Genomic DNA, 54,643 nt, shown 5'->3' with positions numbered 1-54,643 from the left:
CAGCTTGCCTTTTAGTTCAGAGAGTAAAACAGCCACACTGATCAGCCTTACAGAACACACACCTTTAATCCCAGTAGCCACACTAGTTTGCCATAGAAACCGGGTGGTAGTGGTACACGCCTTTAATCCTAGTCCTAGAGAGGATTATAAAATGGAGGAACAGCTCTCACAGTCTCATTCTGAGCATTCCTGGAGGCAGCATCGCCATTTAGGAAAAAGGTAGAGGTAGAAGCCAGTGGTTGGCTGTTTGGCTTTTCTGACCTGCATGTTGAACCCCAGCCTATCTCTGTTTTTTGTTTTGTTTTGTTAAGACAAGGTTTCTCTGCAGCTTTTTGGAGCCTGCCCTGGAACTCGCTCTGTCGACGAGGCTGTCCTCAAACTCTGCCTGCCTCTGCCTCTGGAAATAAACTCTGCACCACCACTATTGGCCATCTGGATTCTCAGTTGAGCTTTCTTCTCTCTGATGACTCTAGCTGGTGTCAAGTTGAGATAAAACTAGCCAGCATGCACATTACCACAGACCTGGAGTTAGCCATCACAAAGATGCTGGGAATTGAACCCCGGTCCTCTGCAAGTGCTCTAAGCCAAACCCGCTCCCCACCCCCACCCCACCTTTATTAAAAGCAAGAATCACTGGATGGTGGTGGCATATGCCTTTAATCCCAACACTCAAGAGGCAGATCTCTGTGAATTTTGAGGCCAGCTTGGTCTACAAAGTGAGGTACAGGACAGCCTGTTAACAGAGAAACCCTGTTTTGAAAAAATCAAGAGTCAAAACACACCAGGTGTTAAATAAGCTGCTTCTCTTTCCACTGTTTATTATTAATGTACAAAATATACAAAATCAAAAGAAAAAAACTCCTCAAATCCATTGTGGTTCTAACCCAAGACCCTGCACAAAACCAACCCACTGTTTTCATAGAAAACAACTGACGCCAAGACAGGGAAAGGAGAGGACGGACAGGGCCACTCCTGCTGACCTGCCCAGGAAGGACAGGGACAGGGCCACTCCTGCTGACCTGCCCAGGAAGGACAGGACAGGGCCACTCCTGCTGACCTGCCCAGGAAGCCTCACACTAACAGGGTTCCGTAGGGGGTAAGGAGCAAGTCCACTCCCACAGGCAGTGCATGTAGTGCATCAGGCCTGGTATACAAGGCCTGGTATACCCGGTGAAGCTGATGAAAACTGGTCTCACGGAAGTGTTTAATGGAGTCTCTAAAATGGCTGCAGGCAAGAGTGGCCTAACACTGCAGGTCTGCCCTCTGCCAGCTACAATGTTTAACTGGATGTGGCTGTGAATGAGCCATCACTGAACCTAGCTGACCCACAATGACCTGGGTCCTAACAGTTGCAGTTTTCCTTGAGAAAGGACTCACCAGTGACTGGCCCATGCGGGCACAAGGGGGGTGGTTCCAGAACTCAATTCTGCCAGCTTGAGCCCTCAGTGCAGTGGGATATATGGTACTCCTCACCACCCCTCAACCTGTGATATGGACTTGGCTTGGATAGTTTCTTAAGTGCAGTTGACCAACTCAGTTCTGTGTGCAAGTGGAGAGCAGAGGTCTCCAGCGTGACCAGCTTTAGGTTCTCAGGCATTGGGGCTAATACTGGAAGGGGTTTGGGGAACAGGGCAGATCTCGTCACAAAGTGAAGCCAGCAGTCTCAGCAGTCCAGCGTCTAGAGTGTGTCCAGTCTCTCTCCTCTCCAGACTGGAGGGGAATATGTACATCAATGTGCACCAGTGATCAGAAACCCCCCGGAACCCAACCAGGTGGGAACTGAGGGGGCCGGCTCCTCATCAGCTGGGGAAAAGGGGAAGTGGGCCTCACAGAAGCCATAACCGAGTGGAAGGAGCAAGGCTGCAGTCCACAGGGGCGGGAGGGGCAGGAGGCTTAGGGCAGCGGGGGCCCATTGACCCCCGGGTGATAGAAGGCACAGTTGTTCTCATAGCGGCAGCTGCCCTTCATCATGAAGTGTCGACAGACGGGGCGATTGGACATATCTGTGGGATGAAGGCAGAACGGTTAGACATCAGCTGAGAGACCATCCCTCCTACCGCAGACCTCAGAGACAGTGTGTAAAGATGAAGGACAGAAACTGCCCTCCTTATACACAGAGAAGACCAGGAGACGGAACTCTCACCTCCTCCATGACTGTGGCCTCCATCATGCCCTCGGTGGCCGCCTCCCCCATGGCCATCATGACCGCGATGCTCATGAGGTGGTGGCCCTCGATGGTCATGGCCTCGATGACTAGGAACATCATGTGGCCGGTGGCCATGGGGTCCCCCGTGTCCAGGGCCTTCATGGGGACGATGTCCACCACTACCACCCATGCTTCCACCAGGGCCATCATGGGATCGATGTCCACTGCCCATTCCCCCTCCAGGGCCGTCATGGGATCGATGTCCACTGCCCATTCCCCCTCCAGGGCCGTCATGGGGGCGATGTCCGCTGCCCATTCCCCCTCCAGGGCCGTCATGGGATCGATGTCCGCTGCCCATTCCTCCACCAGGGCCGTCATGGGATCGATGTCCACTGCCCATTCCTCCACCAGGGCCGTCATGGGGGCGATGTCCACTGCTTCCGCCCATGCTCCCACCAGGGCCTTCATGTGGGCGGTGCCCACCACCTCCAACCATGCCTCCTCCACCAGGACCCCCTCGGCCATTTGGGGGTCCTCCTCCAGAACGACCTCCTCTGGCTCCTCGGAATGGAGGGGGGTGGCGGCGGCTCATTTCCTCCACGACCTCCTCGGCCTCTGTGGTATGGTCCAGGACCAGGTCCAGGACCTCCACGCATTGGGCCACCTCGCATGGGGTCACCTGGGCCATCCCAGAAGGGATCACCTCCCCGAGGAGGTGGGGGACCCAGTAGACGTGGACCCACTGGTCCACCAGGGCCTCCGTGGGGACCTGGAAAGGAAAAGACCTCAGTTATCTGTTACACTCTAGAGCAGCCACCTCTAACCTGACCTTGTCCACCTTCTACCATCCCTGGCCGTGGCCATGATGAAACAATGAAGTAAGCCCATTGAATCCCTCTCACCTACCTGGCATCGGCCCTCCAGGACCAGGGGGGAAATGCTGCATACCCTTGGGACCCCCGGGGCCTCCTGGTGGGAAGCCATTGGCTACAGGACCAGGACCTAGGAGTCCATGTGGCACTGCAAATGAAAACAAGAGCCAAACAGTCAGAAAGAGAATTCTAACAAGAATGGCATGGCTTCCCACACAGTGGATCCAACTAATCTCAGACCAACCTAGCAGAGCCATGCTCTCTGTCCAGTTTTCCCACCCCATTTCTTGCCCAGTCCCATGCTTTTCAGCATCTGGAAACCCTGCTTCCCCTCCTACCACAGGGCGTCCTCCCCAGGCCCTGGGGATTGACTCTGAGGATTACCCAGCATCTGCTTGAGCTTATCGGAGTAGTCTGGCTGTTTCAGCAGTTCCTCTGAAGGGTGGCTGTTTGGACTGCCCTGTGAGCAAGCAAAATGACAGTTCAAGAGAGCGACAGCCAGGATAAAGCAAGAACGTGTATATAAATGGAAGGCAAAGAACTGGGATAAGCTGGGTACAGCGTGTAGGCTGAGTCCCAGACCAGTTTGGGCTACACCATGAGACCTTTTCACAAAACTGAAACCAAACATCCTAAATGGAAAAAAAAAAAAAACCATATCCAAAAACTAAAATCTAGAGTGAAGAGTGGGAGAGAGAATTCGAAGACAACACACGGAGATCACTTGAGGAAGAGGGCTCACATACCATGATGGAGGTGAGGATCTCCTGGACATTGATGCCTCCTCCTCCAGGGCCCTGGGGGCTCTTCCCAGCTCCCATGCTTCCCATAAGATTGGCCAGAACAGGAGGCAGCTTGGAGCCTCCTGCGCCATCAGGTGAGCCACCAGACACTCCAGGCTCCAGGGTTTCAACATACGGTGTCTCATCCATGGAGCACTCCTGACAAGAGAAGAAAACAGGTCAGGGCTGTGGAAGCCAACAGAGGTGTCCTCACCCTGCACTGCCGCCCCACCACACTGCTGTGTCCAAGGACTCACCTCATCCAAGGGGATGAGTTTCGGGGGTATAGGCTCATAGGGCTCAGGATCAGGCTCATGAGGACTGAGAGAGAGAGAGAGAGAGAACACAATCACATGAAGTTCTTAGTAGTGCCTCCCAAAGCTACCCATCACGGTCCCTGGCACTGACACCTGAACTCACCTCTCCTTGTTCAGGAAGAGCTCCTGAAGGATGCCTTTCTCCCGCTCAGCCTGGATGTATCGCTCCTGGCTATTGCTTCCAGGGATAACGAGAGGTGAGGGTAGAACCAGGGGCCGGGGACACACCCAGGGCACTTTCTCCTCCATGTTGTCATGGCTTAGTCGTCGGGCTGTCTCAAAAGCATGCCGGTCTGACAATATCTCACGCTTAGCTGCCTCACCAAAGTCTTTGATCTTGTTCACATTCACTGCAAGGGAGGCAGGGGACAAGTGAGCGTGAGCGAAACCGCTTGTGCCCAGACTCCAGGAACCCACACACGGAACCGCACCGCACCTCGCTCAGTTTCGTCCAGTTCAAAGTAGAAATACTCTCTCAGCTTGCCCTCCTCAGGCCACGTCACAGTTTTCCTCTTCCTGCCCTTCCGCGTCAGCTGGCTGGGGTCTCCAGGGCTCTCCACAGGCTTTGCATCCAGAGCTCCTGGCTCTGAGGAGGCTGAAAACAAGCGGATTTCAGAAGAGGCTGTAAGCGACCTATGATCCAGCCTAAGATCCCGTCTTTCAGAAAACACCCAAACCAGGCCGAGTAGGCTACCTGCATCCATGAGCTCTGGGACTTCTACGGGTGGCACCGGGGTGCCAGGGCGGTCCGTGTCCATGGGCTCAGCAGGAGGTGCTGGCTCTGGGGAAGAAGGTTTGGCTGTGCTTGGTTCAGTGCTTGTTTTCCCTTCAAAGGGGCTGGGCTGTTATGAAAGAGAAATCATCCAATGAGTTTAGAGGATACTCAGGGGCAATGAGTCCAGGATCCTAGATGTCCAATGTCACACCAGAATACACTCCTTGTAGTCACCCACACCAGCTCCTGTGCCCTGCCTTCTACACCCCACACATCCTGTCACCGAAATGTACTTCTAGAGCTCATACCTTGGCAGCAGTCGGTGACAGAACCTTCTTCTTCTTCTTAATTTTGATGCCTGGGACAGGAGCTGAATTGAGAGCATCCAGGAAACCCAGGCCTTCCATAGCTACAGAGGAAAAGAGAACAGTGAATGAACTTCCTTCACAATCCTGTTCCAGCAGAGTCCAGGCAGAAAACAGAAGTGGGGTCCCCTGCCCACAGTGACAAGGAAGCAAGGTTCACACAGGAAGTTCCCATTAATCTTTCTTTTGGCAACCATGACTTTGATCAGTTTTAGAAAGCAAAATTCATGAAGCAAGCTGCTGGAAACACTAGAGGGTCCAGCCATGAGGGAGGGAGCTGATAAGGTTATCACTTGAGAGGCACACCTTCCCCCACCCTGTGCCAGGGCACTCCAGGAGGACTCACGCTGTGGGGGGATGATCTTCACTTTGATTTCTTTGGTGGTGTTGGGGGTTGTGTTGAGGGGCTTGTACTTCTTCTCTGCAGGTGGGGCAGCATCTCCTGGAGCTGCTGTGGCACTGCAGAAGGAGGACAGTCAACAACCTCCCCAGTCCCTTTTCTCCAAAGGCCCCCTCCACAGACACCAACCAGAGCCCATACCTCTGCCGCTTGAGGGGGATGGGCTTCAGATTGTATTTGTCTGACACCACCACAGTGCTGGAGTTCTTCTTCACAGGCACCAAAGAAGGGGTGTCCAGCTCTAGTCCTGGGGAGAAGCATGTTGATGGCAGTTCAACTTTGACCCTTACTGTCCCTCCCTGCTCCCCACCCCAGATGGTCCAGCCTTGAGTAAGTCCCCCCAGCTTTTCCTTTAGCCTTCTTGCTTCCTCACAGCTTGAAATTACAATCAAACTATTGGCTGCGCGTACTGATGCCCTGCAAAGCCTTACCAGTGGAACGGAACTTGGCGTGACTGGGTGCCGTGGTTCGCAGTGACTTGGGCTTCTCCTTCTTCTTCTCTGGGGCCTCCTCAGCCCGGGTCTCAGCCTTCACCTCAGTCAAAGGTCGCTCAGGAAGTGTAGTTCGGCTTTTCCCTTCTTCTTTCCGTTTCTTCTTATCCTTCTCTGTATGGAAAAACAAAGCAGGTGAGAATTTCATTCAATACAGAGAAGACTGCCAGAGGGACACTCGAGAGCTGCAGTCTAAATGAGAAGAGAACACGTGGGGTACAGGGCCAAGGAGCTTACCTGCAGGCTGGGTACTACTTTGAGAGCGGATGACAGCCATCCAGTCGCTGACAAGGACTGAGGCCAATTTCCGGAGCTCTGCAAGTGAAAAAGGGAAAAAAAGTACTTATTTAGTAATAATTCATTAATATTTTCAGTAGAAGAAAATATGCTTAAAAAATTGTTAAATTTGTTCAATGGGAAACAAGTCTTAATATGGCGTGCTTTAAAATAGGGAAATTAAAAAGCCTCCAAGGGACTGCTTGCTGGGGGTGGGGGGAGCGGGAGGGGGGCGGCGGCAATGAAAGACTCAACCAATAGGGAGAGGTGAAATGAGAACACACCAGCAGGCCACTCATGCTAAGCAGCAGTTTATACAGAGAAAAGGGACGCCTGGTAATCTAAGGGACAGGAGAACTTTTCTGCAGCCTTTCCTGGAGGACATGGCCATAGCAGCTCTCCTTTCACTTCTGCAATCATGCAGACTCATTTAGCAAGCAACTCTAAATAGCTAAAGGAATTAGAGTTAATAAAACCTCTATTCAGAGAGGCGTGGTGTGGCACATGCATTTAATTCCAGTAGTTGGGAGGCAGATCTTTGTGAGTTTGAGGCCAGTCTGGTCTACAGTGTTACAGCCAGGGTCACACAGAGAAACCCTGTCTTGAAAAATCAAAATCAAACCAAAGTGTGAGTTCCATGTCAGCCAGGGTTATAAAGAGAAACCCTATCTCCAAAAAAAAAAAAAAAAAAAAAGAAAAAGAAAAAAAAAACAAAACAAAACAAAAAAGACCCCAAAGAACTACTTCTATACCCAAAGAACCACTTCTATAGAAACATTTCCTGGTAGGCACAACATTCAATGTGTAGAAATGAGTAAATTTCATTTGGAACTGAGATGAAGAGGGACTGAATTAATTGACTTAAATCTTTAAAAGAGAAACAAGTTGGGCAGTGGTGGTGCATGCTTTAATCCTGCACTTGTGAGGCAGAGGCACGAGTCTCTTGCCATAACATAAAAGAGACACTGTGGAGCCCAGATCCAGGTGGGGACAGTGGCACTCACCTTCATCCTCACTTGACTTGCTCAGCTGCTTCACGAGTTTTGCTGTGTTGTTCTATAAGAGAAGGAAGGAAATGGCAGAAAGGTAAATGCCGGGAATAAAACAAACTCACTCAAGTGCTCACTAAACTATGCCACCTCTCGACAATAGTGGCATACTTTAATCTCCAAAACCTGTAGACACTTGTTTTGCTTTTTAAGAAAGGGTCTCTCAGCCAAGCAGTGGTGACATACGCCTTTAATCCCAGCACTTGGAAGGCAGAGGCAGGTGGATCTCTGTGAGTTTGAGGCTAACCTGGTCTACAAAGTGAGTTCTAGGACAGTCAGGACTATTACATAGAGAAATCCTGTCTTGAAAACACGAAAACAAAACAAAACTACAACAACAAAACAAAAACAAAAACAAAAAAAAGGGTCTCTCTTTGTAAATCTTTGATGGCCTGGAACTCACAGAGACCCATGTGTCCCAGTCTCCCAAATTCTGAGGTTAAAGGTGTGAGCCACCATGCCAGCTACAAACATTCTTACTTAACCCTAGAAAGACGTAGTTACAATGGCTGGCAATACAACTCAGTTGGTAGAGGGCTAGACTACACCCAGTCACAAAACAACTTATTCCCACTTTAGAGATGAGAAACCGAGCCTCAGATATACAAAGGGTTCTCTCACACACCTGAGAAATAAACCCACATCGAGTCTTCCCACTTCAATTCCCACTTTCCCTTGCCATTCTACTTCATAAATTCCAAACTGCCACTCACTCATCAGAACTGAAGTGGTTTTAATCAGTTAGGCTAACCCAGAAAGGAAGCGTGGGTGATGCAGCATGGCGGTACCTGCTTGAGATGGTCCACAGTAAGTGGGAGGTGCTGCAGGGTCAGCAGAATCTGCTGTAGGAGAGGAATGTTGTTGGTCGTCTTTGAATATGTTAACCAGTTGTTCAGAAGCTTGTAGCCACCAACATCAATAAACCTGCAGGCAGGTGGAGTCAGAATCTGTTAAGTCCTTCCTAATTTTAGAACTAGTAAGCTCACATCTGGTGACCCAGAAAACCCTATGCTCCCCTCCCCCATGCCAGGCCCCCAACCCCACTTACTTGACTAGCACTTCTGGGGCCCGGGTCTGCAGGATGATATTCAGGTACGTACAGCGACTCACCATCTTTCGCGCTTCCTTCATCAGACTGCAAGGAGTCACCACGTTAAATGCAGAGCAGAGCACCTGCCCTCAGCACTGCACTTTCCCAGTCAGGGTCCTGTCACACTGCCCACACCAGACTTCCCTCCTGAGTGCTGGGATGACAGGCGCAAGGAATACTATGCCAGCTCATGTCCCACAGCAGAGGACCTAATCCTGGGAGTCCTGGTGCCCCTTGATGACACTCTTTGCTCCAGAGGATGGAAGGCAGCAGTCACTGGGAGAGCATCCCTCCTGTCCCAACTCACATTTCCCCTGGGAATCTAAGACTGCCTCAGTAGTTTGCTTTTCTCTGGAAAACCTCAGATCTCTGAAGGAAAAAGACATTTTGGATAGGCACATGACCCAAAACGGAACCAAGAATTCTGTTATAGGTCCCCTGGTTGCATCCCTTAACTCTCTTGGGGTTATGAACCAAATCCCCAGCTTCTGTCATGGCCAATAGCCAAGAGATCATGTTTCTCTTGTCACAATCTGCCTGTGTGTGGCTTCTTTCTTTTCCATTTATTCTTCTCTATTACTCATTTCAACTCAGTCACAAGTAGTCTCCTCTTCTGACTAGGAACCCCAGAAAGGCAGACTTACCTGAATATCTTGGAAATTCCATCCACACTCTTCACTTCTCCATCCCGAGTAAGGAAGCTATCCAGGCCCTTGAGAAGTTCTTTGGGGTCTATGGGACCTGAACCCATGTTGGTGGTTTCTGAGGTAAAAGGAAAAAAGTCTATAGGATATATGATAGCAAAGACAGCACCAGTAACTTATCCCTCTAATAAATCCTATCGGCATATTTAAGACACAGTGACTAATCTATGTTCAACTGCACTATTCTCTAGGTCAGTAAAATCAAGTCTGTGCTCACAAAACAGCCTTGGCGACTTAAGTTGGGGTCAATACAAGGGTAATGTGAGTGAAGGACCTGGCAGCCTACCTCTTTCCCAGTTAAACCCTTTCCACAACAGTTACACTTCAGGAGAGTAGGCTAAGACCCATGATAAGATGCTCAGTTAGTTCTTCATGCTTCTAAGGTCCTGTCTCCAGTTAGCAGCTGCTAATTTTAATAAGGAGGCAGCTGTAGCTTCCTAAGGTAATCAAGCCAACCCTGGGTATCTGGGTAAACATTTTCAAGAATCAATCACCCTCTCTCCAGAAATCAATTTTCTTTTATCTTGACTGCTTAAGTCATAAGCACAAGTGGTAGAATGTGTCAGCTGAGGCGGTTGATAGAGAAAACAAGTCAGCCCTGAGCAGGGCCCTTCCCCAGGGAACTCAGCAGCGCTCAGAACAAGACTGACTGAAGAAAGCAGGCAGGCTCTCATCAGACCTGAATAATGTCACTCACTGAACAAACACCAAACGAGCTTTTATTGTTCCAAAATTCAGGAGAAACTTGGCTTGTGATTTCAGAAGCAAAGATGCAAACCTGACCTCAAAACTCACCACTGGCCAAGACTCCCAAGAAAAGTCCAAAGCCGAGAACTGGAGACGGGGAAGGAACCATCAGAAGTAATGAAGGCGAAGTTGTGGAAAGTGGACACCACTTCAGATCAGGCTGGGAAAGGAGCGAGTTAAAAGCTACACTCCATGGAAAGGGACCGATTTTTAGGCCAGAGTTCCAGAGAGATAATTAGGGCTGATACGGCTCTGATTAGGAGTTTTAGCCACAACTCAATCACCACTAGCTTCAGAGATCCAAAACCATGAGCCTCACCACCAGGCCACTACGGGCAGGATAAAGGCTAGGGTCCCTGTGCATCTCATCACATAAGCAGCAGAGGTAGCCCTACAAGGATGAACACCAGTCTTTAACCAAAAAAACAAACAATAGGATTCTTGCAATATAAGCAGAAAAGGTGTGTGAGAAGTGTGGCTGTTTTCCTGGCTTAGACATGTTTAACCCGAGTTAAGAGGCTGTCAAAGACGAGTGGTTCTCCACATACAAGATAAAAATTTAGTGTTAAAAAGGCCCAGGGAAAGGAAGGGTGGCAGCAGTCTCTGCTTTGGAGGCTGAAGCCTGCAGGCTCAACACAGGGAGAGGAGCAGGGGAAAAATGCTAAGCATTGAACAAAACCTGCTGACTGCAACCTGAGGTCAAAGGAGAAAAACAGTCAAGAACATTTACAGGTCAGGGGACAAATTCAATGTTTACATGTCCAGAGAGAAAACCTCCCTGTCTTAAGACAGCAGTGATTTGTGCGTTTCTGGTATAGTAACAGATTTCCCATCTGTTACACTGAAAAAGCAATGAATGGGCCCAAAGTAATACATTTGAGCAATTCAGACTAGGAAACTTTGAAATCTTTATACATACATAAACCTACTAGAACCCCAAATGACAATGTATGCAGTTTGACAAGTCTTGGATTAAACATTTCATTCCAGACCTTCTGAACATGATTGACTGAAACCCAGAGCTAAAAATTACCCGCTTTGTATGTCTATCTAGGAACTAATAAGCTTAACTCAAATGTTCCTTGTTCAATCGTCAGAAAAGACAGAGGACAGCCACCTTTAGTGAAACAAAGCTGAGCTGTCTAGTGCCCTCTGATGGAAACGGGACCTAGGTATTGTAAATTCCTATCTATATAAACAAAAAGGCACAACAGTCAGGAAAGCTGGGAGACCAAAAAAAAAAAAAACCAAACCAAAAAAAAACCATGCTAATGTGCATGGTCATTCCTGCTGTTACATCTGGAAAGATGACTGAATTTGTCTCCTCACAGTAAAATGTCCATTTTCTCTGTGCCTTGTCCTCAGTACTCATTCCTTAATAGGGACCCCCAAGTGCCTTACAACCAGATCCCCATTTTCACAGGAAAGCTGTAAGGTATACCAATAGGAACAAAGGAAGAATCCATCATGCTTGGAGCAGGCCTACATGAAGCCCAAAGTGGCACTGACCAAAGCGGGCAGGGACTGTGCCCAAGCACTCCCCATGCCTGCTCTAGAGTTTTAAGCCGAGGAAACTTTCTGTAACCATAAAGAACTCAAGTCATGTTTTTGTTTTTATCCAGTTGCTATTTTCCTTGAAGGCCCACAAGGAAAGGAAGCCCGTGATGTACTTCCATCTTCTAAGCACTGGGGAACATTCTACAGTTCTTACTAGAGATATCAAATTCTGAATTTGACTTGATTATTTGGTTTAAAATGGTGGAAAAGCATCCAAATTGGTTGGTAACTAAACATCTAGCACCACTGAATCCTGAATTAGGTTCAGGAAACAAGGCCCATGCAAGCCAGTGCTTTAAATGGGTCTTCTGTCAGAGGACAAAGAAGTGCCAGTTCTTCTTTGCTGGGACCTGAGCACCCCCTAGAGCAAAATGCCTTGCTCCTTCCCTCAGTGTCTCAAGCTGCCTGATGTGACCCAATAGTAGAGTGGACTGTCTCAGGTGGTTCAGATTCTATACCTCTGTACGGTAAGGCCCTACTCCTCCCTCATCATTATTTTGAAAATCAGGTAATCCTGGTCCCAGGAAGATGACTTGGCTTTCAATAAAGATGTAAAATTATGTCTACCACACTAACACTCAGGGAAAGACCCTCAAATAGAACTCTGGCCACGCCCTAAGAATCAGGCTTCCCCTAGAGCCTTGCTTTTCATCTCCCATGCAAGGAAGGTCTTTACTAATCCCTTGCTCACTAGAGGTCAGGAGCCCCAGTGGCTGGAATGTTCAGCTCCCAGGGTAGATATGCTGCAGAGACACCTGGCAAACTGGTTAAAAAAAAAAAAAAAAAAAAAAAAAAGACGTGTGATAAATAGACACTTGGAAGAGGCCCTCCCATTCACTCAGAAGTCCAAGTAATAATGAGAATAATAATGAGAATCCACAGCCAGCAGGAAATGAGCCCTGCTGCAGCACCCAAGTAACCATAGGACAGGACAAAAGGCTTACAAACTCTGCCTAAAAACTCCACACTCCAATACAGGACTTAAATACAAAAATGGAAAGTTTAAGAAGAAACTATCAAGGACTTGACTTTGAAAAGTTGAGGAAAAAGAGATAAAAGAACCAGACACCCAATACCAACCCTCAAGGGTGTGGCTTTTCAACATGCACCAACTGCCACAGCACTGACCAGGGAGGAGACCAAGAGGACATTCTTTTCCTCAATGATTTAAGGGAACTTCTTTTTAGGAAGGAAGGAAAAAGAAATTCAAAAAGGTGGCTCTTTGGAAAAAAGAAAGGTTGTGAAATGTAATACCAGAAATGTTTTGCTTACCAGAAACCGTAGCTTGACTCCCCCTGCCTCGAGTTTACAACTGCAGCCTCCTTTCCTAAAGATTCACTTCTCATCCTAGTGCCAACATACGGGAACTAAGAAACTGCAGAGGTGATGGCACTGAGCACAAAGAGTTTATTCCCAAACTGAGAGGTGAGAATAAGGATGATTTATAAGAAATCCTACAACTACCAACCCTCCCCCAGACTCACAGAGCAATCACATTCCATTCGGAAGCACCAGGGCCCGTCCTGAGCCAAATGGCACATTTCAGCTCCAGTAGGCCCAATTGTCTACTCGTTACAAGCCCTGTGTCTTCCCCAGTCTCCCAAACCTAAAGCACAGTTGGAGTTTAGTTTTTCACACCTGTCAACTGAATGAAGCAAGGTGCATGTCCAAGCTTGTGATGAGTAGGTGAAAATAAAAGCAATGGGCTGATTGTTAAACACATAAACTGTAACTTCACGATTAGGACAGTCTCAATCCTGTTCTCATTAAGTTCTTATCCCTATAAGATACTCCATAAGAGATAAGAGAAACGAAAAGCGTATTCTCCCCAGCAGCAGTCTGCACAGGGAGAGAAAGCATCTGCTTGGGGGTGGAGTTTTCAGAGGAAGCAAGCTGATTACATCACCTTTCAAAGTAGCTCCTCCCCCTTGACCAAGTTTCTAGGGCAGCCCTAAGCTGACTGGCAAAAGAGAAAAACAAAGGAGAGGGACGCCATTTTGTTATGGAGAGGACGACTCAAAATTCACAAAGCCATCCAGATCTGCCGATAGCTTTACTTACACTATAAAGCACTAAATAAAAAAACAGAAGCCATACCTCCGCCCCCATCCTCAATCTGACCTACTTGAATTCAGTTTAAGAGTTTACTGAAAATAAAATCAATTAATATACAATTTTCTGCGGGTTAAGAATTTGAATTTGTAACTGAAGCTCTATTTGCTACTACCGCCGACCACCCCAATCCTCCCTATAACCGGAAAGGGGGAGGACTTGGACCCCTCAACAAATAGGGTTGAGGTGGGAGGACAGGAGAAAAATGGGTCAAGACACAACCTGCAACGCCGCTTGGAAGACAAAAGGACAAGGAAAAGTCGCCATATTTGAAGCAGGGAAGAAAAAAATTCTGTTTAACGACACAAATCTCCTAGAAAGCTAGCATTCAATTGCACTAATGGCTTTGTAAAATTATACTTCTGAGCTTTCACATTTCCCAACCTTTCCACCCTCTTAACTGTATCCACCACCACTACTAAAAAAGTATCAAGTTAAAATGTTAAATCACTTTTGCCTTTAAATAACCTATGCAATCTGAAACAATTACAAGACATTCTTTACCTCCCCAAATGTTATATTGTATGTACTTGATACTAAGACTAAAAACTATTTTGCCCTAAATTTAAGTGTCTTGCAATCTTTATTCCTAGATTGCCACCTATTTTAACCATACAATATACCCCAAGCAAATTACATTAAAATTGAGAGGATTTAACAATCACTTTAAAATAGCCAGCTAATACTTCTCTGCCCATCTCCTTACCCTGCAATCTTTATGTACAGATTGCTTATTAATCTGGCAAATTGAAAGGCGCTCTGCTTGTCTCACACACAAAGAAGTGGGACTTCTGGGCCACAAGATCCACCATCTTTTGTATGTGAGCTCATTAACCCTTTTGAAGACTGCTAACCAGAGGAAGGTAACCATTCCTCCTTATAATAGCAAAGGCTTATGCTTTGGCAGTCTGGAAATTTGTTGGATTATCAAGGGTTAACCGTCAATATCCTCACTTGCTGGCCCTCCCTTCACCCTCTCCTTGCCTGCTCCACAGCAGGGAAGAGGCAGGTGGTAGGGGAGAGAGCAAAGACTGTTTAGACCCACAGGACCTTTTTAATGGAGACTTAGAGACCCGATTGGTCCTTCTCCAGTACAATACATTTGTTCTATGGTCTCATTGCTTCCTCTCATTATTTTTGGTTTCACAACGGGAAACGTTGATTTCTTGTTGCAAGGCTGGTTTTTGAAAATTCGACACTTACTATCCAATTTTTTTGCGACGTCAGCACCACGGGCTCAGGGGGGGAGGGGTAAAATTTTGGAGGAAAAAAAACAAAACAACCAACCAGGACCCAAACTCAATTACTTGGGGGGCCTCATTGGATCAAAAAGTCTCTTAAAAAAGTAAACACCAACTCAGTATTCACATTCCCCCCACCCAACTCCATTTAGGGAGGGGGGGTCGTTGAAAAAAATCCTGAGTGGATTCCAAAAAGGAAATGCTGGATGAGTGAGATTGGGTGGGTTTGGGCGGGGAGGGTGGTTATTTTTTGCAGTTATGTGGTGACGGTCCTTCGGCCACAGATCTCAAGTCCCAAGCAGCGTGGGCTGGTGGGGTGGGCAAATAGGTGGGAAAGGGTAGAAGACACAAGTGGTTGGGCTGGTGGCTGCTCTTTTCCCTTTCCCCCCTCTCTCAGGATCCTTTCATGGGATTAAGATGTTGCGGAGGCTTGTTTGTTTTCCTGATGGCCGGCCTGTCTTTCTCCGAGAAAATTCAACCTGGGGTAAAAAAAGAACACAAAAGGAGAAAGATGTAATCAGTACGGGTCGCCATAAAACATTCCCACGTGCCATTTCTCGTCACCCCAGAATGCAGCGGCACTCGGCAGAGCGAGGCTACCGAATAAAACCATCCCCTCTCCGCATCCCTGGGCCGCCCGTTCTCGGAAAAAAAAAAGTTACCGTCCAAGCGACGGAGCACCCAAACTTACCTCTAAACGAACCCCAGAATGGCGGCCGCCCGCTCGGGCGGAGTCTTTTATACCCGGCCGCCGCCCAACGCACCCTAACGTGATGGAGAAACGCCCTCGGCGCGAGGCATCGAGCGCGAGGCGGAGGCTGATTGGCCAACGCGAGGGTCAGGCCGCCAGCCGATTGGACACCGCCCCTCCCACTTCGGGAAGCCCCAGTCCTCGTGTCCCCCCCACCCTTCCGTCTCCTTCCGTGCCCTCCGCGCCAGCGCGTGACCGCCGCGTCCGGCGCCTCCTCCTTTCCCGCCTCCATCACTTCCGCCCAGGCAGACGAGCCTCACCCCGGGTTGGTCGGCGCGACCCGGCGCGTGCGCACTGAGAGCGGCCCGGCCCAAATCGCCCTCGAAACTCCTTCTGGGTCATACGCTAGGCATGGCATCTATGAGTCACCGTGACCGGTCCGGGGGAAAAGCAATTTCGACGGCTGCTTCGATTGTGACGCAGCTAAAATTCGCGTGGCTCTTCTGCCGGCTCCGCCCTCCGACGCTACCGTCCTAACGCACGTGAGCATCCGCCTTCCGCATTGCGAGCCTCGGCCTCGGCCCCGCCCTAACCAGCGCCCCGCACATGCGCAGTCGCTCCTCCTTCGGGCCGTTCGTGCGTCGGTCGTGCGTCAAGATGGCTGCCTCCGTGCGGCGCACGCTGCTGAGGCTGTTGCCCAGCCTCTTGCGAAGTTCCTACGGCGTGCAGGTAACCCCTCGGAGGGCTTTCTCCGCTTCCCCACGCTGTCTGCGCGTTCCCGCCCTTGCCCCGCAGCGAGGACTCAAGGCGCCCAGCTCTTCCCATCTGTTTACGTCTCGATCCTGCACCACCCTCTGTCCCCCGCGGCGCGCGTTTTCTAGTACTGAGTCTTAGGGAAAGAGCCAGGTTTACGTGTCGCCTTCCCTAAGTACTAGACGAAGAATGAGGTGATTGGATTGATCCTGCACATGCACAGCTAATTTCTAACTTTGTCGTTGTAAGTGTCCTTGTATCAAAGGATCCTAATTTTAATTCCCCCCGCCCCCCCCCCCCCCGTGTTCCGGAAACTGTCTCACTCTGCCCTGGTGGACTGATTGACCTCTTAAGTGACCTTGAACTCTCCTGCTCTTTGCGCCTCCTCTTCCCAGGTATTAAAGGCGTGATCTACGACTCTCTACCCCACCTCCTAACACGTCGTTTTCTTAAAAGAGCATGCTGGAGCGTTTAATCTGCTCCCTGGATTGAAGTTGCCCTCTAGGCTGAGGTACTCACCACCCTGGAGGTTCCTGCAGGGCAGGGAGAAATAGCTTGAAGGCTTGTCGCGACGACACTCCCTAAAGTGGGACTAAAGAGTGGTGACAGAGGTCACAACCGAAGTAATAACAGGCTTGGTAGCGTTGAAGCTGGCGTTAGCACTCAGATTTTGGTTTGCCCTGTGGAATGCTGACCTGCAGCATTTTATAAAACTGGGCAACTCAGTGTCTTTGACTTTTTCTCCCTTGTCTGATGCGTCCCCTGCGCTCCATAAATCTTATTTCCAAAAGGTTAGCAATCTTTTCTCTTTTTGCCAGATCCAGCTAATGCCCATCAAGCACAGATCTTTGTTTACTGTCTCCCTAACACAGTAATTATTCCTTTGTCTGGTTGACTTGTCAGTTTAACACCAGAAGAAATGCTACTCCCATTGTCTCTTTCTGCTGAATTATTCTGATGTTTTGGACACATGTCCCTTCTCCCCAAAGAATAATAAACCAAATAGTTATATCCTTTTCTAGAAACTCACCCTCTCATTTGACTCCCTTTATAGGTTCCCCTCCGGGCACTTTGCACTAAAGATCCTCCTGAAGAAGGTTCTCCATCCTCACTTCCCGTGTCCCCTTATGAGAATGAGCCTTGGAAATACCTGGAATCGGAAGGTACCCCAGATTGGGGGAAGTGAGAAAAAGTGGGGCCTGAAGTAACTGGCTAGGGAAGATCCCTACCACTTGCATGAATGAATAAACTCATGTGGTCTCTATTTCAGAATACCAGGACCGCTATGGTTCTCGACCTGTGTGGGCCGACTACCGCCGCAACCACAAAGGTGGTATACCGCCACAGCGGACCCGAAAGACATGCATTGTAAGATTTTAAGGTTTTCATTGTGGTGGGATGTGACGAGGAGACTATAGGGTGGGTGACATCGGTCCTTTCTGTGACTATGTTTTGTGTCTTTAACTACCAGTTTCTTTTCTACAGCGTAAAAATAAAGTTGCTGGGAACCCTTGCCCCATCTGCCGTGATCACAAGTTGCATGTTGACTTTAGGGTAAGCAGAATCTTTTATCCAGAATTAAGACTTGGATCCTCTCTGCAGTGCTAAAGAAATAATCAGGATGTGTTTCCCACGCTTTTGTACCTGTATGTATACAGTCCCAGCAACTGCCGCTGTGGAAACATCCTGCTTTATGGGCTTTCACCCCCTACTGTGGATTTCTTTACAAGGGTTTAGTTCACTCTCTTAAAATTCATAATCTAAATTCCAAGTAAGAAAAACACATTTGCCAGTAGATGGTGGCGCACTCCTTCAATCCTAGCACAGATGTAGGCAGAAGTAGGCAGATCTCTTTGAGTTCGAGGTCAGCCTGGTTTACAGAACTAGTTCCAGGACAGGCTCCACAGCTACAGAGAAACCCTGTCTCAAAACAAAAAATAAACAAAAAACCACATTTGATCTGTACTCAGTAATGCAGGCTTTTAATCCTAGCACTATGGAGGCAGAGGCAAACAGATTTCTGAGTTTGAGAACAGCCTGGGCTACATAGAGAACAAACAAAAAACACGTATTTGAAAGCAGACTTGGTTAGTATATGTCTGTGATCTCACACTGCAAGACTGAAGCAGAAGTGTGAGTTCCAAGTTCAGGCCCTGTCATTCCCTACCCCACCAGTTACAAAAGTGACTTTTCCTAAGGATGAGACAGGGTCTGAGTATCCCAAGTGGCCTCGGACTTGCTAACTTTGTAGCTTTTTTTTTTTAAGATTTTATTTAATTTTATGTATCTTGGTGTTTTTCCCACATCCATATCTGCATGGAGATGTCAGATTTCTTGGAACTCTAGTTACAGACAGTTGTGAGCTGCCATGTGGGTGCTGGGATTTGAACCCGAGTCCTCTGGAAGAGCAGTCAGTGCTCTTAATCACCGAGGCATCTCCAGCCCCGCAGGTAAACTTCTGGTCCTCCTGCCTTCCTAAGGGCTGTGGGTTACGGGTGGGGTGTGTGCTGCTGTGTGATGGCGCCACACCTAGCTCAGAGGTCAACTTGTTATTTCTAGGGAAAGAACTTACTTGGAAAAAAAAAACTTCCAAAGACAGGAGGGGTTTAAGGGAAAGAGCCCTATCTATCTACCTACTACACTATTAACAGATATATTGCCCTCTTTGGGGGTGGAAGGGGTGAGGAACGTTCCTCCATTTTCCTCTTTTGAGAAAGGGTTTGTTTATATAGTCCAAGCTGACCTCAACTCACTGTCCTGCCTCAGCAGGCTGCGTTCTCGGGTTGTCTCCTTGCTTAGTTGTTGTTTGCTTGGCCTCCTGTGTTCAATGAGATGCTGGGGCCTGGACCTAGAGCACAGGTAAGAAAGGAGCTATGGCGTAGAGTAGATTTCCTCTCCCCTCCCCACTTCAAAAGGATGAGGCTTGGTTTTTTGATTTGTTTGTTTGGTTGGTTTGGTTTTTCGAGACAGGGTTTCTCTGTAGCTTTGGGGCTTTTCTTAGAACTCTATATGCTAGACCAGACTGGCCTTGAACTCACAAAGATCTGCCTGCCTCTGCCTCCTGAGTGCTGGGATTAAAGGCGTGCACCACCTCTGCCCTGTTTTGTTTTTCAAGACAGGCTTTCTCTGCATAACTCTGGAGACTGTCCTGGAACTCACTCTAGACCAGGTTGGCCTCAAACTCAGAGATCCGCTTGCCTCTGCCTCCTGAGTACTGGGATTGTAAAGTCATGTGCCACCGTCATGCAGGTGCTCATGGGAGCCAAAACAATGACTGCATTGAGGATGCTGGGGATCCTGGGTGTGTTTCTGTTGATGAGGTTCATGTCCTTCCAGAGCGTCACAGAGGATGCTTCCAAGTCTCTTGTATGCAGGAGGTTAGGAAAAGAAGGCAGTGATTAGGCTGGGCATGCTGGTAGGTGTATCTGCTTCTTCTCTGCTCACCTCCTGTGATTGGTTTGCCTGGTTTTATGCAGTTCAAATTATTAAATTGCTCCTAGCTACATACTGTATTTTATGCACTATATTCAGCATGCTATTGTATTGCTTACTTATTACATATCCGCCTTGTTGTTGTTTCTGGGTAATTTCTAGGACCTTGATGACTAGCCCCAGTTTTTTACCCAAAGGTATACATTTTGGAGCATGCTTTCTCCATACCTGAGTGTCAGAATGTTGGCTTTTATGTTAAATGAATTGGTGAGGCTAAAACTGAAGGAAGCATCGAGACACACAGAGTCGTGAGGGGAGCTATGGGGCTGGCCTCAAACTCACGGAGAGCCACTTTGCTTCTGCCTCCTAAGTGCTGGGATGTAGCCCAGGCTGGCCTGAAACTCATGACCTTTCTGTGTTTGCCTTTCCATCACGTTCCGCTGGGGTTTGCTAGCACAGCGACTGTAGGTGTGTAAGGTGTCTGCATGCAGCCTCCAGACCACCTCTTCACGTGTCTGTTTGTCTCTCCCCTGCAGAATGTGAAACTCTTGGAACAGTTCGTTTGCGCCCACACGGGTATCATCTTTCACGCCCCATATACAGGTTAGCTTGGCACTCCTGTCAATACCACTATGGTTTTTCCTTGGGGGCACTCCTGTTTATATTGTTGGGTGGTAAGTGTGTGGTAGGTGTATATGTAGCACACAGAAGTGTGGTTGCAGCTTTTGGAGATTGTATTAATGAGGATACTCATTAGGCTAGAATAGTTGTGTGCTTAGAAGACTAAGGTGAGCCTCTCTGTAAGCCACTGTCAAAATGAGCTTTGAGAAGTAAACCACGCCTTTAGTCCCAGCACTGGGAAGGTGGAGGCAGCCTGATCCCTGTGAGTTTGAGGTCAGCCTGATTTACTTAGTGTGTGTTCCAAGACAGCCAGACAGAAAACAGGTAACCCAGAAGGAACAAGGAAAACATCTGAGCTCCTCGTCTATCTTTGCAGGCAGCTACAGATGAGGCCGATGGGAAACTGGCTGTGAGGGAAGGTCAGGGGTCATTCGGTAAAGCCAGTTCCTCCACAGTCAGCTCGCCGTCTCTGTATAGAAGACTTTTGCTAACTCTGCTTTGTGGAATGGGCTCCAAGTTAAGTTTTCTGTCTCTAGGGGTCTGTATGAAGCAGCACAAGAAGCTGACCCAGGCCATCCAGAAAGCCAGGGAGTGTGGTAAGTGAGAGCAAGGCGGGAAAGGTCTTCTTAGGTGTAGCAGAGTGACGTGGGCTGGAAGGCGCTTATGTGCTCCCCTGACTCCTGGAGTTTCTTCTGAATTGGGTGTGGTGCTGGAGCCCGGAGTCCCAGCTGCAGATTTCTGGCTCCTAGGACCTGCTACATGTAACATGGAGGAAACAGTATTTCCTAGGACCTGCTACATGTAACACGGAGGAAACAGTATTTCCTAGGACTTGCTACATGTAACACGGAGGAAGCAGTGTCCTAGAACCTGCTACATGAACGCAGAGGAAGCAGTGTTCCTAGGACTGACTACATGTAACACGGAAGAAGCAGTGTTTCCTAGGACCTGCTACATGTAACACGGAGGAAGCAATGTCGCTCTACACTGAATCCTGACAGTCTTGAGTTCTTTGTTCCCAATTCTGTAGTATTCTTACCTGGCTGACACATAGCACCTTTGCACAGATGAGTGAGCAGTACCCTTCAGCAGCATATACAGAGACTGAACATAGCTTTGCAGGGGAGCGTGGGCAGCGCCCCACCTATTCTTTGTCTCCTTGGCTGGTTGTGCAGTGTGGGGCCTGAAATGTGCCTGGTGCTTTCAGTTGGTCCCTCCATCCTGGTGCCTTTTTCTTGTCCCTGGATCTGAATTCCCTTTCCTCATCCTCCCTTATTTCCTTTAATTCCTTAGGTCTCCTCAGTTACTACATTCCCCAGGTTGAGCCCCGAGATGTTGACTTCCAAACTGTTCATGGAGCTGTCAGTGTTACTCCGCCAGCCCCCACATTGTTGTCGGGCGAGCCTTGGTACCCGTGGTACAGCTGGCAACAGCCACCAGAGAGGGAACTGTCCCGCCTTCGCCGGCTGTATCAAGGAAATCTCCTAGAAGAAAGTGGCCCCCCACCTGAGTCGATGCCGCAGGTGCCCGCTACACCAGCAGCAGAAATCTCCGCCGAGCAGACGGGCTCCCAGAGTGCTTAGGGCTTGTGGACCGGGAGGCATAGAGTCTGGGTTCTGTGATGGCATGTGTTCTGAGACCCTAAGAAAGTGACTGATGCAGAGGACAAACACATGGGAAACTGGAGAGGGCTTCTGATATGAACAGAACCTGGACTGGTGTGTGCACTTGAAAGTCTGTCCCTATTTTAAACCTGCTGGCCCAGCATTTCTACAATAAAGCTTTCTCTTCTGTCCCTGACTTCCGTTGGGCTGACTTTTCAGAGCATGGGGGTGAAGTGTATGAGGTGGGGTGCTGGCTGCTGTGGGGTGGGAGTGTGTGTGTTCGGCCAAACTCACCCTGCCTGCAACTCCAGCAAGGAAAGGGTGCCTGAAGACGATCCTGTCTTGTGGGTTCCCTTGCTGTTCTCCGAGGTCCAGTCCCAGTGAAATATGCTTGGTTGCCCTGGCTTCTACAGGGGCACCGGCCGGCAAGAGGAGTCCTGTTGCTAGGAGACCACCAGTTTGGCCAGACAAATGGGGTCTCCTAGGCTGCTGGACCCCGCTGTTGGGGCGGGGCGATTCTTGGAGGCGGGTCCTGGAAATAAAGACAGGGTGTGCGCTCCTGGTAGCGGAAGTGACGTTGTGTGGGGCGTGTCCGGCCCCGCACAATGGGCCATGGAGTTCCCGTTCGATGTGGATGCGCTGTTCCCGGAGCGGATCACCGTGCTGGACCAGCACCTGCGGCCTCCGGCCCGCCGACCCGGAACCACAACGCCGGCCCGGTGACATTTCAAACCCGCCCCGTGGCCCTTCTGTCCCGGTTCCTCTCCAAACCTGGTCAAGGCACCACGCCCCCTTCTCACTGTCTGCTGGCCATTCTTTCTGCATCCACAGCCTTGTTTTTGGTGACCTTTGACCCTGAACCTTGCTGGATTAATCGGCCAGCATACGTAGCCTTTCACCCCTTGGCCCCATGTGGCCTCGCCTTGAGGCTATGGGCGACCCACATACTGTCCCACAGTAATCCTGACATGGGATCTGGACGGGAGGTGGGAGGGGAGGTCGAGTTCCAGGCAAAGTCAGAGACCCCATGGAGGAGCCCGGGTGAGAGTCAGGCAGGCTGGCAGGAGTGACTCCTCAGGTCCTGTGACCCAGGCGCATAGCTGACCGGCCCCCTCTCTCTCTAGTGTGGATCTGCAGCAGCAAATCATGACTATTATAGACGAACTGGGCAAGGCGTCTGCCAAGGTACGGGGCACCTCCAGGAGGAGTAGAGAACTGGGTGGCAGATAAGGGGCCGGTAGAAAGTGTGTCTTCATGTCTGCAGGCCCAGCATCTCCCTGCACCCATCACCAGCGCTTCCAGGATGCAGAGTAACCGCCATGTTGTCTATATCCTAAAGGATATTTCAGCCCGACCGTGAGTTCTAGTGTTCGTCCACCTGAATCAACCCTTATCCTTTGCTGTCCTCCTTTCTTTACTATCTGTCCCAGACAGTTGCTGCTGCCCGGTTCATTCTTCTCCCCATCCCACAGGGCAGGGAAAGGAGCCATCATTGGTTTCCTCAAAGTTGGATACAAGAAACTCTTTGTACTGGTAAGTGTTGCGCAAACTGGGCATTTGTAAGCTTTGGTGCCAGGGAAGAAATGTGGAGGAGGGTGGGGTGGGGTGGGGTGGGTAACAAAGATGCCTGGCTCCTAAGAAGATACGTTATTCTCGGCGCCATAGGATGACCGTGAAGCGCACAACGAGGTGGAACCGCTTTGCATTCTGGACTTTTACATCCACGAGTCAGTGCAACGGCACGGCCACGGGCGAGAGCTGTTTCAGCACATGTTACAGGTACCAGCCAGCCTTATAGATGTGAGAGGCTCCCACAGGCCCTGCTGCCTGCCCCACAGTGGCCCATTTCCCTCATGTTCCCTTGCCAGGCTCCCAGTTTCCTGCTAGCATGCTTCCCCCTCAACCCCCCTGCCCCCAAGTCTCTGGTTTCCTGCAGAAAGAGCGAGTTGAACCACACCAGCTGGCCATTGATCGACCGTCACCAAAGCTGCTGAAGTTCCTCAACAAGCACTACAACCTGGAAACCACAGTCCCACAGGTTAGAGGCTCCGCACAGAGGCAGCACCTCATCTCGCTGAGTAACCTTTGGGGTGCTGGGGAGCAAAGCTAGGCCCTTGGGCGGGCTGTACTTGTGCTCTGCCGCTGAACTGCATCTCTGCTTCCCTTTTTAAAAGATTTACGTTTTTTTGTTGTTGTTGTTTTTTTGGTTTTTTTTTTTCCTTGAGACAGAGTTCCTCTGTAGCTTTGGAGCCTGTCCTAAAACTCTCTATGTACACAAGGCTGGCCTTAAACTCACAGAGACCCGCCTGCCACTGCCTACTGAGTATTGGGATTAAAGGTGTGCACCACCACCTCCCGGCTCCGTTTTCTTTTCTTTTTTTTAAAGATTTATTTATTTATTATGTGTACAATATTCTCAGTATTCTGCCTGCAGGCCAGAAGAGGGCACCAGACCTCATTACAGATGGTTGTGAGCCACCATGTGGTTGCTGGACTCAGGACACCCCCCCACCAAGAGCGCAGTGATGCTCTTAACCACTAAGCCATCTCTCTAGCCCTCCATCTTATTTTCTTACTCTGCATTCCTGTTCATGTGTAAAGATGAAAGACATATGAGAATCAGTTTGCACCTTCTGCCGCGTGGGTTCTGAGACTTGAACTTGAGACATCTGGCCAGTCCTACCTTGGATGTTTTGTTAGGCTTACTTTATTGTATGTGTTTGAATGTTTTACCCGCATGTATGCATGTGCATCATGTCCGTACCTGTGCACACAGAGGTCGGGAGAGATCAGAACCATTGGAACTAGAGTTACAGCTGGGTGTGAGCCACCACGTGCTGGGGACTGAACCTTAGTCCTCTGCGAGAGCAACAAGCACCAAAAAACGGCCGAGCCAGCTCTCCAGACGCTGACTTTTGTTGTTTCATGTAAGATCTCACTGGGTCACTCACAGAGATCCACCTACTTCTGTCTCCAGAGTGCTGGGATTAAAGGGGTGTACCACCACCTCAGCTAATTTTTTTTTGAGAACTTCATACGTAGACTCTGTATCTATAGCTCTGCTACCCCTTCAACTTCTCCCGTGTTCCCACATTATCTCCTCTTTATTGTTGTTACATGTACATGTGTGTGTACATACACACACACACACACACACACAATCTACTAAAGTCCTTTAGCGTTGTTTATATTTACTTGTGTCCAGGGTGCCACTGTTTTTTGGAACAGGATCTCACTGTGTAGCTAAGGCTGGCCTTGAACTTGGGGTCACTCTCTGTCTCTGTCTCTACCTCCTGAGTTATGAGATAACAGGTACACCTTGGTGCCCAGATGTTTTGTTTCTGAAAGAGATTTGCTGCATAACCCCTCAAACTGATGATCCTCCTGCCTCAGCCTCCCGAGAGTTAGGATTATGTCACACGGTCCAGTGTGACTTATTTTTACAGTTAAATCTTTTCTTCTCACACTGTCACATGTTCTGGAAACATTCATTCTGTTGTTTTTTTTTTTTAAGAATTTTTTTTAAAGATTTATTTATTCATTATGTATAGTGTTCTGCAGGCCAGAAGAGGACACCGCACAAGATGTTACTACAGATGGTTGTGAGCCACCATGTGGTTGCTAGGAATTGAACTCAGGACCTCAGGAACAGCAGGCAATGCTCTTAACGGTTGAGCCATCTCTCCAGCCCCATCCCGTCTTCTTGTCTTTTTTCTTTTTCTCTCTTTTTTTTTTGTTTGTTTGTTTGTTTGTTTGAGATGGGGGTCTCACCATATAGCTCTGACTGCCCTAGAACTCATTGTGTAGAGCAGGCTGACTTCAAATTCACAGAGATCCGCCCGTGTCGGCTCAGAATTCTGGATTAAAGGGGTGCCACATGCACAGCTGGTTGTTGTTCCGGCAGACTTGTTTTGGGGAGCGTCTCATTATGTAGTACCAGTGGGCTGGAACTCAGAAATCCACCTACCTCTGCCTCCACTACAGCCAGCCTCAGGGAACTTTTGCTGGTCTGTTTTCAGACAGGTAGTTGTTCTGCAACTCAGCTGACCTAAGACTCCCAGTGTAGCCCAGGATGTAGCCAGTAATTCTCCTACCTCAAACTCCTAACTGCTGGATTACCATACTTGTGGGAATTCATCCAGCCAATTGCACTTACCCACGTTTTTATGTACTCACTGGTTATTTTTATTCTTTTTTAAAGACTATCCATTCCTTATTTATACCTGTGTGTATGTGAGTACCTGCATGGGAATACGTGCACGGTGAGTGGGGACCACTGAGGCCAGAGTGCTGAGAACCTAACGTCAGGGTTCTTACTCTCTGAGCCACCTCATGGCCTGTTATCCTTGATCAGGGCTCCCTCCCTCCCTCCCTTCTTTTCTGTTGTTGCTTTTTTGAGACAGGGTCTCTCTATGTAGCTTTGACAGTCCTGGAGCTACCTAGGTAAATCAGGCTGGGTTTGAACCATAGAGGTCCTCCTGCCTCTGCTTCCAGAGTTCTCCACCGCACCTGGACATGTTGTTTACTTCATTTTTGTCCCCAGACTGAAGCAGCTTGTGTCCGCCTTGTTCTCACACAGAGCATTTCTCATTTAGTCAGCATTTATGGACAACCCAGAATACAGATATCTGAGCTCCGTGGGGAGCTTGGTTTATCATGGGAGTGACTGTGAGTTAGAGACGTGTGACTAACGCACTGTGTGCGCCACTGCTGTGGGCACTAGGAATCCTTAACCATCAAAAGAACCTGCTTTCTAAAGGTGGAGCCAGACAAGCATAACATATTCTAGGGCCAGGTAAGGTGGCGCACGCCTTTAATCCCAGCACTCTGGAGGCAGGGCCAGGCGGATCTCTGTGAGTCTGGTGCCAGCCTGGTCTACAGAGTGAGTTTTAGGACTTCCTTGAAAGTCTTCTTTACTGTAGGTAAGGGTAAGTGTCCTGATAAAATGACACCAGTGTTGGTGCGGGTGGGACTTCACAGGTGAGATACGGGAGAACGCTGTCACTGAGAGGCTTCTTCATTTGTGCAATGGCATGAAGAAAGTGTGTGAGGCCCAGTGTCCCAGAGAGGTAGTGGTCAGTACTAAGGCTATGCAGTGAGAACATGCCCAGGTCAGTGCGGCATGGCTATGCAGTGAGAACATGCCCAGGTCAGTGCAGTAAGGCTGTGCGGTGAGAACATGCCCAGGTCAGTGCAGTAAGGCTGTGCGGTGAGAACATGCCCAGGTCAGTGCCATGAAAGGAATGCAGAAGATGAGGGCAAAGGTGAAAAAAGGGGGCACGCTTGGGGCCACACAGGTCACTGTAAAGGCTTTGGTTTCTACTGAGTGAAAAGCAAAATTAGCAGGGTGGTGATGCATGCCTTTAGTCTCAGCACTCGGGTGGCAGAGGCAGACAGATCTCCGTGAGTTCGAGGCCAGCCTGGTCTATAGAGCAAGTTCCAGAACAGGCCAGAGCTATACAGAGAAACCCTGTCTCGGGGTTGGGGGGGAGGAACGGTGGAAAAGGCACATTCTTCATAAAGGCACTTTATGCTGTTTCTGCGGGCAAGTGGAGTGGCTAGCTTGTACATCAACAGATGCATGTCTGTATGTGCGCGGTGTGCATACAGTGTCTGAAGAACTGGGAATAGGGCATTGCATCCCCTGGAACACAGATGGTTGTGAGCCGCCATGTGGATGCTGGGAATGGAAAGAGCTCAACAGACCAGTATCTCCTCTGCCCCTTCATTTTCTGGCTATGATCATAATTCTTGGGGATGTTCATTTTTCCAAGAACCATTTGTTAAGGAAACTTTTGTTTATTCCCTGTTGAATGAGTGATCTTGGCATCTTTGTTGAAAATCATGTGACCATGGACACGTTAGTTTGTTTCTGCACCTTTGAGTCTATTCTGTTGATTGACAGCTGTCCTGTGCTACTTGTTGCTGCTGCTTCTGCTTCTGCTTCTGCTTCTTCTTCTCCTTCTCCTCCTCCTCCTCCTTCTTTTCTTCTTCTTCTCAAAGACAGGGTTTCTCAGTACCTATGGAGCCAGTCCTGGAACTCTGTAAACCAGGTTGGCCTCTAACTCACAGAGATCTTCCTGCCTCTGCCTCTTGAGTGCTGGGATTAAAGGTGTGCACCACCACCACCCAGCCTGTTTTGCTTTTTTGAGACAAGTTTTCTCTGTAACAGCCCTAGCTGTCCTAGAACTTGATCTGTACCCAAGGCTAGCCTTGGAATCACAGAGATCTGCCTGCCTCTACCTACTGAGTGCTGGGATTAAAGGCATGCACCACCATGCCTGGCTGTTTTTTTTTTCTTTAAAAAATATTTAAAATAGATATGTTTTTGTCTGTTTTTTGACACAGGGTTTCTCTGTGTATTCCTGGCTGTCCTGGAACTCACTCTGTAGACCAGGCTAGCCTCAAACTCAAGAGATCTGCTTGCCTCAGCCTCCCAAGTACTGGCATTAAAACCATGTGATGCCACTGCCTGGCTAGATTTATTTTATTATGTGTATGAATATCTTGCCTGCATGACTATATGTACAGTACAGGTGTGCCTGGTACCCATGGAGGAAGTCAGAAATAGCATTGGATTGGCTAGGACTGGAGTTAGAGATGGTTGTGAGCCGCCATAGTGGGTGCTAGGAAATAAACCAGTCTTCTGCAAGAGCAGCAAGTACCCTTAACCGCTTGGGGCGTGTCTCATGTAGCCCAGGCTGGCCTCCAGCTCTCTGTGTAGCTGAGGCTAACCTTGAACTTGGTCTTCCTACTTTCTTCTTCCAAGGGCTAGGATAGCAGACATGTGCCACAGTACCTAGTGTATGTGGCTGAAGCTTGACGCCACGGCCCCATGGTGGGCAAGCACGTACCCCTGTGGCCGTCCTGACTCACTGTGTGCTGAGGCTGAGTGGACAGCGAGCTTTGTTTGCTTTGTCTTCCAGGTGAACAACTTCGTGATCTTTGAAGGCTTCTTCGCTCACCAGCATCGTAAGTCTCCTTACCTTGCGTTGGTCTAGAAGGTGGGGAGAGGGAAAGGAAAGAGGTGGGCTCTTGGTCCCACTGGCCCCCCACTGAGGGCCACCCCCTCTTCCTTCCTCACAGGGCCCCCCACTGCCTCTCTGAGGGCAACTCGACACTCTCGTGCTGCCGAGGTCGATGCCACGCCCACTGGTAAAGCCTGCGTGGACTGGGTGGGATTAAAGAGCAGTGAAGTCTAGTTTCTCAAGAGTTCCATCGCGTGGTACCATCTGCTGCAATTAGAATACCCTAAAGCCACCCGTGTACCCAGCAGTCCCCTCTGCCTGAGCCCTGCTGGGAGCTCGTGCATTTTGTAACTGGAAGGAACTCAGGCCCCGCTAATGCTGAAGCACATGCACTAATTACACTGCTCTCAGCGAGGCGCACCCCAGCCCCGTCCTCGGCGACGGTTCTCAGGAAGCGAGCCCCTTCAGACCTTGGCTGACCACTGATGCCAGCATAGCCTCTTTCCTAGGACAGCTCCCTCAAAACAGGCCAAAATCAAATTACTTTGTAAATGTTTCAGGCTCAGTCATCAGGGAGGGACAGGTGAGTGAGCCCAACAGTTCTTTGATTTCTGTTCATGGCATTGTGATGTGAACGGTCCAAAGATTAAATATGTGTTTTAGAAGAGAATGCTCAAAATTTATAACATTTTTACCTGGCATGATGTCACACGCCTTTTATCCCAGTACTCAGGAGGAAGAGGCAGGCAGATCTCTGTGAGTTCAAGGCCAGTCTGGTCTACAGAGTTCCAGGATAGCCAGAGATACACAGAAAAACCTGTCTCTAGATAAATAAATAAGTAAAAATCAAGCCCGTTTGGCATGAAACTCACTGGCTGCATCCTGCCTCCCCTGCTCCCTCTGAAGTACATCCTCAGGGAGAGGGCACAGCCCTCACCAGTGGTGTGGTGCTGCATGGCCCAGACAGAATGGCCTCCTTCCTGGGATAGCCTTGTGGCTAGTTACCTTTCCATTGGCCTAGAAAGGGAGTAACAGTGGCCTAAAGAACAGCTCATTGCTCCTTGTTAGTGTCAGCCCAGGCTCCCAGAGGCTCATCATGACCACGACCCACCGTGGTTTGGGAGGCTACTGTCCAGCAGGCAGTAATGTTGAGCTTCCATCTGGGATGGGTGCAGATCCACAGAGGACTGCTTGGGTTCTCCATCCTTGTTTATAACGCAGAACCTAAGAAAGGGAGGTAACCCACCCTTGCCATATAGTAAATCCCACTTGCTGAAGCCATTTTGTAGATGCCCGCATTTTTTTCCTCTTCTTTTTGGGAACAAAGGGATTGAGATAGGATCTCTCTGTGTAGCTCTGACTGTTCTGGAACACTATGGACACTATGGAACTGGTCACTATGTAGACCAGGGTGGCTTAGGACTCACAGAGATCTGCCTGCCTCTTCCTCCTGAGTGCTGGGATTACAGGTGTGTTCTTTGAGCCAGGGCCTCAATACTGGAACTCACCATGTCTGTCAGGCCTGCCTCTGCCTTACTAAAGGCACAGCCGCCACATTCTTTTATTACCGTTTTAAAACCCAATAAACCTTAGTCTCCGTATCTTTTATGTACAGGAAGGAGAGGTTCTGCACCTCCTCTCCCCACTTCCCAAGAACAATTCCCAATTAACCAAGGGCTTTGTCCATCTCATCTAGAGGGACCCAGGGTCCTCACTGGCCCAGCTGGGACTATTCCACTGCCCCAGAACCCCAGGGGGGCCTGACAACACCCACGGACAGTAAGAGCTCACCTCCTCTTGGCCATCCTCTCCTGTGTTTCCCAGGCCCCAGCCTCCCCTGGATCTTTCTCCTGAAACTCCGTGTTTGGCCTACTCCTTCTGGCTCCCCCGAAAGTGCTCCAGCATTCCTCCCCGACTCCCTCTGGTGTGCTGGCTTTGCCACAGCACGGCTTCTGTTCTGGCTTTCCCAGGAGGAGCTGTGGTGTCAGGGAGCCGAAGTTTGGGATCTTGGGGAAGCGGCAGGGAGGAGGTGTGGAACGTGCATCTCCTAATACTTCCTTGTGTCCCTATTGCCACCAGCTCCAGCGCGGAAGCTGCCACCCAAAAGGGCAGAGGGAGACATTAAGCCATATTCCTCCAGTGACAGAGAATGTAAGGGGGTTGGGGAGAAGAGTGGGGGGGGGTCAAGGGAGGCGAGCTGGGAGTGGCGAAGGGGAGGTAGCTGGGGACAGTAATAAACGGCCACAGCGACCTCTCCTGCCTGATCTTGATTATTGTGACTCTCCTCTTTCTTCTCTCTCCTACCCTCTTTGTTTCTCCTCTCCCCAGTCCTAAAGGTGGCTGTGGAGCCTCCTTGGCCCCTGAACAGGGCTCCTCGCCGGGCCACACCGCCAGCTCACCCACCTCCACGCTCTAGCAGCCTGGGAAACTCGCCGGATCGGGGTCCCCTCCGACCCTTTGTGCCAGAGCAGGAGCTACTTCGCTCCCTGCGTCTCTGCCCCCCACACCCTACTGCCCGCCTTCTGCTGGCCTCTGACCCTGGGGGCAGCCCAGCTCAGCGCAGACGCACCAGGTAAGAGGGCCTGCAAGTTTGGGAGCCTCAGGATATCTAAAAGTCAGGAGCGGTGAAGGATAAGGTGACACCCCCCCCCCCCTCCCCGGGATGTGAAACAGTGCAATCTTTACCAGAAACACAAATTTCTGCAAGACTGGTCTGCCGGGCTTTATGCAGAGCAGGGACCAGAGTGGTATTCTGAGAGTTATCAAAAGAACAGGAAGACGACAGGATCCATCGGGTGGGGGCCTTGAGCCTTTCAAACTGGGGGAATCTTGGCTTAGCATTTGCCAGGGGTAGGCATGTGTCTCACAGATGGGAACCATTGGGTTCCAGGGACAAGGGCCTCTGTGCCAAGAGCCCTTCCAGACAGTTAGGGAGGGGATGTGTCCTTTATGTTTCCTCTTAGCTTCTTCTTTGCCTCTGACATCTCTGTTTTTCTCTCTCCCTGCCTTCCCTCTCCCCTCCTCCTGTCCATGACATCCCTCCACAGCTCCCTTCCCCGCTCCGATGAGAGTCGATACTGACAGCTGCCCCTTTCCCTCCCTCTTCCCAAACCCTGCAACCCACTCTTCCATCAGGATTCTTTTCTTCCCCTTCCGTGAACAGCTGGGTTGCCAGGGTTCTAAACAGCCTAACACTTTGTAGCTTTTCTTATGGCAGAAGACACCCCGCACACTCCCACTCCCACCCCCAGCATATGCTCTCCCACAGGCAGCCCACTCTGCTCCTGCTGACTCCCTAGAGAAGCACACTCTGCTTACGGTCAGATTCCAGACCATCAGGGAAGGAAGAAGGGCCACCCCTGCCAGGGAAACCCTGAAGGAGTGTCCTGCCAATGGATACTCCCTCCACAGTGCCCACTGGCAGCTCTAATCCTGCACCCTGCTGCCAAATACACCTGTCCTTTAGTCTGCTGACGGCAGCCTGTGAGCATATTCTGCCTCCAAGCTGACAGGCTGATGGGACAAGGACCCCTTGGCTTCCCAGCAGGGTCCTCCCAACATTGCCAAACTCTTACTTTCCAAGTGTTGTGTAGATGTCTCAGGTGTTGCTTTGGGGTCTCTACAGGAGACCCACAGACAACACCACTTATTTCAGATAACCTGAGCCTCTCTTGGCAGTAGATCCCAGCAAACCCCAGGACCACTTAGCTGTGTCTTTGAAGATAAACCTGATCCATTAGATCCTGGATTCCCCTCTAACCTCCCTGCCTCCCTCTAAATAGACTCGGGAGACTGTCTTGAGATAATGTGGGGATCACCCTTCTGCTCCCCTCCCTCCCCCACCCTCTGACTGCGTGGTAGATCAGGTGCCCCGCGTGTTCCCTCAAGTCCTTGGGAGCAGGACCTCCCTCTCCCCACTTAGCCCTTCTCCCTCTCAGTGTTGTCTCAATAAAGTGTGGATTCTTCTGTTTTCTAAATTGACATTTTCAGTGAGAAGCGGTTAAGTTTCATTTGTGCCTCATCGACTTTCCTGGGGTCCCTACCTCTCTTCCTCTCATCTTCAGATCTGAGACCTGCAGCCGAGCTCAGGGCCACCTTTTCAGTCTGCCCTGCCCCGTCTTTATTGCTGGTTCTATCCTAGAGTTGCAATAAGTATGCAGACCTCGCTATCCACTTGGGAACCTTAGGTCCCCTCCCCGCCCACAACTTCTACCTCCTTCCCCTGGCCAGCCCTTGATAACTTTATCAAGGATAAAGATTTGTTGGGATCTCGGAATTCACTAACCTCAGGACTGTTTCTGGGTTCGTCTCCTACTCTTTGACTTCCTCATGTCTGCCCCACTAATCCTTCAGTGGTCTCTTAAGACAGACAAGTTCTACCTACATCCGTCCCCACAGGGTACCGGGCATGGTGGCGCATGCCTTTAAGCCCGGCTCTTGGTAAGAGTTTGAAGGGAGCCTAGTCCACGTAGCTAGTTCTAGTCCAGCCAAGGCAACATAGTGAAACCCTGTCTCAGTAATAGTAATAATAATAATAATAGTCCAACAGAGTCTGTCACCCCCCTGAAAAGGCAGCCTTTTCCTCCTAAATTCTGCCTTTTTACTCTGGTTTGAGATTTCTTATATCTAAGGGTAACCATGTTTTCCAAACATCAGGTCACATGGTCCAACAAGCTCTTCTCTTGCATGCATGAGTGTTTTGATGACATAACTGGGTCACATCACATACCACACCACCCCAATTGGAATAAAGCAAGACAGCAGGGATGTGTCAAGAAATAGTGAGGTATAAAATGAGCCCTTCCCCTACCTTTGCTGGGAAAAGCTTAGACAGGATCCCTCTGGGTGACAGCTGCCCATCGTCCTGTTCCCATGCTGCTCCTCTCTCCTACCCCTCCATGCCACCTTTCCTCCAGAGCCTCTTCCCCATCTCCCATTTCTTCTACAGGGGGACTCCCCAGGGGCTGGTAGCCCAAAGCTGCCACTACAGCCGCCATGGGGAAATCCATACCACATCCCTGGGTACAGGTAAGTGGGCACTCTTTCTTATTCTCCAATCACGCGGGCCACACACACACTACTACAGTCTCCCCAGATGCCTGGTATTTCCACAGGCAGCCAAGAACGGAAGCAGGGGGAAGAGGAAGCAGAGGATAGGTGAGGTCCACACGTCCTCCTAATAGCTGCCAGCACCTCTGACACCACTTAACGATACTCTCACTCGCTTCCTCTAAGTCTGTGAACCGGGTGCCGGTTCCCGCGCATCTTTCTACCTAACACCGCACTAAGTCTTCTTCCTCGTGGGCTGAGCTTTGGTGTTTCCTTCTGCCATGGTCTCAAATTTAGACCTGTTAATTGTCCCAGTCTGACAACCCAGCAGGTGTTCTCTGCGACCTTGAAGAACAGTAGCTCCCATTAGCAACTCTAACCTGCTCTCCGTCTCCCCGCCCACCAGGTCGCCCAGTGAGGTTCAGGTCTTGTTACAGGATGGGTCTGGGGAGGAAGCTACTGCGCACACAGTTGCTCCGAGGGTCCAGGCTCCACCAGCTCCTTCGTGGACGGCGGGTGGGGACATAATCAACGCCAGGTTCATTCGAAACCTTCAGGAACGCCGCAGCACCAGGCCTTGGTGACCACAGCCCCCTGGTACTCTCTCCAAGTCCGTATTATTTCTCCTTCACTACAGGACACAGCCAAAGCTCGGCCTTCATAATGGATGCATTCACTCATTCATTCAACAGGCCTGTCAGCTTCAGATCGTTTGTATCTTATTTTTAACCAGAGCAATAAAAGTATTTATTTTTTATCTCGATAGCCATTGAAATAAGTGACTTGTCGTTGCTTCAGCTCACGTACCCCTCTTTACGCCACTCAGCTCTACCTTCGCTCAGCCTTCCCCAGGCCCGGCAGAGGCTGCGCAGGCGTTCTCGGCGCACCTCGGCCCGCCGAGCGCAGGCGCGCAACCGGCGCAGCAGCGGTCCCTCGGCGGCAGCGGGCCCACATTGCGCAGGCGCACGGCGTCTCCGTTTCCCTCCCTCGGCCCCCTCCCTGCTTCCCCCTTCACGGAGCCGGCCCCGGGGCGCGCTGACCAGTGAGGAGACGGGACGCGGGGAGGCGCCCGCTCACCCCCGGAACATCATGTACCGCCCGAGTCGGGGGGCCGCCCGGCGCCTCGGGCCCTGCCTCCGCGCCTACCAGGCTCGACCCCAGGTGAGGCGGAGGCGGCCGAGGGGCGGGAGGAAGACCCTCCGCGGAGCCGGCGAGGGGCGGGGCGCCGCGCCGCGCAGGCGCAATGGCCCCCGCAGCCCCTTCCCAGGCCGGCGCCTCACGCGTTAGGGGGCGCGGGCTTGGCGGAGACCAACGGGGTCTGGGGACCGGCGTCTCCGTTGAGGTGCAGCGCCGCGCGCCAGCCTCCCGCCGTTACCTGTGCCTGGAGGTGATTTGAAGGACAGGGCGGAGAGACCGGAACTGCGGGCCTGCGCTGCACCTGCAGAGCGGTCCACGGTTGCTAGGCTGGCCCCGCGGACCTGTTCGGGCTCCCGAGTGCCACGCCCCCGGCAGGGAAGGCCCCTGGAGGGCAAGACCGGGCACCGGGGTACCCCTGCCCCTGGGGTTCCCCGGGAGCCAAGGGACCTGGAATCAGTCGTGACCTAGTCGTGACCTGCCATCCTTGTAGTAACAGTTAGTGACCGGAGGAATTCACGCCTTAGCGGTCGGCCAGGATTATGTCATTTCGAGGAGTCCAAAATGATAGTTCCCTTTTATGTACTACTTTATGGATGGTGAGGTTTAATCTACATTCCTCATCCTGTATAGTCCTCATACTGTCACGGAGGCGCAGGGAGAGTCGTGGAGGTTCCAGTAGACTCGGAACCATCTTTTGTACCTTTCACCTTTGTGTTCTTTCCCAGCACAGTTTCAGAGTCAGGAACACAGGTTGTGGGTCACATCACTTCATCCATGATACAATAAACCGGTTCTTCATTCGTTCATAAAACATATTCTTATTAATTCGTGGAGTCAGAGATGCAAAACTGGCTCCGACCGGTGTGTGGGGGGGGTGGAAATGTAAAGGTGCTTTTTCTAAAGTTGGGGAGGTGGCCCTGGTCCTGTTGTCATGTGACACCCTTTCCTTGTGTGTGCATTGGAGATAGTGATGAGGCCATCCTCTTTCCTCTAGTAATCCTCTCTTCTGCCAGAGGAGCAGGTAGGACGTGCAGCTTGTCAACAGCCCAGCTTCAGTGAAGCATTAGACATCTGATTTTATTTATTTGTTTGGTTTTTGAAACTAGGTCTTACTGTGTAGTCCTGGCAGGCCGGGGACTCATGGGCAGTCCTGCCTCTGCCTTCCTAGTACCGCCATGACTAGCTTAGACATCTGATTTTTTTTTTTTCCTGTTCTTTCGCTAGGACCAGCTTTCTCCTCGGACTCTACCATTCCCACCCATCTGGTCCCACTCCACTCCACCCGCTTCTCCATCCCTTCCTCTTCTCTGGTCACTCCCACCCCCACATCCTCCCACCCACCCTCCTCCTCAGGCTCTCCCACCACCTCTCTCTCAGGTTCAGGCTCTCAACTCATTGTGGGTGGCTCTTCCTCTGGGAAAGAGGGAGGAGGGACCAGGACCTGAGTTGCACAATGGTTGTCTGGATGGGCTTAGGAGCCTTTTTTTTGAGGGACCCCCTTGCCCCTATCCTGGGGCTTTGATACCTTTCCAAGCCCCTGGAGCTTCCCGTCCTTCTCCTGACACCCAGTCAAGAGATCAGAGTATGGAGGAGCACCTGGCTGTCATGCATGAGAAACTGAGACACGAGGTAAGCAGTCCATCGGGGATGGGAAAGAATATGGAGGCAAGTTAGCCAACTGAAGTCATGGCAGCACTGGGCAGGCGTAGAACTGTGCTGTGAAGTAGCTTCCTGGGGAAACGGGTGTCCCTCAGTTGGAATCAAGGACAGCTAAACTGGAGATGACCTTTCGGTCGCAGGTGGGAGTGGAAGTTAGACCCTAAAAATAGATAACTGAGAAATGAGCCAAACCAGGGTGACAGGCCTGTCACTCAGGAGGCTGAGGTAGAAGATTCCAAGTTCAAGGCCAGACTGGGCTACGCGTGCTGTCTCAAAAGTAAATTAGATATATCCTAAAATGGATCTTTGCTTTCCTGCTGAGCTGACTCCATCTTCTTCCGCCTAGCTTCCTACTCTCTTTCTTCGCTCCCATGACTACACTCTCTATTCAATGGATGTGGAGTTCACCAATGAGATCCTGAACATCCGTACCAAGTGAGAGTCGGGGCGAGGGAGGGAGAAGAGGGCCCAGTGCTCGATACTCGAGCCCTGTCTCAGAGAAGGTTCTAGGATGCTTCTCGAGACTCTTCCCCACTCCTTGGACAGAAGCCAGTTTGGCTTTCTAGTTCTGCAGTCCTGATGACCCTGTCCCTTCGATTCTCACAGGGGCCGGACATGGTACGTTATGTCTCTGACCTTTTGCCGCTTCCTGGCTTGGAACTATTTTGCACAGTTTCGGTTGGAGATCCTACAGCTGACCCGCCACCCTGAGAACTGGACCCTGCAAGCCCGCTGGAGGCTAGTAGGTCTGCCCATACATATGCTCTTCCTGCGCTTCTACAGGCGTGATAAAGAAGAGCTCTACCGGTAAGAGGGCCCGAGCTGTAACGACTTCTCTAATAGTCCTCCTTTGTGAGTTGGTCATCTTGTGATGCACGATTATTAAAAACTCAGAGAAATTGGGGTTCAACCTGAAGATCTGAAAAGCAGAACAGCCAGCCACTGGCTCTTATCTCTACCTCAGTCCAAAGTGGCCATCCTGCCTCCAGGAATCTCAGGATAAGAATATCTCTAGGGCTAGGATTAAAGGTGTGTGTCACCACTGTAAGGCTGACCAGTGGGGCTGCTTTACTCTCTGATCTTCAGGCAAGCTTTATTTATGAAATGCCACTACAGTCTTGTTTCCCAACAGTGCTTGAGTTATTCTGATTTGACTGTAGAGTTCCTGAGGGGAACTGGAGGGGCTGGAGAGTGGGCTCAGTGGTTAAGAGCACTGGTTGTTCTTCTAGAGGTCCTGAATTCACTTCCCAGAAACTACATGATAGCTTAGAACCATCTAATGATTCTGAGTTCTGGTGCCCTCTTCTGACCTGCAGGCATACATACAGACAGAACATTGTATACTTAATAAATAAATCTTAAAATTGTCTATTTTTTTAATTTTTTTAAAATTATTTTTGGGGGGGCAGGAGAGATGGCTCAGAGTTTAAGAGCACTGGCCGCTCTTCCAGAGGTCCTGGGTTCAATTCCCACAACCACATGGTGGCTCACACCCATCTATAATGAGATCTGGTGCTCTCTTCTGGCCTGTAAGCAGACATGCAGACAGAACACTGTATACATAAGTAAATAAACCTTTAAAAATCATTAAAAACTTTGTGTTTATGTGCATGTATAGTACACATTATATCATATAAGTAAAGGTTTGGGTGTGCATGTGGCGGTACACGTCATAGCATGTAAGTGATGGTTCAGAAGACAGCTTGTGGGAATCAGTTCTCTCTACTGCGTAGATCCTGGGAATTGAACTCAGTAAACCGGCTTGCCTGCAAGCACCTGTACTCAAAACCATATCGATTGTCCAGTCTACTTTTAATAAAATTAATAGATTTTTGTGTTTATTAAGAAACCCCAGTCAGAGCTGGGCGGTGGTGGTGACGCCTTTGATCCCAGCACCTGGGAGGCAGAGCAGGTGGATCTCTGTGGGTTTGAGGCCAGCCTGGTCTACAGAGTAAGTTTCTTCCTCTGCTACTTGGACCTGACACGTGGTACGTTCTTAATGAACAAAATATTCCCGCTTCCTGGAGGATCAGGAGTTAAAGGCCAGCATTGACTATATGAAACCATCTCAAAAAAACAAATGAATAAAATACTGCATCCTAAATTTAGTTTCAGGACCCTGGGTGAAGTACACAGGTTTCTGGCTGGAACATCCCCCAAACTTATTAGGCTCAGCCTCCACCATCGTACGTCAGAGTTTAAATGGTTTCTAGGCCAGTGAGATGGTTTGGTGACAAGAAGCTTGCTTCTAAGTCTGGCAAGCAGCTTAGTTCAGTACCTGGTACCCACATGCTGGGAGGAGAGGACCGGCTCCCCAGGTCGTCCTCTGCTATGGCACATGCACCTGCCGCCCACCCACACGGTAACAACTGGTGGTTCACCAGCTTCGCTGCATGGGACAGTAATCCAAGGTCTTCTGCAGAAGGGGCGTTACGATTCGATTGCTCTGAATTCAACCTGAGCATTGGGAGGTTTTGGGGTTTTTTTGGGTTTTTTGTTTGTTTTTGTTTTTTTGTTTTTCTTTTTTCCAAGACAGGGTTTCTCTGTAACTTTGGATCCTGTCCTGGAACTTGCTCTGTAGACCAGGTTGGCCTTGCACTCACAGAGATCCCCCTGCCTCTGCCTCCCGAGTGCCGGGATTAGAGGCGTGCACCACTAGCACCCGGAAGCATCAGGAGTTTTAAATTATTAGGTGGCTGGGCATAGTGAAGCAACTGACGGTCCCAGTATTCAAGATGAGAGTAGGAAGTCAACCTGGGATTCAGGATCCTGCTCCAATAAAGCAGTTCAGGTGATCGAACACATGGCGAACCTTAGGAACTCGTTTTAACAAATACTTAAGTCTCAGGATGACTCACCCCCCTCAAAAAGCTTCCCCCTTCTCTAGGACCTTCGATGCCTATTCCACCTTCTACCTGAATTCTAGTGGCCTCATTTGCCGTCACCACCTAGACAAGGTGAGTGTTGGGACTGGGTGGGGCGGGGTGAAGGGTAGAACAGTCTGTGTTCCTCCCCAGCCTCATTAACCTGTCTCTGCAGCTGACGCCTTCACACTCACCTTCGACACCTGTGAAGAAGCTGCTGGTGGGCGCTCTGGTGGCCCTGGGGCTCTCAGAACCAGAGCCCAACTTACACCTGTGTTCCAAGGCCTGATCCCAGCTTGGGTGGAGGCATCATGAAGAGTTTGCTGCGCACAAGAGGAGGTGAAGGTGGACAAGAATGTCCAGAGCCAGCTACCTCCCCTCCACTCTCCTGCCTTCTTCCCATCTCATGCTGTGTAAAGCTGCTGTGTAATTTAATTTGTAAATAATAAAGTTTAAGGAAACAACAAGGTACAGTTTCATGTCACTTTCTCTGGGTCCCAAAGTTCCTACATGCTTCATTCCAAAAATAATTTTATTTAGTAGATATTAAATAAAGTATGGAAGAAAAAGGAAGCTGTGTGGTCCAGTCCGTCACCTTCTAGCCCAGTTCTTCTCGTGTCTTGCCTACTTTTTTGGGCATTTTCTTAGCATGGGGATCTTCTAGTTCCTTGGCCTTATAGTAGTGAGGAGCCACTTCCAAAAGCCAGCTGCTTTCAATCTCTAGTACCTATTCGAGGGAACAGAGAGCAACAGAATTCCTTTACTTCCAAACCAGAATCTTAATTGTGTGGTTAAAAAGGCTTTTCTTTCCCCTTTGACTGAGGGCAAGGAAAAGGCACCTGGCTATGTTTCATGCTAACGGCAGACACCCTGATGTGCTTCAGACAGCAGGTGAGTCCCGAGAAGCCTGTCCGTCGGGGCAGACGTCAGCTGCTTCGTTTGCTTCTCCAGTCCCGGTACTGAGTGCACGTTTTATTGATTTGGGAGAGGAACCAAAGCTCTCATGCTTGCTACAGAAGACTGTCACTGAGATATCCTCAGCCCTCCCTCTAAATTTCTTCCACATTTAAAACATTTTTTATGTGTATGAGTGTTTTGCCTGCACATGTTTACATATTACCTGCATACTTGGTGCCCAAGAAGGCCAGAAGAGGGTGTCAGATCCCCTGGGAACTGGAGTTAGAGGCAGTTGTGAGCCACCATGTGGGTGCTGGGGATTGAACCTAGGTCCTCTAGAAGAGCAGTCAGTGCTCTTAACTGTGAAACCATCTCTCTAGTTCTATTATGATATGTGTGTGTGGGTGTCTGAGTGTGTGTGACCGCAGAACCTGCAGAGACCAGACGAGGCTGACGGAGGACCCTGGAACTGGATACAGGCAGCTGTGGGTTGCTTAATTTATGGATGCTGGGAACTGAACCTGGGTCCTCTGCAGCAGCAGCGCGTGCTCTGAGCATGCTCTAAGCGACTGAGCCATCGCTCCAGACCCACGTTCTACCTTACCTAGGCAGACCTCGAATGTGTGTCCTCCCGCCCCATCCTGAGCACCAGGGACTACAGACCCGTGCCTTTAGGCACAGCTTCATGTATTTATTGAAGGCATTAACAATTGCAAGAGAATATTTTTTATATTTATTTGTAATGGTGCCAGGGACTACCACTGACTACACCCCAAGCATACATTAAATTTTATTACACTTAAACTAATAAACCTTGTTTCAATGCTAGTCCCAGAAATATGAATTGAGCATAAGATGACAGCATACTGTCTCCCCGGTCTCTCCCATCTGAGCAAGCCAGTCCCTCACCTGTCTCATGAACTCCTTTGTTGTCAAGACAAGCTCGTGGTAGAGCAACCAGCGCGGCTGCTGTTCAAAGAGAGAGGAGTTGGGATGGATAAACACTGTCTGCTGCTGCTTCACTGTGCGGTAGCCACTCCGAGTCAGCCTTGCCGTGTGGTAAAAATAACCCGAAGTGATGGCCTAAGGAGCAGGCAAGAAAATACGGTTAGGCACCATTTGGGGGCCGCTCACCTGCACCTCCGAGCTCAGGTTTCTGGAGAACCAGAACGGTGAGGAGCCCACGGACGTGCTGTCTGGGCTCCCGGAACACCAGGGAAGAGCTGAGGCAGGGGAACTGCTGTGTGCCCTCAGAAGTGGGTTTAAGAAGCACTCATCTAAGCCGGGCAGTGGTGGCACGTCTTTAATCCCAGCACTTGGGAGGCAGAGACAGGTGGATCTCCATGCGTTTGAGGCCAGCCTGATCTACAGAGCGAGTTCCAGGACAGCCATGGTTACACAGAGAATCCCTGTCTTGAAAAAAAACAAAAAGAGGAAAAAAAAAAGACAAAACATTAACAACAAGAACCCTAACCTTGCGCACACGAACGTAGTCTCCTTGGCAGGAAGTCAAGCCGACTTCCACGCGCTCCAAGAGCCCCTCCAGCTGCTCTCGCACGTCCCGGGCTCGGCGCATGGATCTGAACTGTACGAAGTTCTCATAGCACCACTGGGAAGAGTAGCCGCTCTCAGCCCACTGCAAGGATGGAAGCCTTAAGCTTTACACATCAGGACAGAAGGAAGCTTAAGACTGGAGAGAGGGCTCAGTGGTTAAGAGCACTGGCTGCTCTTCCAGAGGTCCTGAGTTCAATTCCTAGCAACCACATGGTGGCTCACAACCATCTGTAATGAGATCTGGTTCCCTCTTCTGGCCTACAGGTGTACATGCAGGGAGAATACTGTATACAGAATAATAAATCTTTCAAAAAAGAAGTATCCCACACTTCCCAAATTCCCACTTTCCCAGTGACCTGTGTGTACACATTTAGCAGAACCAGGTGGTCCCCGCCAGGGAGGAAGAAGTTGACGCGGGCATTGTCTGCATGGACGACCTTGTCCTTGGGACGGTAGAAGATGGAATTGTTGACAGACAGCATAGCGGCCACTGTCAGGATCTCTTCTGAGCAGCTGTACCTGGGGAGGGCAGCAAGAGATGAGGTCACAGCAAGACGTCAAAGGACAAACGAGAATGGACAGAGGTCTCTGATCTCTCTCTATCTTACTTGTTTGTATGTTTTTTGAGACAGGGTTTCTCTACTGAACTGCCCTGGCTGTCCTGGAACTGTCTAGCCTTGAACTCACAGAGATCCGCCTGCCTCTGACTACCAAGTGGTGGGATTAAAGATGTGTGCCACCACTGCTCGGCTAAAGACTTCTTAAATAACATTTATTTAAAACAAAAAACAAAAAACAAAACAAACAAACAAAAAAAAAACATGATGAAGAGAAGAGAGAGATGGCACTTGAGACCGAGGTGGTGTGGCCAGTTTGTGCCAGGAGCTGGTGGGTGAGACTTACTTCTCAGAGGCTAAGATCATTTTAGACAGCATAGGATCCACAGGCAGCTCTGCCATCTTTCGACCAGACTAAAACAAAGAAAGGGAAAGGTGAGGCTGGTTTTCCTCAGGTTCCTCCCACCACAAGAGTCCTTGGCAACACACGGGGGTTCCCAAAGCCTTCAGACTCTCCTTCACCCAGTCCCAGCCTACGCTGTCTCCTCACCGTGGTGAGTTCTCCAAGATGGTTGAGGGCTCCAAGTGCATACAGCTGTTCCAGAGCCAACAGCAGGGTCTCATAGGGTGGAGGGTCCAGGAAGTCAAAGTGCATCAGGTCATGGATCCCTGCAGAGAACGGAGAGTGGACAGGAGTCCTTCCCGAGCTCCAGCGCCCGCCCGCCCTGGCAGGATGGAGAGTGGACGGGAGTCCTCCCTGAGCTAGAGTCCTCCCCGAGCTTCAGCGCCCACCCCCTCCCCTGCCTGCCCCCGCAGGATGGAGGACCCGGGCAGCCCAGTCACCTAGGCTCTTCAGCAGCAGCACAACGTTGCCCAGGCTTGTCCTCTGGATCTCGGGAACTGTGGTCTCCTCCAGCTCATGCTGGTAGGCCCAGGCTGTGTACAGGCGGAAACACTTCCCTGCAGCCACCCGACCTGCACGACCAGCCCGCTGATTGGCTGAGGCCTAGAAAGAAAGCAGAGGCAAACACACAGCCAGGGAGGTGTTGACTCAAAAGTCTGGAGTATTTAGACCACTGCACTCTGTCCTCAAATGCTCTGGGGGACAATCTGCCTCCCTGGACCTCACAGAGATGCGGGCTGACCTTGCTGCAGGGCGTGACGGTGAGAGACTCCATGCCTGTCCGGGGGTTGTAGCTCTTCTGCTTGCAGAACCCTGGGTCCAGCACATAAATGATGCCTTCGATGGTGAGCGACGTTTCTGCAATGTTTGTTGCCACAACCACCTAAGTGAGAGGACAGAGTCGCCCAGTGACTCCTGGGAAAGGTCAATGCAGTGAGGGACAGGGCACAAGGAGACAGCGTCCAAAGGCCAGGCGATGAGGTGAGGCAGGTCAGGATGCAGTCAGCAGGGGATAGCAAAGAAGTGAAACTGAATTTAGGGGTTTTCTTCGGAGATGGAGGACGGGATGTCCAGGACCCTGCACCACCTCTCCACCACCATCTGCTCCCGCCCTCCACGTGTGCTCACCCAGTGACTCCTGATCCCCTCTAGCCCGCCCTCCTGCACCCCCCTGGGCTGCTTCTGCCCTCCATGTGTGCTTACCCAGTGACTCCTGATCCCCTCTAGCGCGCCCTCCTGCACCCCCCTGGGCTGCTCCTGCCCTCCATGTGTGCTCACCCAGTGACTCCTGCAGGCACACCCTCCTATTAGATGCTCTACACCAGCCTGTCCCTCAGCAGAGCAGTCCTCCCGGACAGCATCCTGGGCCACCTCCTCTTCCCTCCACTCTACCCTGGCCTCCCTCCAACACTGGAAATGACCTTTCTGCTCTTCCTCCACTTCAGCCCTGAGTCTGTTTCCACCTTCCCGTGCTGCCCTGAATCTCTTCACTGTCCTCAGTACAAACTGACACAGACTTACACGCCCACATCTCCTCCCACCAGATTGTAAGTCTTAGTTTGCCCATCAATGTATCCGCACCTCAGTCTGCCTCCCGGCGCAGCAGCCATACTGGGCCTCAGCGCTGGGGCCTCACGGTGCGTGCTCAATGAGAACCATAACTCTACTTAAAATCCTTTGGTTTTTAAAATATGAGTGAAGCCAGACAGTGGTGGCATAGCCTTTAATCCCAGCACTTGAGAGACAGAGGCAGGCAGATCTGTGAGTTTGAGGCCAGCCTGGGTTACAGAGCTAGTTCCAGGACAGACAGGGCTGTTACACAGAGAAGCCCTGTCTTGAACACCCCCCTCCAAAAAAAAAAAAAAAAAAAAAAAAGAGAAAGAAAGAAAAAGACAAAAAGAAAAACTAAAATAAATAAATATACAAAAATAAAATAAAATGAGTGCTTCAAAAACCTCGGTCTTAGCCTTGGCCGTTCAGCTTTGGTTGCCGCAGCACTCAGAACCCTCAAACCAGCTCCTGACTTCACACGCATGTCTGCTTTCCTCCGTGTCCTCCCAGTCATTTTTCTCAAGGGTCACTCAGACCCTATGTCCTGGCAAGCAAAGGCTTCCTCAGCCTTGAACTTGAAGCTTCGCTATCTCTCAGCTACCGCCAACTTCACCTCTCTCCAGCCGGAAGTTGAGGGCCTGGCTGCGCCTCAGCTGTGCCCCACAGCCCGGTAAACAAAGGCAGCACATGCCTTGTTCGATATTCACTGCCTGGACAGCAGGGTGAGTGAGGAGCAAAGGCTTCTCCCACTGACCTTTCTGGCCCCAGGGGGTGTGGGCTGGAAGATGCGAGCCTGCATGTCCGAGGGCAGGTTGGCATAAATGGGCAGCACCAGGAGCTCCCGTATTTTGGAACCCAGTCTGCGGCAGCGGTCCTGAAGCATCTCACAGGCGGCCTCAATCTCCTCCTGGATGGGGAGCAGGAGGGCAGGAGTCCTGGTCACAGGAACCACACACCAGCCCCGTCCTTCCCTGAATCACCCCACCCACCCGCTTCCCACCACAGCGCACACCTGCCCTGTTAGGAACACGAGTATATCCCCAGGGGGCTGCGTCACATGGATCTGCAGCACAGACACAACGCAGGCTTCGAGGTAGTCAGCCTCTGGGGCCTGAGAAAGAAGGTTCGGGTCACAGAGGGCCACCAGCTCAGACTCTTCTCCCTCCTCAGCATGTCTTTATTCCCACCCTGGTGTCGCATTAGACCCTTCCCTTGGACAGCGTCCTAAACCGGTCCCAGCTCCTCTGCCTCACAATGACGCCATCCTCCCAAGGGGCACCTTGGTATAGAAGATGTCAACTGGAAACCTGCGTCCAGGGATTCGGAAGACGGGGGCGTCATCAAAGAAGGTGGAAAAACGGGCCGTGTCCAGTGTGGCTGAAGCTACCAGGACCTTGAGCTCAGGGCGGAATCGAGCAACATCCTTAATTAACCCGAAGAGAATGTCCGTGTGCAGAGTTCGTTCATGGGCTTCGTCCACCATCACCACACTGGGGGAAGAAAGGGGAGGGGGTGAGGGAGAAGGGACAGTGGGCTTCTCTGAGCAGTGAGGGAAAGCAGGGAGCTGGATGAAAGGAAGGGGCGGGGCTAAGGAGTAGGCGGGGCTGAGAAGAGGAGGAGTCAAGTATTCCAGTCAAGGGATTCTGACAGATGCTGAGCAAAGGCCAGGCTTCTGTGATCTGCGGCCCAACCTGAACTTGGCCAAGAAAAGCAGTCAAGAAAGCAGGGGTAAAATGATCCATCAGTAAAGGTGCTGGCCACCAAGCCTATGTGGTGAAAGGAGAGACTAGACTCCTGCAGGCTGCTTCCTGATCCACTACATATGCCATCGCACATGCACACACACACACACACACACATTCATACACACACATACATACACATGCATGCACACAGCATACACATATACATACACATGCACACACACACATGCATACACACACAAATTCATTACATACACATGCACACAGCATACACATATATATACAAATGCATACACACACACAAGAAAAAAGTTTTTTTGTCGTGTTTCCAGACAGAGTGTCTCTGTAGTCCTAGCTGTCCTGGAACTCACTCTATAGACCAGGCTGGCCTTAAACTCAAGAGATCTGCCTGCCTCTGACTCCCGAGTGCTGGTATTAAAGGCGTGCGCCACCACTGCCCTGCAAAATTTTCTTTTCAAATGTAAAAAAGCCAAAAGGCAGGAAACTGTCTAGAAGCAGGAATGGAACAAGTCAGACATCTCTGGGTCAGTCGGGAACAGCTATTCTTACTGAAGAAGTACTTTAGAACCTGCCTTAAAGTACACACTGCTTGGCATGGTGGCTTTTTCTCATGAGCTCGGTGTTGAGACTACAAGACTGAGGCCAGCTCAGCTTACACAGTGAGCTCCTGCCTGGGCTATAAGGCGAAACCGTGTTTCAATACACTATAAAGAACCAGTGTGTTAAGTGAACAGACAGCGGCCAACCTGCTCCGGGAAGAAAGTTGAGGGGAGCAGGCAGCCCAGCAGTTGGGTCGTACATCCGCAGAGAGGCAGGTACCAAGCGTACCTGTAGCTTGCGAGGTCAGGCTCAGAGAGGAACTCCCGGAGCAGCATGCCATCTGTCATGTAGCGCAGAACGGTCCGCTCGGATGTGCAGTCCTCAAACCGGATGCTGTAGCCAACCTGGTTACAAATGGTGAGGCTGTAAGTACGACCGGTGCCCAGACCTGAGGTGTGGGACCAGGAAAGCGACATGAGAGAGGTTTCCCCCTCCTGGATCCCCGAAGAACTTACCTCATTCCCAAGCTTCACACCCATTTCGCGGGCCACTCGGGCAGCCACACTCATGGCCGCCACTCTCCGGGGCTGGGTGCATGCAATCTTCATACCCTTCTTCGTGTAGCCCTAAGAGGAGAGGAGAAAGAGGTAATCCTCTGACAGACATGCTGTCCTGAGCCAGGCAAGGCAAGGAAAAGAGAAGGGGAGAAAGTTGAAAGTCAGGAGAGAGCCAGTGAGACGAAAACCAGGGCCCCGAGGGGTGCCGAGCCAGCTCCCCCAGCCTCTGGTTACTATCAAGGCTGTTAGCTGGAACTGACCAGGGCCCCGAGGGGTGCCCAGCCAACTCCCCCAGCCTCTGGTTACTGTCGAGGCTGTTAGCTGGAACTGACCAGGACCCCGAGGGGTACAGAGCCAGCTCCCCAGCCTCTGGTTACCGTGGAGGCTGTTATACTAGAACTGACCAGGGCCCCAAGGGGTGCCCAGCCAGCTCCCCCAGTCTCTGGTTACTATCGAGGCTGTTAGACTGGAACTGACCAGGAATGGATTGGTTGAGGAATACTCAGAAGAAATGGGAGACAGAAGGAAACCAAGCCTTTTTCCTCTTCATCCTCTCACTCCCAGGAGGAAAAGCAGGGCAGAGATGATGCAGGGTTGAAAGCACACGAGGCTCGGATTTATGATCGTCATCTCTTGCTGCTCGGAGCAGACTTATGTGTTCTGAACTCACACCAGGCACGGATGTGATGGCAGTGAAAACGGCCGAGAATGTGAGTCTGAAAAGCCTCGTGACTGGGTGGACAGGACAGGACAAGACAGGACTCCGCCAACCATCACACAAAGGTCTGCCAGGACCGACTCAAGGCCTGGGCCCTTGGCGACAGGCTGCAATGACTGACCTCCTCAAACAGGTACTGTGGGATCTGTGTGGTCTTCCCAGAGCCAGTCTCGCCTTCGATGATGAGGACCTGGTGACTGGCAATGGCGGTCAGGAGCTCCTCTCTGAAGGGGAACACGGGCAGGCTGCGTCGGACGGCCTGGATGGATTCTTTCTGCTGGGCCTGGGCTGATGGGGGTGGAGCTGAGGTCGGCTCCTGAGGAAGGGGGTGGAGAGTGAAGTCCCCGCCATCTTCAGAGGGCCCTCCCAACATCCCAGACTCCTCTCACCTCATCACCCTGGAGCTGAGCAGCACGGACAAACTCAATGGTCTCATCCTCCTCCAGCACCAGCTGGTACTTGGGCTCCTGCGAGGCGGCATCTCGGGCCCCAAACTTAAGAGATGCGGCACCTAGCCGGGCCTCCTCCCAGCGTCGCTGCTCCTCTCCTGGGGCACCTGATTCCTCCTCCACGATGTCCACAGCTCGAGCTGGCTATGGAGAGAGGCAAACCAATCGGCCTGAAGAAGGATGGCCAGGACCAGCCGCCGCACTGCCTCGCTCACGAGCAGCAAGGGCTCCCTCACCTGGCCTCGAGTCTCCTTGGGCATATGGTAGCGGTTAGTGGCCTCCAGCTTCTCCTGCTCGCCGGCCGCCCGGTACTCCCGGGCCAGGTCCCTCACTCGTCGCTTGTACTTGAGTTCCCTGCGCTCGTGGCGGCTCAGCTCCACGTCCCCGAAGAGGACCTCCTCATCAGCCAGCTCCGCTTCCAGGTCCTCCAGCTTTTCCCGCTCCCGCTTTGCCAGGTATTCTCGGCGAGACTTCTTCCGGAGCTCAGGGACCTGGGTCAGGAAGGACAGTCAAATCCTCATCCTACCGGAGCAGCAACACAGTTCCCTACAAGAGGAGTGTGGGAAACTCGAAAGAGGGCAGGAGTGAGACTTTTGATACTAGCTGCTTCAAGTTTGCATCAAGTCCCGAAGACAGGAAAAGTCTGATTTTATTCACAAACACTATGACTTGATCCTACAGAGTCAGGAGGGTTTGTCACTTTCTTCCTTTTACAACCTAAGCCCACTCTTTGCTGGCTCCTGTCATCCAGGCCCCCTCATTTAGAGACTGACCACCCACCCGTATTTTACCGGAATCCCTCTGAAACCTTTCCTGCTACGGCCAACCAACTCCATCAGTCTTTCTCTCGTCTTTGGATTTTGCTTCTTGAACAAAGGGTCTCACCATGGCTTTCCGGTCTTCCTCTGCCATCTTGAGGCGTTTCTGAGCCTCTTCATAAGCCTAAAGAAGAAATCAAGTCGAGGGTCATAAGGCCAAAGATAGGCATGTCTCAGAATGACAAACGTCCTTCGCTGCCTTCTCAATGAGGAGCCTCTGTGATTTCAACCAGGCAGGGAGAGCCTTAGCCAGAAAGGACCCTGTTGCCCCATACAGGAACCCTACCGACAACCCTTGTCTTCCCAGGGACATCTCTGCAACCAAATCCAGATTTATCCAACTCACCTTCTTGTCTGACCGCTCCAGAACATTCCGGGTCCGGTCCTTGTCCCGCTGCCGAACCCGCTCTGCAAAGGCATCCCGTTCCTCCAGGTCCTGAAGACGCTCGCGCTCAGTCCGCTCCCACTCGTCCTCTGAGGCTGGCTTGTCCTCCGCAGGTGACTTACTCCCCCTGAACCCAGCCCAGCGCATCAAAGAGCGGTATCGAGGAAGCTTATCCTCCCCTCAGCCAACCACCCGCTCCGATCCCCTCTCTCCTCGCTTCAGACTTACCCTGACTTTCCCTTTCCTACTTCGGAAACCTCTTCCTCTTCTTCTTCCTCCTCCCCGTGATGTTTCTTCCTGAGGTGTTTCCGTCTTCTCCGCTTCTTCTGGAGACTGCTCGCGTCCCTGCCCACTGCTTCCTCATCGCTCTCACTGTCTTCCAGCAGCTTATACGATCGGTTTTTCTCCAGCAGGGCTCGGGCCTCTCGCTCAGCTGCCCGAGCTGGCTTTTCGACCACGGCCTTCCGTGGAACCTGCCAGCAGAAAACACGCTGGTGTGGCAGCTCCTGACATCAGCACTCTCGTTTGCCTTTATCTTTTTTTCCCCCTTCTTTTTGGTTTCTTGAGACAGGGTTTCTCTGTGTAGCTTTGGAGCCTGTCCTGGAACTCACGCTGTAGACCAGGCTGGCCTTGTACTCACAGAGACCCACCTGCCTCTGCCTCCCGAGTGCTGGGACTAAAGGCGTGCACCACCACCACTCGGCTCATTTGCCTTTATCTTAAACCAATCTTCATCATTCTCTGTTCCGTGTTCTCAGCTCAATGGGGCCCTCCGCTTCTGAACTCCCTTCCAGGAACCCATCTATCAAATGATTATTAAAAACTACCCTATGGTGGAGAGCGAGACCCTGCACCCATAGGCTGTCCTCTGACATCCACACATGGACATACACACACAATAGAATTTTGTAAAATTTTAATGATTTATTTTTATTTTTATGTGCCTCATGTTTTCCCAGCATGTGTGTCTATGGGAGGGTGTTGAATCCCCTGGAACTAGAGTTACAGACAGCTGTAAGCTGCCATGTGGATGCTGGGAATTGAACCAGAGATCTCTGGAAGAGCAGTCAGAAATCTTAATCTCTGAGCCATCTCTCCAGTCCCACATTAGAATTAAAAAAAAAAGGCCCAGAGTTCAAGTAGTTTACATTTCAAATAGTTTACATTCTACAACCCACTTTCTTTCTTTTTTTTTTTTTAAGATTTATTTATTTATTATGTATACAGTGTTCTGCCTACATGAAGGCCTGCAGGTCAGAAGAGGGTACCAGATCTCATTATAGATGGTTGTGAGCCATCATGTGGTTGCTGGGAATTGAACTCAGGACCTCTGGAAGGGCAATCAGTGCTCTTAACCACTGAGCCATCTCTCCAGCCCCCAACTCACTTTCTTTTTAAGATTTATTTGTTATCCATTTATGTGTATGGGTATGGAGCCCTGGCAAAGGCCGGAAGGCGCATCAGATCCCCTTGGAGCTGTAATTACAGGTCGCTGTGTGACACTAGAGCTGGCTGCTGGGAACTTAAGACCTCTGGAAGAGCAGCAAGGGTTTTTTAACTGCTGAGCCATCTCTCCATCCTAATTTTTAATTGCTAATTCCCACAGCTCTGTTCTCAGTGACTTTTTCCCAATACTTGAAAGTTAACCCAAGACTTACTGTATGATAGACAAGCACTCTACCACCTGAGAGACATCCTCAGCTCTGGAGTATGTGGGTAACTAACATGAGTTCTAGATTTAAAGACGAACGCAGATCCCTCTCTCCTAAGTCTTCTCCACAGAGCTGTACGCCCCACACCTACCACAGTACCTAGGTAACAAGGGGAAAAGACAGATGTTTGGCGGAGCCAGGAATGATGGGTCTCTCTGTTACGGGGAGGCTCTCTGCAAGTTCGAAGCCTGCTTGTGTACTACATTTTCAAAGTTCCAGGCAACCCTAGAAGAGACAGCTACACTCGGTCTCGAAACGAAAGATGCGTGTACGTGAAGCGGTCCCCTGAGCTGCGAGTGGCCCCGCCCCGGCGGCACACACCTTGCTCCAGAGCCTCAGCGCGAAATCCCGCGCCGGCCCGCCCAGGTCCAGCGTTTCGGTGTCGCGCAGGCGCTGCACAAACTCCTCAGCCGAGGCGCAGCGTTGCGCCGTGCCGATCAGGAACTGCGCGACGTGCCGCTCGCTCAGCCCCAGCACCGAGTGCAGCTCCTCTTGCACCCATCGCTCCAGCCCCGCCAGCGTCGCCATGGCGACGCGTCCCGCTCCGGGCGCGCAGGCTGCAGAGCAGCCAGGACGGCGGCGGGGCCCGGAGAGATCTGCAGCGCCACGGCCCCGCGCCGGTGGCCGTAGAGAGTCCTAGTCCAGAGTGCCGGACTTGGTAGCCCCAAATTGGCTTCCAAAGCCGCGAAACCCGGAAAGAGTCGAGCTTTTCCGGATCGAGCTTAACGGTGGCTGGGAGGGTTCAAATCGCGCAGGCTCTAGGCTTTCAGGCACAGCACCGCGCAAGCCCTCTGTTGCCCCCTGATGGTCGGTGCGCGAATGCTACTCTCAGTCAACACAAGGCCCTATGTAGGAGGCTATCCCATCGCGTGGGATAAAAGAAATAGGTAGAAATCAGGTTTAGGAAACAAGACATATAATAAGGTGCTGGGAAAGAATGCTCGGAGAGCTCGAGTTCGATTCCCAGCGCTCATATTTCCTCGCAACCAACTACTTGTAACTCCATCTCCAGGGGGATCCAACACCTCTGGCCTCTACTGATCCCTGCACTCGTGTGCATACACACAAGCACATAACTAAAAATGTTAAAAATAATTTAAAGGGGCTGGAGAGATGGCTCAGAGGTTAAGAGCACTGACTGCTCTTCCAGAGGTCCTGAGTTCAATACCCAGCAACCACATGGTGGCTCACAACCATCTGTAATGAGATCTGGTGCCCTCTTCTGGCCTGCAGGCATACATGCAGACAGAACACTGTATACATAATAAATAAATAAAAATATTAAAAAAAATAATTTAAAGCTACTTAATAGAAATGTGTAAGTTGGGTAAGTTCTGATATCTTAATTTAAAAAATATATTTGTTTATTTTATTTATTGACCATGTGTGTGCAAGAGCCCTTTTAGATCAGGGATATTGTGTCTCTCTGGAGCTGAAGCCAGAGACGGTTGTGAGCAGCCTGACGTGGTTGCTGGGGACCAAAAGCAGGTCCTCTGAAGGAGCAGCAAGTGCTCTTAACCACTGAATCATCTCTCCAACCCCTCTGATTTTTTTATTTATGTATCTATAAATGTTTGATGTCCCGCGCTACCGTCTCGCCTGCAAGAACCACGCGGGACACAGGATTCTTCTGCAGAAAAGCTTTATGTCTCTTGGGAGCTAGAGCATAAGCCACATGGCGGAGACCCAGATATGAAGGAAGCCATCCCTTATATATGAAACAGTCCTAGCTTCGGACGTGTCACTCTTGGATTGGTCCGCTGCTCCCAGTCCCAGGTGATGCCTCGGGAGTAGTGGAAAGTTACCAACACGTGTGAGCTTTCTAGCTCACCTGGCGGTGCAGCGCCATCTATGGTGGAGAGTGTGGTTGCGGCCTTCTACAGTTTTACTTGCAAGTATGTATACCAGACAAGCCTGAAGAGGGCATTGGCTCTCTTAAAACTGTGGTTACAGATGATCCAGCCATCATGATAGGAGTTGCTCTTAACTGCTGAGCCTTCTCTCCAGCCTGGTGGTGCACAACTTTAATCCCAGAACTCCGAAGGCTGAGGCAGGCGGATCTCTGTGATTCCGAGGCCAGCCTGGTATCCTCTGTTCTTCAGAGTCATCTGTGCTAGGAAGAGGCCGACTCACAGTAAATCGTTAACAGTAGGCATGTGTGAAGCTGTTAATAACATTCATATGAACCGGGTGGTAATGGTGCACACCTTTTTTTTTTTTTAATATTTATTTACTTTTTATTTATTATGTATACAATATTCTTTCTGCGTGTATGCCTACAGGCCAGAAGAGGGCACCAGATCTCATTATAGATGGTTGTGAGCCTCTTTGTAGTTGCTGGGAATTGAACTCATGACCTCTGGAAGAACAGAAAGTGTCCTGAGCCATCTCTCCAGCTACTATATGATTTATTTTGTGAATTTTTTTTTCGAGGCAGGGCTTCTCTGAGTATTTCTGGCTGTCATGGAACTCACTCCTTAAACCAGACTGGCCTCAAACTGACAGAGATGTACTTGTCTCTGCTTCCGAGTGCTGGGATTAGAGGCGCCACTATCGCCCATCTATGACTGCTTTGACCAAATGTACGTCTGTGTACCATATGTGTGACTGGTGCCCAGGGAGGACAGAAACAGATTTGGTTCCATGGAACTGGATTTGCAGACGGCTGTGAGTCATTCCATGGGTGCTGGGGACTGGATCTGGGCCCAGCAAGCCAGCAAGAACAAGTGCTCTTAACTGCCAAGTCATCTCTCCATCTCCACCCGTCTTTGTAAAGACTTTTTTTTTTTTTTTTTTTTTGAGACAGGGTTTTTCTGTGAAACTTTGGAGCCTGTCCTGGAACTCACTGTGCAGACCAGGCTCGCCTCAAACTCACAGAGATCTGCCTGTCTCTGCTTTCCGAGTGCTGGAATTGAAGGTGTATGCCACCACTACCCGGCAAGACTTTTTTTTTAAAGCCAGATGTGGTGGTATAAGCCTTTAATTGCTGCACTCTGAAAGCAGAGGCAGGAAGACCTCTGAGTTCCAGATCATCCTGTTCTACACAATAAGTTCCAACTAGCCAGGGTCACACAGTAACACCTACTCTCAAAAAAAGGATGGGGCAGGGGGGGGCAGTTAGCTGGAAGCACACAAA

At 50.6% G+C, this 54,643-nt stretch overlaps 5 protein-coding genes across 10 annotated transcripts; 3 read left to right on the top strand and 2 right to left on the bottom strand.

The window, feature by feature from the left end:
• Positions 1-788: 788 nt before the first annotated feature.
• Ppp1r10 (protein phosphatase 1 regulatory subunit 10) lies at positions 789-16,010 on the bottom strand. The gene is given in 21 exon segments (XM_085680022.1): positions 789-2,003; positions 2,144-2,723; positions 2,725-2,915; positions 3,053-3,166; positions 3,403-3,478; positions 3,765-3,959; positions 4,058-4,121; positions 4,221-4,467; positions 4,554-4,712; positions 4,812-4,959; positions 5,141-5,241; positions 5,544-5,656; positions 5,739-5,844; positions 6,029-6,202; positions 6,326-6,403; positions 7,369-7,420; positions 8,202-8,337; positions 8,462-8,548; positions 9,148-9,265; positions 14,827-15,343; positions 15,876-16,010. Coding segments are annotated over 19 exon segments (2,838 nt in total). The 5' UTR covers positions 9,255-9,265; positions 14,827-15,343; positions 15,876-16,010; the 3' UTR covers positions 789-1,893.
• Positions 16,011-16,151: 141 nt separating this feature from the next.
• Positions 16,152-22,161, top strand: Mrps18b (mitochondrial ribosomal protein S18B). Its single transcript, XM_048440820.2, has 7 exons — positions 16,152-16,284; positions 17,363-17,471; positions 17,579-17,676; positions 17,794-17,862; positions 20,277-20,343; positions 20,898-20,957; positions 21,655-22,161. Exons 1-7 carry the CDS (start codon positions 16,162-16,164, stop codon positions 21,942-21,944), a joined length of 816 nt encoding a protein of 271 aa, XP_048296777.1. The 5' UTR covers positions 16,152-16,161; the 3' UTR covers positions 21,945-22,161.
• A 259-nt stretch (positions 22,162-22,420) lies between these two features.
• Positions 22,421-34,745, top strand: Atat1 (alpha tubulin acetyltransferase 1). 5 transcript variants are annotated; one of them, XM_048440806.3, is made up of 13 exons: positions 22,421-22,684; positions 23,090-23,150; positions 23,230-23,321; positions 23,438-23,498; positions 23,631-23,744; positions 23,902-24,003; positions 28,892-28,937; positions 29,052-29,120; positions 31,013-31,084; positions 31,262-31,505; positions 33,882-33,961; positions 34,048-34,090; positions 34,389-34,745. In XM_048440806.3, exons 1-13 carry the CDS (start codon positions 22,437-22,439, stop codon positions 34,564-34,566), a joined length of 1,410 nt encoding a protein of 469 aa, XP_048296763.3. In that variant the 5' UTR covers positions 22,421-22,436; the 3' UTR covers positions 34,567-34,745. The 5 variants fall into 5 exon arrangements, with proteins under 5 accessions (XP_048296763.3, XP_048296764.3, XP_048296765.3 ...); XM_048440807.3 differs by lacking the exon at positions 29,052-29,120; XM_048440808.3 differs by lacking the exon at positions 34,048-34,090.
• Positions 34,746-34,965: 220 nt separating this feature from the next.
• Positions 34,966-40,109, top strand: C18H6orf136 (chromosome 18 C6orf136 homolog). Of its 2 annotated transcripts, none has more exons than XM_085680025.2 (6): positions 34,966-35,143; positions 36,344-36,748; positions 37,125-37,213; positions 37,385-37,585; positions 39,666-39,735; positions 39,818-40,109. In XM_085680025.2, exons 1-6 carry the CDS (start codon positions 35,072-35,074, stop codon positions 39,929-39,931), a joined length of 951 nt encoding a protein of 316 aa, XP_085536151.1. In that variant the 5' UTR covers positions 34,966-35,071; the 3' UTR covers positions 39,932-40,109. The 2 variants fall into 2 exon arrangements, with proteins under 2 accessions (XP_085536151.1, XP_085536150.1); XM_085680024.2 differs by lacking the exon at positions 34,966-35,143 and adding an exon at positions 35,211-35,369.
• Positions 40,110-40,156: 47 nt separating this feature from the next.
• On the bottom strand, positions 40,157-52,195 carry Dhx16 (DEAH-box helicase 16). The gene is made up of 20 exons (XM_048440746.3): positions 51,829-52,195; positions 50,024-50,268; positions 49,757-49,922; positions 49,478-49,534; positions 48,829-49,083; positions 48,533-48,736; positions 48,265-48,459; positions 47,384-47,494; positions 47,157-47,272; positions 45,884-46,094; positions 45,617-45,715; positions 45,359-45,511; positions 43,796-43,936; positions 43,494-43,656; positions 43,201-43,319; positions 42,997-43,064; positions 42,450-42,612; positions 42,014-42,175; positions 41,449-41,622; positions 40,157-40,369 (listed from the first exon to the last, which is right to left on the bottom strand). Exons 1-20 carry the CDS (start codon positions 52,033-52,035, stop codon positions 40,241-40,243), a joined length of 3,138 nt encoding a protein of 1,045 aa, XP_048296703.3. The 5' UTR covers positions 52,036-52,195; the 3' UTR covers positions 40,157-40,240.
• Between the last annotated feature and the right edge of the window lie 2,448 nt (positions 52,196-54,643).

This window comes from Myodes glareolus, chromosome 18 (assembly GCF_982192425.1).
Source record: "Myodes glareolus chromosome 18, mMyoGla1.1, whole genome shotgun sequence".
NCBI lineage: Eukaryota > Metazoa > Chordata > Mammalia > Rodentia > Cricetidae > Myodes > Myodes glareolus.
Note: the sequence above shows the minus strand (reverse complement) of the source record. Positions and strands in the feature narration are given on the sequence as shown.

Bases quoted from the DNA above. Each gene is read 5' to 3' on its own strand.
- Dhx16 (XM_048440746.3), bottom strand. From the start codon at position 52,035: ATGGCGACGCTGGCGGGGCTGGAGCGATGGGTGCAAGAGGAGCTGCAC. The intron at 46,095-47,156 runs GTACGCTTGGTA...TTCTTCCCCCAG, and splicing joins CCTGACCTCGCAAGCTACAG to TGTGGTGATGGTGGACGAAG. The intron at 45,512-45,616 runs GTGTGCGCTGTG...CTCCCCATCCAG, and splicing joins TCGTGTTCCTAACAGGGCAG to GAGGAGATTGAGGCCGCCTG.
- C18H6orf136 (XM_085680024.2), top strand. From the start codon at position 35,226: ATGGCCCCCGCAGCCCCTTCCCAGGCCGGCGCCTCACGCGTTAGGGGG. The intron at 36,749-37,124 runs GTAAGCAGTCCA...TCTTCCGCCTAG, and splicing joins ATGAGAAACTGAGACACGAG to CTTCCTACTCTCTTTCTTCG. The intron at 37,214-37,384 runs GTGAGAGTCGGG...CGATTCTCACAG, and splicing joins ATCCTGAACATCCGTACCAA to GGGCCGGACATGGTACGTTA.
- Mrps18b (XM_048440820.2), top strand. From the start codon at position 16,162: ATGCGCAGTCGCTCCTCCTTCGGGCCGTTCGTGCGTCGGTCGTGCGTC. The intron at 16,285-17,362 runs GTAACCCCTCGG...CTCCCTTTATAG, and splicing joins GAAGTTCCTACGGCGTGCAG to GTTCCCCTCCGGGCACTTTG. The intron at 17,863-20,276 runs GTAAGCAGAATC...TCTCCCCTGCAG, and splicing joins AGTTGCATGTTGACTTTAGG to AATGTGAAACTCTTGGAACA.
- Atat1 (XM_048440806.3), top strand. From the start codon at position 22,437: ATGGGGTCTCCTAGGCTGCTGGACCCCGCTGTTGGGGCGGGGCGATTC. The intron at 31,506-33,881 runs GTAAGAGGGCCT...TTTCTTCTACAG, and splicing joins GCTCAGCGCAGACGCACCAG to GGGGACTCCCCAGGGGCTGG. The intron at 33,962-34,047 runs GTAAGTGGGCAC...GTATTTCCACAG, and splicing joins TACCACATCCCTGGGTACAG to GCAGCCAAGAACGGAAGCAG.